The 70,681-nt window shown below is 36.8% G+C and overlaps 1 protein-coding gene and 3 non-coding genes across 7 annotated transcripts; 2 read left to right on the top strand and 2 right to left on the bottom strand.

Moving 5' to 3' along the window:
• Positions 1-14,435: 14,435 nt before the first annotated feature.
• Positions 14,436-36,410, top strand: LOC8289569 (organelle RRM domain-containing protein 6, chloroplastic). Of its 4 annotated transcripts, none has more exons than XM_015724425.3 (4): positions 14,436-14,735; positions 35,221-35,289; positions 35,410-35,536; positions 36,105-36,410. In XM_015724425.3, the coding sequence occupies exons 1-4, from the start codon at positions 14,513-14,515 to the stop codon at positions 36,172-36,174; spliced, it is 489 nt and encodes a 162-aa protein (XP_015579911.1). In that variant the 5' UTR covers positions 14,436-14,512; the 3' UTR covers positions 36,175-36,410. The 4 variants fall into 4 exon arrangements, with proteins under 4 accessions (XP_015579911.1, XP_015579913.1, XP_025014630.1 ...); XM_015724427.3 differs by having other exon boundaries at positions 14,437-14,735; positions 35,410-35,516; XM_025158862.2 differs by having other exon boundaries at positions 14,437-14,735; positions 36,091-36,410.
• Positions 36,411-46,565: 10,155 nt separating this feature from the next.
• On the bottom strand, positions 46,566-46,672 carry LOC112536220. The gene has a single exon (XR_003080270.1). It is a non-coding gene; the product is annotated as a small nucleolar RNA R71 (small nucleolar RNA).
• Positions 46,673-47,844: 1,172 nt separating this feature from the next.
• LOC112536219 lies at positions 47,845-47,951 on the bottom strand. Its single transcript, XR_003080269.1, has one exon. It is a non-coding gene; the product is annotated as a small nucleolar RNA R71 (small nucleolar RNA).
• Positions 47,952-55,886: 7,935 nt separating this feature from the next.
• Positions 55,887-55,993, top strand: LOC112536216. Its single transcript, XR_003080266.1, has one exon. It is a non-coding gene; the product is annotated as a small nucleolar RNA R71 (small nucleolar RNA).
• The last annotated feature ends 14,688 nt before the right edge of the window (positions 55,994-70,681 follow it).

Here is a 70,681-nt window from a genome sequence, read left to right as displayed (position 1 = left end):
CTAAAACTATCTGAATTAATAATAAAATATTTTTGATTAGTGCGGTTGTAGTCAATTTTCAAATTAAAACCCATAAACTAGGCCTATTACTAAGCGTTTTAAAGATAAAGACTAAACCGTCTTTGACCAATTTGGTTAATGAATCTTTTAGTTCGATTTTGGTCGGTTTCTTGATCAGTTTAGTTTGCTTAGTTTTTTCTCACTCTTATATACAAAGATGTTTATCACGGCTCGTTAGGCTTAAAAATAAGGATTTTTCTTTTACAAAAGTATAGAAACGGCATGTAAAATATTATTTTATGGTCAAATTGTTTTACAACTATTTCAAAAGATTTTATTTATGTTCTTTTTTAGTTACCTTTATGATAATGCTTTTGATATCTTATTATTATCCTTTTAATATATTTTTGTAAAGTGTATAATCTTATCTTTCCTATCTTTATGTGTGTAACCCTTTACGTATATAAGAAGATAAGATTTTTATCTTATCTTCTGTCTTTATATAAAACGTGTATCTTATGTGTAAAGGATAAGATTCCTATCTTTCCTTACTAATCTTTATGTAAGGCTCCTCATAAAAAGAAGTCCTGAATAGTGTATAGGCAAGTTGCCTTCTTTCATTAATAAAAAATAAAAGGTTTTCTTTTATGATTTTCTAACTCTATCTCTTCCTCTTGATCCTTTGGCTATGGGTCTTTGGTTGCACGATCTATTCTTACATAATTCAAAGGCTATTTCGGCTACGAGAATCCAATAGAGCATATAGACCATTCATACCGAGTTGCCTTTAGTTGGTCTTAGCTTGAGGATTTATCACATGTGAACTTCTGATTATGAGAATTATTAGAATGAGCGACTCTCGGCTTCCTCTTAGTATCAAAGCCATTGGTGAAAAGAAGAGAATTGAACCAATATGGCTCTGAGTTCGAATTCACTACTCAAACTGCTACTCTTCAACTTTCCCTATCTTGTAGAAAAACCTTAGCCAATAAAATAGACAATCTTGTAGAAATACCCCACATTCCTGAAACTGTCCAAATTGATAAAAACTCTTGTCCCTATAATCAACTTGGTACAACATTTTAAAAAAACAAACCTTAGTGAGAAGAACCTTTAACCAATTACTACACAAACCTCCTCTCACGGTCAAGGAATACATCCAGTCTTCTGTATTATCCCAATGTTCCTTAACAGCTACTACCCAAGAATAATATGTCACTTTAGAAATTCCCGAGTCTTTTATCCAGCAATGGAAGAGACAAGGATATACTCATCTCCACCTCGGAGCCATTAGATTGGTGTTATCCTACCATGGCAAAATGGGTTTACTCACACTTTGGGATGTCACTCTTAGACACCGGATATCTTAAATATGAGCATGTTGTTATTGGAACAATTGTCATAACCCTTAATACAGGAAGTGTAGTACTCACTTTATTCCCTAATTTTAATATGTCAATCAATGACCTGTATCTCTCTACAACATTGAAAGTACAAATCCAGATTACTGGACCAGACCAGGTGGTTGATTCCCTTGCAGCAACACTGCATCACTAATTAGTATATCGGTTGTAGGATCATGAAAAACTTTACCAGTCTCAAGATAAGCAGATCTAAGCTACAGATTCCCTTTTATCAAAGAAAAAGATGGCACTGTAAAGACCATCTTCAGAAAAACTAAAGAATCTTCATCTTCCTCTCCATCTATCTTTCAAGCATCAATGATACAACCAGTCCCATCTCAAAAACCTGAAAAAGGCCTTCCAGTACATGCCTTTTCGCCTTTCGGACGCTATGTCTATCCAGCCAAAATCAATGGCCACTTTATTTGGGATATAAATCCTTCAAAATGTGACCCAGGATGCAACTGTGCAGAAGAAATAGGAGAACCATGTTTTCAAAGACCCAAACCTGAAAAGCCTAGATTGATTCTAAAGGTATTCTACAATTCTCCATGTTCACACAAAAAACCCAAACGCGATGATCAGGACCCGGATGGTGCATCAAAAGTAAGGACTCCTTTGCCTATCTATGAAGAGGCTCTAGAGATCCTACAAAAAGAGAGACCACTCTCCAAAAAAGTCTCTCCTCCATCCTGTCGCGTGAAAACACAAACTCATGTGTCCACAGCCTTACCTATCCAAAGTTGTTTTATGCTTCAGGACCATGATTTTCCTCCTTTAGGAAAGTCAGAAAATATGAGATTATAGGTCACCCCTTCAAAAGTGGCTCCTTTTAGGCAGATTGAAAATCTAACTCAAGCAGAAAAAGTGTTAAACTAGCAAACTTCCTATGCTCTAGCCTAGAACACGTACCTAAAAAAGATCGATGGCAAGTTAGACTAGGCCTTACATTTCTTGCAGAAGCTAGATCAGAAGTTGGACACCTTCTCTCAAGAAGTACTCCAGCTGTATTCCTCCTTAACCTCCAAATACCAGCCACAAATAAAGGCTTGTCTGACCAATTACACGTACTTCGCGAAAGGAAAGGAAATTACAAGACTTAAAAAGCAGATTGATCAAATTGAATATGACTGATGTGTGCTACTTGTGTTAGCTACAATCTAAGGCGGTGTACCTATCGATGCAGTCTAGCACTAATGGCGAGTATCAAGGTCGTATTCCTCGGGAAAGTGAAAGCCTAGAGTTACTCCTTTGTTCTTTGTTATATTAACCTAAAATGAATGATGAATAATTTCTAAAGTAACTAAAGCTACAAGCTAAGTTCTAAGGGAGATGCAGGAGTGATTGATAACTAAAATAACCAAGACAAGAAAGCAAACCCAAAGGGGACCTAAACTAGTTGGCAATCAAATAAAAGATAAAGGATAGGTGAGTCTAATTATACTACCCGTGGATAAATTCTTAACCGAATTCGGTTTCTCTCTCGAGATAACCGAATTCCTAAACCTAATAACCTAAAGTTGGAATCTCTTCCTAATGATTGATTCTTAAATTAGCATTAAGCTTTAATCCGCCTCTATTAAGCTTTGTTAATTTTTAATCCGGCTAGTTAATTATCCTTATCTCTAAGCGATTATTAACTAGTTCTTGCTACTCAAAATTCCAATTACCAAATGGACTTCTCAATCACACAAAGCAATCTAAACACACAATTCACAACGTCTCATGAATAGTGCATTATCTTATTAATATTAAAAGCAAGAAGAATACAAAACTAACCCAAACAATCCAACAATATAATACTAAGCCAACATAGTAAAGAAATCACAATGGATTTAATCAATCTAGCTAATCATGTTCATTATCAAAATACACAAGAATTCAATTACAACAATGAGTAAAGGTAGAGAAAACCCGATTACACCCTTGGATTAGAGTGCTTATTGATTCCTCTTTCAGATTGAATCGATTCTTGTTCCTCTTGCTCGATTTGAAAACGATCAGACCTCGCCCAATCTTCGATCTTTGAAGGGAATCCGATTGAAACCTTGATCCAAGTCTCCTTTTTCCTTGGTTTCAGCTCAGAAAACCCTTAGGGAGAGAAAAGCTAGGGTTTGGGACGTTCTCTCCCGCTTTTTTTCTTTCTTTCCTCTCTTCTTTCTTTTAACTAATTCCCCCTGTCGCCGCCAACACGGCCGTGTTAATGCCCGTGTTCCCAACACAGTCTGGTGTTTATGCCCGTGTTACTCTCTGTGGCTGTGCTCCTTAAGAACTTATTTTTCTTTGATGTTTGATGCACCCAACACGGCCGTGTTGGTGGTATATTGGGAACACAGTGTTGAACCAACGGCCATATTCGACTTCTCATGCTCATACTTAGCTTGTTTGATGGCTTGACTCTAATTATGCTCAAATTCTTCCCTTTATCATCCTTTGACTTCTTTTGGACCTAATGCACACAAACAGACGCATAGGGTGAGTATTGGGACCAATTCACATCCAAATGTCCATAAAATCAATCTTAAAAATTCAATTTAGATGTGTGTATTTCGCATCAAATAACCCTACTTAGCTCATTGCGTCCTCGAGCAATCAAAAGTAAAATAAGGAAAATAAACCACTAAGGAACAATACTTAAGGCGATGGGCAAGCTGAGAGCTCTGCATATCCTTAACAGCGTAAGTCAACAAAAAGAAACAGCAATCAATTCAAGTATCACAACCAAAATGCCAATAATTCACAAAATACTGTCTCAACAAAATTATTCAGAACCAACTCCTCACCAGATTCACTCAAAATCAAAGTGTTTAAAGGATAGTGCTAAACCGCTCAATGCATCAAAAAATGCCTTACTTATTATATGCTTGCTCTTAAATCCTACTCCTACCACTTATGAAGAGTCAACAACCATGTCAAGAGGTCTTTATAAGGGTTGTAATGGGGATTAGGTAAGGGTAGGTAAATTTGGTAAGATGTTGAACCTATAGTGTTCTGCAATGAAATACATGACATGCACACAAGTCACAATAATCACAAGGGGTAAACAATTGATAGTAGTCCAAGGTGGGAAATAGGAATCAAGTCAAAATATTTAGCTCACTTACTTTCTTTCTTTTCATCACCTTTCCCTCTTATTCTTCTTTTTATATATTTTTCTTCTTTCTTTTTTTTTTCTTTTTTTTCATAAGGGAAGAACATTCACATAATAGAGTGAATTTCTTTTTGGATTGAAGTAAGCTGCTACAAGATTCCAAAGCTATTCTCAAGATAAAAATTCCCAAGAAAAACAACTCATGTGTAAAATCATAACCCAAAGCAGAATAAAACTAAGTGGTAATGGAATATGATAAAAAAAATGGTGAAAGAAGGGGTTATCTACAGAATCAATAAATGAATGAAGGCTATTTGGCTAGAATGAAAAACCTAAGTGCCTATATCATACCAAAATGTTAAACTCTCCTTGTGGCCCTCATAAGCATTACCGAGCAAGTTCTAAAAGTAAAGGCGATGGTGGCACTCTCGAAGAAATAAATACAAGCATATAAATTGTATGCTTACAATTTAGACTCAATTTCTCAAGTGTGCTTTTGAGTAGGTTCCAAACAAAAATCATCAAAGCGAATTAAATAAACCAAAGCAACTTAGTGCAAAACTCAAACTAATTATCTTACATTCTTAGCAAAACTCAACACTATCGGTTTTACCCGATCACATGGACATAAACGAGTTTCAAAAGCAAGTCAACGGTGAGCATTGAAACAAAGTGAAAAATTTTCAAAATTTTACAAAAATTGCACAAAGAATAAACAAATTCTGAGATGGGATAAATATCACCCACCCCACACTTGAAGGACACACTGTCCCGGTGTACAAAATATAAGAAATCAAAAGGAAAAATTATCTAATACACTATAGCTCGGGGTGAAAAGAGGTGCATCGGCGGTATATCAGGCGTTAGCTAGTCCGTGGTAGAGGTGAGGTTTGCCAAATAATAGAATAAAGACTTAAAATCGAAACTAAAACAAAAATTAAATAAAATATGAAAACTAAAACTAATACAATGTTTCAAAATAAAACGTTAAAATATTAGAGATTAAAGATAAAAATTGGGGTGCCTCCCAAGCGCTTCTTTTGATGTGATGAGTCTTCTTGCATTTGGACTCGCGGTGAAAAGCAAGCGGTGGGGATTGATGACCATCCATCCTTCTTCCAAGAAAATGGCTTCAAGTATCAAGCAAGGGATAATCATCGACTTCCTCTTCCATTGTGAAACAGTTGCCGATGATGGGCAAAACTCGCTCCTCGTATAATTTAATGTAGTCATGATGCTCTAGGGCTCTTCCAATTTGAAAGCTGGAGTTTCAACAATTGGAAGAATCAATGGTTGGGCAATTTCTTTAGGAGTGTCGATGGTTTTCTTCAGTCCTTGGCTTGGTTCACTTGCTAGAAGAAACTCGAGCTCCTCCAAGACTTCTTCATTGGATAACTCGTGCTCATCTTCCATCATCGAAGGGACTTATGGAAAATTCACCAAAAAATCCTCTAATTGCAACTTAGCATCATCAACTGTATGTTCCTGTTGGTAGTCTTTCAGAGGGATCATGTTTGCCTCTTCCTTTTCTGGTTCTATCTCCATGTTCAAAGAGTCGTCCTACACAAAAGCATCATCGTCAAACATATTAGATAAACCAGAAAAATTCTCACCTAAACGCAAAGTGACGGCGCTCAAGTGTTCCTCTGATTCAGTAGCGTTTGATGGAGTTCCCAATTGCTCTTCAGCTAGTAACTTGAAGATTAAGCCTACTTGATGCTCTATGTTCTTAATCGAGGTTTGTTGATCTTCAAGTATCCTCTCTGTTTGTTGGAATCTATCCTCAAGACTTGCAATAAACCTCATCATCAGCTCCTCTAACACTAACTCTTCACCTTGAGTTGATGGTGCAAGATTAAGCTGCTGAAATTCTGGTGGTTCTTGGCCATCTAAGCTCCATCCAAAGGGTGAATAAGTTTTCCATTCTTGATTGTAGGTGCTTCCATGCGAGTCATTTGGCCAACTTCTCGTATAATTCACCTGTTCATAGTTATAAGAACAATGAGCAACATCACTATATAATGGACAATCATTACTCAAATGTAAACCACAACAAAATTCATAAAAAACTTGAGATGAAAAATGATTCCACTCGAGCTTCTAAAGATGCACGGGTATCCCAATTTTTAGCACTCTCTTGGTTCCTAATCCCATTTTCCAATGCGTCATACAAAGAGTTTGAGTTTAGCATTAAACCTCCTTATCATTCACTATCTGAATCATAAACTTAAACTAAATAAATATGTACAAATAAAATAAAATAAATAAACAAATAAAAATAAAAATCATAAAATAGTAAGAGAAAAAAATTGGCTAAATTAACAAATAGCAAATTTCACTCTAGTTTTCAAACAATTCCCCGGCAACGACGCCAAAAACTTGATATGTGCTACTTGTGTTAGCTACAATCTAAGGCAGTGTACCTATCGATGCAGTCTAGCACTAATGGCGAGTATCAAGGTCGTATTTCTCGGGAAAGTGAAAGCTCAGAGTTACTCATTTGTTCTTTATTATATTAACCTAAAATGAATGATGAATAATTTATAAACTAACTAATAGCTATAAGCTAAGTTCTAAGGGAGATGCAGGAGTAATTGATAACTAAAATAACCAAGACAAGAAAGCAAACCCAAAGGGGACCTAAACTAGTTGACAATCAAACAAAAGATAAAGGATTGGTGAGTCTAATTATGCTACCAGTGGGCCAATTCTTAAGCGAATTCGGTTTCTCTCTCGAGATAACGAATTCTAAACCTAATAACCTAAAGTTGGAATCTCTTCCTAACGATTGATTCTTAAATTAGCATTAAGCTTTAATCGCCTCTATTAAGCTTTGTTAATTCTTAATCCGGTAGTTAATTATCCTTATCTCAAGTGATTATTAACGAGTTCTTGCTATTCAAAATTCAATTGCCAAATGGACTTCTCGATCACATAAAGCAATCTAAACACACAATTCACAACATCTCATGAATAATGCATTATCTTATTAATACTGAAAGCAAGAAGAATACAAAACTAACCCAAACAATCCAACAATATAATACTAAGCCAACATAGTAAATAATTCCCAATGGATTTAATCAATCTAGCTAATCATCATTATCAAAATACACAAGAATTCAATTACAACAATGAGTAAAGGTAGAGAAAACCTGATTACACCCTTGGATGAGAGTAAACAGTTCCAATTCCTCTTGCTCGAGTTGAATCGATTCTTGTTCCTCTTGCTCGATTTGAAAACCAATCAACGAACCTCGCCCAATCTTCGATCTTTGAAGGGAATCCGATTGAAACCTTGGTCCAAGTCTCTTTTTTCCTTGGTTTCAGCTCAGAAAACTCTTAGGGAGAGAAAAGTTAGGGTTTGGGACTTTCTCCCCCGCTTTTTTTCTTTCTTTCCTCTCTTATTTCTTTTAATTAATTTCCCCTGTCGCCGCCAACACGGTCTTGTTGATGCACGTGTTCCCAACACGGTCTGGTGTTTATGCCCGTGTTACTCTCTGTAGCCGTGCTCCTTAAGAACTTATTTTTCTTTGATGTTTGATGCACCCAACACGGCCGTGTTGGTGACCGTGTTAGAACCGGCTAGTGTTGAAACCAACGTATGTTCGACTTCCTCGTGCTACTTAGCTTGTTTGGCGGCTTGACGTCCAATTATGCTCAAATTCTTCCCTTTATCATCCTTTGACTTCTTTTGGACCTAATGCACACAAACAGACGCATAGGGTGAGTGTTGGGACCAATTCACATCTAAATGTCCATAAAATCAATCTTAAAAACTCCATTTAGATATGTGTATTTACGCACATCAATGACCTTAGAAAAGATCAGTCTTCTATGGTCCCTTCATTCACATCTGCAGTCTCCACATCTTCTGTGATAGCCCCCTCATATTACTTTGCATTTCCTTTCCTTCCACAGCTAGAGCAAGAAGAAACTCTTTACCCACCTTTTAGTACTTTTTCACACCTCTATCAAAAAAACTCCATACCCCAATAAAAGAAGGCTTTGTATCCTACAGTCTTGAAAGGCAATAAATTGCCAAACCAATCTCTAATCAGCCCCTATGATTCTGATTATGATTCTTCTTCTAATACCTTTGGAATAGATGATATAACAGAAATATTCATGAATACCTCTACTACTGAACTTCTCTAGAAGTAGTAGAGCCTGAAGATGGCATAGATGATGCACAGTCATATTTTGTTCCTACTGGAACCCCACACCCAATGTCAAAAGTTGGAACAAGACCTTGGTTCACTTTTGATAATCTGCCTCCATCAAAATGGAGAGATAAACTTTCTGAATTTTTAGCATGGATTGATCTCCAAATGACCTTTGAAGGCGCCACACTCAAAAAGATTCTTGTTGAATTTGTGACAAGATTCACAGGCAGTTTAAAGGATTGGTTTCAGTCACAACCTGAATACACAAGGCTCCAATTCGTGACTTTGCCAACTCCATCAGCTGCGATCACAGTCCTCCATAATCAATTCCTTGGAAGCTTTGATCTCATTATACAACAACGGAAATAAGAATATTTTGATCGAAAATGTTGTTCGTTAAAAATCAAGGATCTTGAAAGACATTACTCAGCAATGTCCAAGTTTATTATTTCATTGGTGGACACGATGGTGATGATACGCTAAAATATACTTTCATCACCTTATTACCAGATGAGATCCAACCAGAAGTCAATAATATGATTGCCACAACAAAGAAGTCGGTTACCTCAATTACTCTTGGAGAAATCTGGCAGTTTACGCTCTCCTCTATCAAGAGACTATGTGACCAGCAAGAATTATTCAGAAGACTGTCTCAACAAGATTTGATTGTTCAAAAGGCCTGCAACAAAAGTCACCTCAAGATTAAATGTAAGTCCTCCAATTGTGTTTGCTCCAGCCACAAGAAGAAAACTAGACATCATTTCTAAAAATATCCTCATAATAGAAGCAAGGAGTTCATAAAGAAAAGGCCATATACTAAGAGGTTTAGATATTTCCGAAAAAAGAAAAATCGGGGAAACAAATCCGACAGATGCTACATCTGCCGGAAAAAGGGGCATTATGCTAAAGATTGTCCTTAAAATCCAGAAAAGGCAGCAAGAATGATCCAGCAAGTTAGTATGTCAATGTCTCTACCAGATTCATTTGAAGAAGACATAGAGTCTCTCTTATCAGAACAAGATGATCTCACTCAGAAAGTCTCTTTGGAATAAAGGAAGAGCATTCAGATTCTACTGATTCCTCAGAAGAATCCTCTTCAGACTATGATACTGATATGATTCCAATCTTAATGATCAGTTACCCTACAAAAGGTGAAAAGGACATACTAGCAAATGTGATGCAATATCCTTTCTCTCCATCACCAATTCCCCAATTGTCTCAACTTGCTACTAAGGTACCTCTAGTACCTAATGTTCCTGTATAAGTATTACCTTCAAAGTATTCAAAGCCTATCTCAGTCATAGCCTTCTTTGATACTGGAGCTCAAAGAAGCATGATGAATTCTGTTGTTCTCCGTCCGAGCCTTTGGAAATCTCACATCCAATTTTCGGGCGATGAATGGCGGACTTTCAAGACTACCTTGGTCAAGAAATAAAAAAATCGGGATACAGTTCTTTCCTAACTGTGTGGTATGGACACATATCATTGGCTCAGACCTCCCAAATAAAGACCTCTTGATAGGTCTTGATGTTTATCACCAAGCTCAAAGGCTTCAAATTCTTCCTACAGGAATAAAGTTCGAGAGACAATTCTGTCCATACACAGATACTTCTAATATGTTCGCCATAGTAGACACAGAACCGCCATTTCTGCAATACAAGGAGAAATTCCTCCCTTTCTGTTTAGAATCCCATTCACATTTCCAACATCCACTACCTTTGTGGAGAAATCCTTAGTTTTATATCAAGCTCCCTTTCAAGCTTAACGAGGATGTCAATCCTACTAAGGCCACTCATCTAGGAATGTCTCCTACGGACTGGCTCTTCTTTGGATCAAGTGCACTCTTAACGGTCTCACCCAGGGTCCGACCTTGATGGGCTGTGAGCCTTTATGTAGAAAAAAGATATGAAAAACTAAGAGGGAAAAGGAGACTTGTTGTTGATTACAAACCTCTGAATCACTTCCTGCAAGACAACAAGTTCCCTCTTTCTCGCATCTCGAACCTAAAAGTCCACATCCAGAAGGCCCAATACTATTCAAAATTTGATCTTAAAGCTGGATTTTGGCAATTGGGTATCCATCCCTCAGAAAGGTACAAAACAACCCATTCCCAATTCCAAAAGACAATGATAGAAATCTTTGAACCCATCCTCTATTCCTTCCTAATCTACATTGATGATATTCTCTTATTCTAAAAAACGGCTGAAGATCATCATCAGCTTCTGAAACAATTCCTTGCTATCATCCAGAAGTACGGAATAATGCTTTCAGAAAAGAAGAGTATTATTAGCCAGCAAGAAATAGAATTCCTTGGAATGCATTTTAAGAACGACCAATATATGTATGGTCCACACTTGACAAAAGAGCTTGATAGTTTTCCAGATGAGAATCTCTCTGTAAAACAAATCCAGCAATTTCTTGGAATACTCAACTATGTTCGGGAAGCCATACCACATCTATCCAATCACACATGTCATCTTTCCAAAATGCTCAAAAAGAAACCCCCCCCCCCCTTCTTGGGGAACAGAACAAATAGCAGCTGTCAAGAAATTGAAATAATTGGCCTAAAATCCTCCACCACTTATCATCCCGTCTACATGACATCTTATCCTACAGACAGATGCATCATATCATGTATGGGGGGCAATTCCTCTTGAAAATCTTAATGACAAGGAAAAACTGTGTGGGCATGCATCAGGACAATTTTCTCTAGCAGAAAAGCATTACCATTCAACATATAAAGAAATTTTGGCAGTCAAATATGGAATAAAAAGGTTTGAATTCTTTCTGATCAGTCAACACTTCTTAGTACGAATGGATAACTCTTCATTTCAAAAAATTCTTGAATCCAACTAGAAAACTTTACCAGAACCACAATTATTGAGGTTAAAGTTATGGTACAGCAGGTATGATTTTAAAGTCCAGCATATAAAAGGAACAAAAAACCTCATCCCAGATTTCTTATCCAGACTATCAAAGCCACAACTAAAACCTCAACCTATTGTCCTCCTCACCTCAACAACCAAACTTTCGATAATCTTCATGGCTTCTACGTCCTCAAAAAAGCCTCTACAACCTCCCTCTCCACCAAACCTTCTTATAAATCTCACAACAAAACAGGTCAACAGTTTTGCCAAAAATATGATGTTCCATTATTTAGCAATCATCCAGCAAACTTTCTCACTACCTATCCAACCCAATTTCTTTTATCTAGATTACCCTTGGTGTTTAATCTACCACCTTTCTCCTACCCATCCACAAATCGAAAGTGAACTATGGTTTCTATGGTGTCTTTCCACAGTTTGTTATCATGCTATAGAAGTTCCAGTCATAGATCTTCTATACTTCTTCAATATTGATACAAATGCAGAGACATATCCATGAAAATATCTCACTTGGTTCAAAATCCTATATCAATAGAAAAAGGGTCTCTTTAAAATCATGCATGAAAATAAACTGTTCACAGACAATGACTTCAAGGCTCCAGGATATCATGCCATCTATATTCTTAACAAGCCTTACTTTAAGCTCTCAGAAAATACATATGCCACCCAAAATATCTGTCAATACTGGAGGACAATTGAAATGCCCTTATATTTTGCTCCTCCACCAGTAACAAGGGAATTAAAGCTTACTCTGCAATTAAGAAATGATCTAGGAAGGACCAATGTCTCTACACCACTTGTCTGCATTTACAATGGACCTGATAATCAATGGACTGAACACTCCATCACTGAACAATCCACTTTAACTTTGCTGCCATCACCTCTGGATGATCCAAGTTTGCCCACAGAACAGCAAGATGGCATTATGCAAGATTCACAGCCACTAGACAATGACAGTGGTCCATGGTATCCTACCTTTTTCGATGGCAATCCAAGCAATAAAGACAACACAACATCCAATCTCTCTTCTCCATATTTCATGAAATAATTGAAAGAGTGTAAGAAGATAAGATTCCTTATCTTATCTTTACTGTCTTTATGTAAAGTGTGCAATCTTATCTTTCCTATTTTTATGTGTGTAACCCTTATGCATGTGTAAGAAGATGAGATTCATTATCTTAACTTTACTGTCTTTATATAAAATGTGTATCTTATGTGTAAAAGGATAAGATTCCTATCTTTTCCTTACTATCTTTATGTAAGGCTCCTCTATAAAAGAGAAGTCCTGAGTAGTGTATGGGCAAGTTGCCTTCTTTCATTATTCAAAAAATAAAAGGTTTTCTTTTATGGCTTTCTAACTCTCTATGTCTTCCTCTTGATCCTTTGGCTATGGGTCTTTAGTTTGTACGATCTGTTCTTCTATAATTTAAAAGGACTAGCTCTCGGCTACAAGAATCCAATAGAGCACATAGACCATTTATGGCTGAGTTGCCTTCAGTTGGTCTTAGCTTGAGGATTTATCCTGCCTTGAGCTTACAGTACGAGAGTTATTAGAATGAACAGCTCTCGGCTTCCTCTTTTATGTATTTTAAATCGTATTTTGGTATTATGGTATGTTTTTTGAAACACATCTTCATGTAATCAAAACACACTAGTTGATATAAAATAAACATATAATATCATTCACTTCACGAATACTAAATATAAAAGATATAAGATAAAAACGATACGTTTATCTTATTTAGCTAATTTCACAGTAATACAAGTTCAAATAAATTCTTTTCGGTATCTTAGAAGTATATTTTTAGTATCCTTTTTCGGACAAAATTCAGAAAAAGAAAATCATAATATCACTAGTTAAAAATAATAAACTTTCAGTGTTTTTCAAGTAAAATTTTAAATATATTTTTTCTAACAAAATTCGAAAAAAAATAAAAAATAAAAAATTAAATTAAATTTATAATAATATAAATTACTAATAATATACATACGATATCTTTTAGGTATTATTTAATATTTTTCTAATTAAATTCTAAAGAAATGGTATGAATTTTTTTTTAAAAAGTTGTAAAAATAATTTTAACCATAAGAATAAATTTTTTAGGAAAAAGTAAAGCTAGTGAAATTTCTTTCTTTAAATAATCCAATTATGTATAAACCATAAAGGCTTAATGTATATATAGGTACCTGAACTTTTAATGATTTGACTATTTTAACTTTTCTTTTTACCACTAAAACACTTGAACAATATTTTTTTACCTCTTAAACACTTAAATTTACCTTTTTCTAAATAAGTATGCATGCCACACATTTTCAGTGACTTTAGTTTTCAAATATTTTATTAAGTCTTTATACTTTTTGTAAAATATATTTAAATCCTATACAAAATTTTATAAATTAATAAAATAATATTTTCTATACTTTAAATAATAAAAAGAATTAAATATTTTTTTATCATTATTTTAATTTAGGAATTCTATTTGATTATTTAAGAAAAAATAGTTTAATTTGAATTTAATCTCAAATACTTTCAAATTCAACACCCTTTGAATTTCATATTAAAAACATATTTTATATTTATTATAAAATTTCAAAAGATTTAAGTGTCAAAAAATATTTTACAATATTTACAAAGTATTTTTTTTAAGAGTATAGGGGTCAAAATTAATTTTATAAAAATTATAAGAACTTCTATAGAAGTCAAATATATGTTGAATTGCTGAATTGTTGAAAGTGTATCCACCGTGTGTTTATATAATAAAAATGAGCTAGTTTCGGTGTTTTAAGTGGCAAAAAATTGCTAGTTCCAGTGTTTAAGTGGCAAAAGAAAAATTGAAGTATTTAAAAAATAAATCATTAAAAGTTTAAGTGTCTATATATGCATTATGCCAACCATAAACCATAAACCATCAAGGGTGATAGATAGCAATATTTCCATATAGATTGAACTGGTGATTCATAAAGAGAATGGCAGCTACCGTTTCATTCAGCGTAACGATTCAATGTTCAATTCCGTCGTTTCAGATTAATAGAAAGATTGGTTTATCATCAGTCCCTAGTAATGATTACAATTCGGGGACTCGAAGGCAATTACCTTGCTTGCATTTTACTAGACAACCGTATCAAAAACTATTGGCTTCTTCTTCTTCTTCCACTCACAGTACCCCAAAGACCAGGCTCTATGTAAGCGGTTAGTTTTCCGTCTATTAGTCTTTAATTTTGTTCTTATTGGCTAAAAGGGTTTCTGGGTTTACCAATTGCTTATAGTAATTAAGGGTTTTATGTTACTTGGTTTCTGTTTGCAATTTATATAAATTTCAAATTCGGTTTTATTGAACCCCAATCCCGGATTAATCAGTTATTATCACTTCCACTTCTAACTGGTTTTGGAAAAATTTGTCAAATCAAGTACTAGATTCCCAATACAGGGGGATGTCTCGATGAGTTGGGAATTCGGTTGCTTGATCCGTGTTTGACATTTGAATCTATCATAGCTAGATATGAATCATTTATGTTTAGTAGCTGCTGGTTCATTAGCTATACGTTCTGTAGGGCTATTAAGTATTAAAGTCATGGTATACATGGACTATGCAGTCTGTAATCATGAGAGAATGAATGGAGAGATCAATTTTGCAGAAAATTTAGAAGTCTATAATTTTGTTTAGAATCACATGTCTCACCTACAGGATTCCGAGGAATGCCTAAGCTGTGTATGAGGTGGTATTTTCTACCTTCTCTTCATTATGCTAGCAATATATAAAAAGATTTCAGTTTGAGCTTTTCTCTATTAAATCTTAGAAAATTTTCCTCATCTTGTCATCTTACGAACAATATAGACTTCGAAGGTGGATATTTGTTGCTATTGTCTTTGATAATAATAGTATGATCCTTTTGACTTCTGCATATACTTTCTTTGCCTAGGATCACCTTAATCTTTCAAACCAAGCCCTAGGAGACCCTTTAAGCCTTTGAATGTCTATCCCACTCAGTATAGCTTTCTGCTAAGCTTTGGACTATTGAAGAGTTATATTAAAGATCATATTTTAATGTGGCAGTACTAAAGTACTTGGCAAAACATAAATGAATTCTGTTATCTTTTGGTTGCAATTTAGGAAACATCTATTAATATTTGGGTATGTAGCAAAACATGCATGAGCTTCTCTGTATGTTATTTTATTTTCTAATGCAATTTAAGAAAACATCTATTGGTAATTTATGTTGATGTAATCTCAGCCATGATAATGGAATTTCAATGAATTTTTAATTTTTTGAATTCTAATCTCAATAAATGTACTCCTTTGAATCTGTATAGAAATGTACCCTTTTTTAATCTGTTCATTGTGTGCAAAATTTCTCTAATCAACTTTTATGTTTGTAGTTTATAGATTATATTAGAAAATAATATACTTAGTTCTAATCTTGAAAATCCTACTAAAATCTAGCAATAATAACTTTATTGAAACAAACTTGAAATTGAGTGATTTAACTGAAACAAATTAAAATTAAGTGATGACACTTTAGATTTTTCCACAAGTTTAAATCACTAGTGAAATTAACCCCACATATATTTGACCGTATTCTTTTCTCATCAATCTTGCCTTATATCGTTTAGCTGTGCTTTCCGACTTTGTATTGCCACTTACTGAAGTCCATTTGTCTTTCTTATCCTATTCTAAGACAGATGGACTTAGATACTAATTCCCACATTATTCTAGATGCACTCATATCTAATTAGCCTCTTCCCGCATGTTTTATTCTTTTCCTAGTCCATACTACAGTTAATTTCATACAGGATTGTAAGAGAACTTAAAAGGTGCATTCAATATTACATGGAAGAAGTATGCTGATCACATGTTTGACACAGTTACATCAGATTACAACTGTGTTGTTCCACATTTTTAATAGGTATTTCTACTAATTTCTTTCTTAGATTGAATGCATAATTCATTTAATCAGAAATACTTTATGGCATTCTAGATTAGATTCTCTTTTGAACAACTTGTTTAGTATTAAGTAATTAATTTAATGATTTCATGGTCCTGAACTTAACATTGATATTTGTAAACTAAGACTCTGAAATTCAAAGTTAGAAGTAATTTATGTGTATCTTATTCATCAATTTATGTGTATGTTATTCATCAATATATTCTCTCTAATTTAGGAATAATAATCAACTAATAATGCCTAATCAAATCCTTATGATTATTTTCCTATTTAGTATATAAGAGCCTAATTAGTATGCAATAGCTGTAAAACTCGCCTTCAAGCTGGAGTATAGATGTTAATCATGCCTAGCTTGTTACAGAAATAATCAACTCTAACTCCATTAAGAGCTTTTGTGAAGATATCTTCCAATTGTTATCATGTTTTGACTTATCTTGTAGAAATTAAAGCTTGCTGAAGGTTTTCACGAATGAAAAGACAGTCAATCTCAATATGCTTAGTTCGTTATGAAAGATTGATATAAAGTGCAGCTTGGTTGTCACACCATAGCTAAGCCGGTATTAAAATCTTAAGGCCCACTTCAGTAAGGAGCTGATATATCCACATTATTTCACACACAGACTTGGCCATAGCCCTATATTCTGATTCTACACTTGAATGTGAGACCACATTCTGTCTCTTGCTTTTCCATGAAACCAAATTTCCTCCAAGAAAAGTACAATAGCTTGAAGTAGATCTTTGATCTTCTTTGGATCATGCCTAGTTAGCATCTAAAAAACATCCAATCGTAGTATGACCATGGATGCCATACAGGATTCCTCGCCCATGTGTTCTTTCTAAATAGCATAAAATTTGTTCTACAACATTCCAATAATCAATAATTAGGGAAGACATATATTGGCTTACAACACTAGCATAATAGGCGATATTTGGATGAGTCACAGTAAGATAATTCAACTTCCTAACCAATTTTCTGTATCTCTCAGGATCTATAAATAATTCACCATCTTTTGTCAGCTGCAAATTAGGAACCATTGGAGTACTACATGGTTTAGTCCTTCTATCTCGGTTAATAAGTCAAGCAACATACTTTTTGTGAGATAAGAAGATCCCTTTCTTACTCATAACCCAAGAAGTACTTTAGCACTAAATCTTTTGTATGGAATTGACCATGAAGAAAAGATTTGAGAGATGAAATACCACTCATAACACTCCAAGTTTTGATAATGTCATCAACATAAACAACTAATAGGATGGTAGAATATAAAATGATTTGACTTACTTTTCTTAATGCCAAACTTCTCAACAGCCTGACTAAACTTTCCAAACCATGCCGGAGGATTTTGTTTCAAACCCAACAAGGATTTTCAAAGATGACAAACTTTCCCATACTCCCCCTAAGCAACAAAACCAGGTGGTTGCTCTATATAAACTTCCTCCTGGACGTCTCTATGAAGAAATGCATTCTTAATGTTCAACTGATGGAGAGCCAGTTATAAATGGCTGCCATAAAAATGAATAACCAGATAGAGGTAAGCTTAGCAACAGGAGAAAAAAGGTCAGAATAATCAACTCCATATGTCTGTGCATATCCTTTAGCAATAAGACGAGCCTTCAATCTAACAACAGTCCCATCAGGGTTAATTTTAATTGCAAATACTCATTTACATTTGTTAGAAGTTGTATTGAGCACCCTCTTCCTTTGAGCTAACTTTTGGGAATGAGTTCTATCCAAACTCATTTATCATGGTATCAAAGCTGACATTTGGTTTGCGATGGTGGGTTTGGATTTGACCCGTTTGCATGTCACGCTAAACGTGAGAGAGGGTGTTAGAAGTTGTATTTATCCTACATCGCTTGGTTACTGGGTTGTTATAGTGTATATAAGTGGATTTGTCACCCTCTTCTTTTGAGCTAGCTTTTGAAAATGAGTTCTACCCAAGCCCATTTATCAACAGCCAATAGCCTTTTTACCTGCCGACAAGTCTACCATTATCATCTAAAGTATTCATCTCCTCAATCATAGCATTACGCCATCCAGGATGAGATCGAGCATCATGAACGGTTTTAGGAATAGAAACCGAATCAAGGGATGCAATAAAAAAGAACAAAAGGATGGTGACAAATGGTTATATGACATAAAAGGAGAGACTGGATAAATGCATTGACGTTTAGCTTTACGAAGTGCAATAGGAAGATCATCACTAGAACTGGGAATCAGATTGCATGACCAAGGAACTGGCACAGGACATAGAGCAAGAGGACTAGGAACATGAGCAGGAATAGGATATGGAGGTTGTTGGCGGCGAGAATAAACCTGTGTTATAGAAGGTTTAACGGGAGCAGAGGGAGGAAGATTAGAACTAGGGGATGTGATGGTATACATTAGTAAATCATCATCCTCCCCCTAACAGATAGAACTTGAAGATGAAATAAATAGGGTCTACTTTAGAAAGGTAAAACATCAGCTAACACAAGGTACTTGTTTAAACTTGGATAGTAACATCTATAACCTTTTTGTACATAAGAATACCCAAAAAAACATATATTTTAGAGGTTTGGATCAAGTTTGGTAACTTGAGGTCGAACGTCCTGAACAAAACAAGTACAATCAAATATCCTAGGTGCAATGGGAAAGAATGACCTATTAGGAAAGAGAACATGAAAAAAGGAGTCTATCGTATGTCATCATCTATTCTTTCTTGTAAAATCATAAAACAGGCTGTAGAATTTGATCAACCCGAAATTGTTTAGGAACCTGCATTTGAAATAGTAAAGCTCTAGCAATTTCAGGGTGTACTTTTTTTTTTTTAGCAACCCTATTCTGAGATGGTGTATCTAGAGAATAAACTTGATGAATAATTTCATGTTGAACCATATAATTCTGGAAGCATTCTGATAAATATTCCTTAATATTATCATATTCGCAAAATTTGAACAGATGCATGATATTGAGTTTTGATTTCAGCACAAGGTAGAAAAATGAGAGAATAATTCTAACGATTTTTCATCAAATATAATTGTGTCATTCGAGAATAATCATCCACAAAAGTAACAAAATATTTGAACTTGATTTTAGACACAAAGGACCCCCTAACATCAGAATGAACTAACTCAAAAGGAGCACTAGCTTGTCTATTAACTATAGGACTAGAGCTTTTGACGATGGTGTTTGGCAAATCGGCAAAACTCACAATCTAATGATGACAGATTAGTAAATTAAGAACAAAGTGTCTTTGAGATATGTAATGAAGGATGACCCAACTGACAATTTGTTTCAAATGGGGACACAACTCCAGAACAAGAATAGACTTTGGTACTTAATGTAGAGGTCTTTAGACTCATGTCCTTTACCAATAATCTTTTATCATAAGATTCTGAAATAAACAAAAAATAGAAAAAAAATTAAACTACAATTAAGAGACGTGCAAGTTTGATGACAGACTAAATTAAAAGACAAATCAGGTAGGAATTGAGGATGTTGGAGTAATTGTACTAGAACCAAGAACATGAGATGTAGACCCATCTGCTAAAGTAATATAAAATTATAGGCATGTGATTTAAAGGAAGAGGATAGACTATAATTACCTATTATGTGATATGTGGCACCAGAATCAATGACTAGTTTGGAAGATGAGGGAAACAAGACGTGTTTATTTTACCTGAATTAGTGATTGCAGTGATAAGAGTAGATGAAGACTTTAGAGATTTCTGATACTGTAAGAAATAACAATTGACTGGAAAAACACTCTTATGTTTATTCCATATATCTCAAGGTATTTATACAAGATACCTAGACCTATTTAAGGTAAGTCAACTATATAGGAATAATTACAGGAAAGATAAGTCAACTATATAGGAATAATTACAGGAAATAAATACAGGAATATTACAGCCATAATTCCTAAATAAGTATACAGCTATATATGCTAAGTCTCCCCCTCAAGTTGGTGCATAGATATCACACATGCCCAACTTGGATAATGAGTCATCATATCGGCCAGCTGATCTGCACTCTTAATATAAGGAACCTCTATCATACCAGAATCCAGGTTATCCTTGATATAATTCCTGTCAAGTTCAATGTGCTTAGTTCGATCATGTTGAACCGGATTGTTAGCTATCTCAATAGTTGCAGTGTTATCACAATAAAGTACCAAAGGTTTCTTTGGACCAAACCTGAGTTCTTTTAAGAGAATTTTTAACCAAGCAAGCTCTGTGGTTGCATGATGAAGAGCCTGGTACTCAGCTTCTGCACTAGACAATGACACCACATTCTGTTTCTTACTCCTCCAAGTCACCAGATTACCTCCAACGAATGACACATAGCCTGAAGGAGACTTTCTATCCAATTTAGAGCTAGCAAAGTCAGAGTCTATATAACCCATAATATCCAAATGCCTATGTTTGGAGAACATAATACCTTTACTTAGAGAGGACTTCAGATAAGCCAAAATACGATTCACTGCATTCATGTGTCGATCACTTGGATTGTGCATAAACTGACTGACAACACTAACTGCATATGATAAATCAGGCCTAGTGTGGGTTAGATAAATCAACTTTCCCACTAGTCTCTGATATCTCTCCTTGTTAGTCGGAACCTGATCAGGATAGATAGATAGACCACGATTCACCTCAATGGGAGTATTTACAGGTTCACAGGCAGAATTACCAGTTTCAGCTAAGAGATCTAAAATATACTTCCATTGGGAGAGAAAAAGTCCTTGCTTGGACCGAGATACTTCAACACCTAAGAAGTATTTTAGAACCCCCAAGTCCTTCATCTCAAACTCTTTGGCCAAGTAGCTTCGAAGTTTCTTTATCTCACTAGCATTACTAATTGTAATAATCATGTCATCAACATAAACAATAAGCAAGGAAATATCATTATGCTCCCTCTTATAAAACAAAGTATGATCTGCCAAAGCTTGCTTAAAACCATACTCCTTCATTGAGTAGCTCAACTTGCCAAACCATGCCCTTGGCGATTGTTTCAACACATACAATGCCTTTTTCAGCTTGCACACCTTACCTCCTCCTGGTGTAAATCCATATACACCTCCTCTATCAAATCACCATGGAGAAAATCATTTTTTACATCAAACTGGCGTAATGGCTAGTCTAGATTGACTGCAAGAGATAGAATGACTCGAACGGTGTTCATCTTAACCACAGGAGCAAAAGTCTCTTGATAGTCAATCCCATAGGTTTGAGAGTAACCTTTGGTCACCAGTCTAGCCTTGTACCTTTCAACTGTCTCATCTGACCTATATTTCACTGTAAACACCCGCTTTCATCCTACTGTCTTCTTTTCCTGTGGCAACTCAACCATCTCCCAAGTAGAATTTTTTTGGAGAGCCTTCATTTCCTCTTCCATAGCAACCTTCCACTTAGGATCTCCAATGGTTTCTTGAAAATGACTAGGAATAGACACAGAAGACAACTGAAGAGCAAAAGCTAGATGAGCCTTAGACAGATGATGATAAGAGATAAAATCAGAAATAGGATAAGTGACATTAAAAGATGACTTGGAAAAACTCAACCTATCAGGTTCTCTACGTTCACGAGGGGGATATCTCCTACCATGATCGTGATCCATAACTTGTGGATTCAAAATAGCATTTTCTAATGTTACAGGACTAAAATCTTTCTCTAAAGTTGAAGTTGTAGGAGAAGGAACACATACCTCAAGGTTAATAGTAGAAGAGTCATCCGATGGCATGGTAGTATCATCAAGAGGAGCACTAGAGTCAGGAGAAGGCATAACAGTGGCATTCTGTTTTCTCTTGTATAACCGTTTTGAAATAACCTAGCTGGTCTTTCATCCTTTTTCTCCTTAAATTCAGACTCAAACTGAACAGAACAAGTATTATCTAAAGATTCCTTATTCTCCATAATAGCTGAATTCTCCCCTTTACTCGACATCCACAACTTCTCTTCTAACCATAACCGTTCCTCTTCCTTACCTATTAATCTCCCTCTGAAGAGGATTCATAGATACATTCCCAGAAAAATAAGATACTTGTTCACAAAACTGAACATCCATAGAAACATAATATTTACCTGTAGGAGGATAAAAAACATTTATAGCCTTTTTGAGAATTAGAGTAATCAAGAAAAACACATTTAAGAGCACGTGGATCAAGCTTATCCCTATATATAGAGTGTACATGAACATAACATACACAACCGAAAACCTTACGACAAATATTTAGAGCAGAAGGAATAGAGTGAAATTGTGATAACATCCATAAATGGGTTTGAAAATTAATGATACGAGCAGACATTCGATTAATAAGAAAGACAGTAGTCATGACAGCCTCAGCCCAAAACCGTTTAGGAACATGCATAGTACAACTTAAAGCCCGAGCAACCTCAAGGATATGACGATTTTTACGCTCTGCTACACTATTTTGTTATGGTGTGTAGGCACAAGTTGTTTGGTGTAGGATGCCATGTTCTAGGATGAAATTGGTAAGAGACTGATTTACAAACTCACGACCATTGTCAGAATGAAAAGCTCGGACCTGAGTATGAAACTGTGTGACAATCATTTTGTAAAATTAAGGAATCACCTGTATAACATCACTTTTAGATTTTATCAAATATACCCAGCTCACTCTAGTGCAGTCATCAATAAAAGACATAAAGTATTTATGGCTTGAGGTAGATGAAGTAGAAAAGGGACCCCACACATCAGTATAAACACATGAAAAATGAATAGAACTCTTATTGAAACTGGTTTTGAAAGGAACACTATGGTTTTTAGCATAAATGCATTGTTCACATCTTAGACTAGAGATAGCAACATTGTGAAACAATTTAGAAAATAAACGCTCTAAATAAAGATGGATGCCCCAAACGACAATGCCATAAAAGAATATTCTCTCTATCAAACGACTCTCTCTCTACTTGAAAACCATGGCTAGGTTCAGATTTTAAATTTCGCAGCCCCCTCTAAGTAATAAAGACCTCCTCTTTCCTTACCAATGCCAATCGTCATCTTCGTACGTTTGTCCTAAAAGACACAACGAGTAGAATCAAATATTACAGAACAATTAAGACTTTTGGTAATCTTACTAATGGAAAGAAGATTATTAGAAATATCAGGGGCAAGTAAGACAGATGACATTGAGAATGTAGGAGAAATTGAGATATTCCCAACTCCTATAATTGACATAGAAGTCCCATTAGCAACCTGTACAGACTTAACAGGTGAAGACATTAGAGAGGCAAGTATAGAAGAATTACTAGTCATATGGTCAGTAGCCCCTGAATCAATAACCCAAGTGTTAGAAACAGTAGAAACATATGTCAGACTAGAATTACCTTGTTGAGAGACATGAGAAGCAGAAGATGGAGAAGTGTCAATAACAGCAATTTGAGCAGATTTCTTATTTTCTTCTCAGCTTGTTTAAGTTTATACCACTCCGGATAGCCATGCTTCTTCCAACAAACATCTACTGTATGCCTGGTACTATTGTAATGAGTGCAGAAGAGAGAATTGGAAGTAGTAGAATTCACAGGAACAGGAGTCACCTGAGAGGTGCTCTTTTGGATCATTAGAGCTGAAGCCTCAGAATGATTTTCTGTTCCCATGGTGACTTGTCTCTACACTTCACGACGAACTAAAGAGTAGGCTTTTTCCAAGCTTGGTAAAGGGGAGGTAGCCAAAACACGACTACTAACTTGATCCAAACTGTGATGAAGACCTGCAAGAAACATATAGATATGATCCTCTGCAATATGCTTCCTTTGTTTCTCAATATCAGCAGCACATGTCATGTCATTGGGCCTACAATAATCAAGCTTCATGAAAATTGAATTTAACTCATTGTTATATTCTGGGAGAGGTCGACCACCCTGGCGCAATTGAAATGACCTCTTCATCAGTTCATATACTTGAGAAGAGTCAGAAACATCAAGATAGCTCCTCTTAGCCGCATCCTAAACTTCTTTAGATGTCCCACACTGAACAAAGTGTGACATCAGATTATCAGTCATGGAATTAATAAGCCAAGACTTGATAAAGGCATCTTTAGCTTCCCATTCATCATAGCTCGGATCATCTTCTGTAGGTGCAGCCTTTTTTCCAGTAATATAACCCTTCTTCTTCCTGCCAGCAATATACATCTCTAAAATCTTTGACCAAACACGATAATTAGAACCATCCAATTTAATATGGATTGGAGAAGAGGTCTCATGAATGATCATCGTCGAGAGTTTCTTGCTATTAGGAATCTCTTTGTTGTTAGTTTTAGTAGACATTGCAGCTAGATGACGGCTAGGGTTTGAACAAAAGAAGGCAGCGGAAAAAAGACTGCAGTTAGATGACGGCTAGGGTTGAACAAAAGAAGGCAGCAGAAAAAAATTTTCTTTTGCTCTGATACCAAAATAATAATTGACTGAAAAAACACTCTTATATTTATTCCATATATCTCAAGGTATTTATACAAGATACCTAGACCTATTTAAGGTAAGTCAACTATATAGGAATAATTACAGGAAATAAATACAGGAATATTACAGCTATAATTCCTAAATAAGTATACAGCTATATATGCTAAGTGTAAGAACTTGGCATACTCATTTGCAGATATTCTAATGGATTCAAAAGCATTATTAGTATTAGTAGATGCAACGTGGTTAACTGGTTTTACTGATTCTTGCGCTTCAACTTTTTACGATCTTTCTTTCCATGTCCTGGCTTATGATAGTAATAACAGACAACACCTCTCAAATCTTGATCTTGAGTACTAGAATTTTGATCATGGCTACTGGAGTTTGCCCCTTTATTGCCACTCTAATAGAACTGTCTCCTAGATTAAGAGGTGCGGCTGACAAGAGCACCACTAGACTGAGTAGGTGCTAAGTTTTTAATGCGGAGTACTCTACTAAAGGTTTCTTCCAAAGAGGATATGTTAGGACCTGAAAGAATTTGAGATTTAGCAGTCTCAAATTCAGAAGGAAGACTAGCCAAGAAACTTATAACTGCCATTTTTTCTCTCTGTGGTTGCAAAACCTTCACACTAATATTGAAAGAAAGTAACATATTAAGTTCCTCACGAGTCTTCTTAAAGTCCATAAAGTAGTTAGAGATTTATCACCATTTTCTGTGTGATAAGAGGCTTGGCATATCTCATATGTGGGCTTGATATCTCTTTTGCTTGAGTATACAAACTCCAATAATTCATCAATTCATTCACAAGTTCACAATGATTTATCAAACCAACCATCTCATTATCAATAAAACTACGTATTTCTAAAAACAAACGGGCATCATCCCTTAGCCATGAGGCTTTTGAGTCATCACTAGGTGGGTCATTAATTAAATGATTATCCATAAATACTCCGAAAATAAAGTCTAACAGTCTTACTCCAATCTAAATATTTAGATCTATTAAGTCTATGTTCTGTGATTTTTGATATCATAGGAACCACATCAAACACAAAATGAAATTTCTTTTCCTCCATTTTTCAAAAATTCAGCCGAATAAAATCCAAACATAATGAAAATAACCTCAACACGGTGAAAAAACTATGAGAGTCCAAACCTGTCCGAAAATAGATCCCACACCGAGTAGATGCTGACCCAAATAAGTAGACAAACTTCTCATGAGAGTTGAGGCAGCATAATGATGAAAACAAGACAAGATTTCAACGACAGACGTGCCCTCACTTGCTGGCGCGTGGTACTATAGCAACTTCCTTTTGGCGGCGCGTGTGGGTCACGCGTAGGGTTTTCAGCGACGAAACTCTAGATGAAGGCCAATCAGCGGCTAGTACTTCCCCTAGTCTGGGCGGTGAGAGAAACAAATGTCTAGAAGAGGGAGACTTGGAAAATCCTAACACCCTAATGTTTGTAATTTGCAAAATTTTTAGAGGTACAGGCTTTAATGCTCTGATACCATGTAAATTAAGACTCTGAAATTCAAACTGAGAAGTAATTTTTGTGTATCTTATTGATCAATGGTTTACATTTATATATACACACACACACACACGCACATATATACAAGCTACATTCTTTAATTTAGGAAAAATATCAACTACTAATGCCTAATTACACCTCTATGATTATTTTCATGTTTAGTATATTCCTATTTAGTATACAAGAGGTCTAATTAGTATACAATAGCTGTAACAATATTCATTAGTCGCACGACACTAGTTTATTCCATAAGATCATTGAACTTTAACTTGATTGTAACTCATGTGCTTTTACCTAATTTCAAGGAGGATCCTGTTAGAAATTTAATATAATATATTGTTTGAAGTTGATGTTTATAAAAGAAGAGGAAACATTATAAAATTTCTTTCTTTTGATTTTTGACCAACAATTTTTTCTTTTCAGTTGCAATATACTAAATTGTTTTCATGCAATTTATTAATTTATTCTTATGACCACTAAACTTTAAATAGTTTTGTGGTCATGGTGTTTGTTGTTGTTTTTGTTTCATATTTTTCATATATTTTTTCAAATAAAAAAAAAATGTGTTTGTTGAAATCTTTTTTGATTTCTCTTTTCAAAACTTTTTACATAGTGTTTAATAAATTAAAATCTATTTTCAATAAAACCATTAAGTGTTGTTTTTATAATTTTTGTTTTCTATTTTTTCTCTTTACATTTTTCTTTCCTATTTTTTCTCCACCTTTTTCTCTCCACAATTTATCTGTCTTATTCTTTTTTCTCTCAATACATTCTTATATAAAATTACATAAAAAAACTATTTTAAATAAACAACTAAAAAGCATTAAACAATTATTTTAGTTTTTTATAAATAAAGAACAGAAAGCAAAAAATGACATCAAACTAACCCTTATTTTTGATGATAAGGATTACAATTACATTATCGTCACTTGATTCAGATGAAATTCTAACAAGAATCTCACATATTCAAAGTGTAGTTATTAATTAAAGAATCGAGATACAATAATTAATTTTTGTATGAAGTCAATTCATTGATATTTTTCCCCAATTGGACACTAGAATACAAGGCTTGTTCTTGAATCTATAGTTAAGCCTTCTTTATGTTGATGAAGAGTTGGATCAAATACCCGGGGATTTGATTTGCAGAGATGGTATTAAATATTTATAGTCAGACATGGATATTATTGATTTGCAGAGATGCGGTACTCTTACTGCTTGCAAGGAAAATTATATAGAGCTTGTGGATTTTGTCTAACAGAGCTTCATGGGCTTGAGGCTTCTTTGAGCCTAGATATGTATTGTTGGTAAAGGATTAACACAACCTTTCCTAGCTTTTTAATTGCAAGATATATACAACATCTTGACTAGGATAGCATAATTGAAAATTAGGCCACCATGATAGATGTGCATTTCTGTTGTTTTGTATTTCATGAATGCATTTGAGCTAATTGCAAAAAGGCAACACCCGTCTTTTGGTTCCTATACATTTCAACTTTATTTATTTAGTCTCTAATGATTGATCGTGTTTTCACAAATCGTTAACGCTTATATTTTTGTCATCTTTAAGTCCTGATAGGAGCGTGCATGTAAATATCGAGTGAGTAAAAAGATTTAAGTCAATAAGATATTGAACTTCTCAACTTAGTTCAATGTGTCCCTAAAACTTTTATGTTCTAAAAAATTCCTGAACCTTTTAATTTAATTTATTAGGTCCCTAAAGATTTTTATGATGTTTTGTTAGTAAATATTTTTCATTCGAAGGATATATGGGTGTTAATTCGCCATATGTTATTTGATTTAATATTAAAAAAATCTAGAATTTGTGTTAGAGATTTGTCATTCATTTGCTCTATTTCATTTTCATTATTTTGTTTATTCTTTTCTTTTTCCTTATCTAATGTGAAAAATAATAATTTTAGAATTTCAATGTGAAATAATTTGTTAAATTTAGATTTAATTTCTTAAAAATATTTTCTCCTTATTTATTGCATCTAAAAAATTTCTAAATCATTATCCGACTTTAATTAATATCGAATTAACAGTGTTTGTTAATCTCAATATATAATATTCATTTTATGTTGTTAAATTGCTTTTTAGTTTATCGACTTCAATATGTTTATATTACTCTTACTTTTTGCCTTGTTTGTATTATTTTCTTTATTTGAGTGCTTATTTTAGAATTCTTCTCTTGAAAAACAAGCGTCAAAATTAACAGACGTTTGTGTAAGGTCTTAAAAACTAAAAGCTCAGGGATTTTTTAAAACAACATAGATTTTTAAGGATCCAATGAGCCAAAATTAAGTTTTTGGTTGGTAGGTTTAACGGTGTTTATATGCACGCTATTAGTAGAAGGACTTAAAGATGATAAGAATAGAAGTACAAGCATTCATTAAAATACAACCGATCACTAGAGACCAAGTATAATAAACTCAATAAGTATGGGGACTCAAAAATGGGTTTTGCCATTGCAAAAACTAATTGGATTGTGATAGAAGCCTAAGTTTGGGATCGAGTTATGGAACCTTGAAGAATGATATCTCTTCCTGATTCTACCCTTAAAGGGCTTTTATTTTTATTTTTTCCCCTCCCTATTTTTCCTTCTTGCTAATAGTCCTTGAGAGCTCAATTTTGTGACAGAGCTTACTAATCTCAATAAGACAATTGAAAGGGAAAATTTTCTAGCTTGCCCTTTATTAAACCATAAAATTTGTTTAAATACAGAGGCTAAGCAATAGACAAAAGGAGGAGAATTACAAGACATAACAAATAAGAGATAGTGGCAAAAATACTGCAATTAACTACTTAAAATCTACAGCTCAACATAATATGCACCTTAAACAGCTAACTCTGACTCGTTCTTTTGTTGACTGCATCTTTTGTATGTATGAGCAAAAGGGACCGCGTGGAGGTTTTGTTGTCGTTAAGATTTTTTACCATTATTTTTCATAACATCACTCCTTCCTTTCAAAAAACGTTTGACCTCAAACGCGAAATTTGGGTATTGCATCTGGATACGAGCGACTGGTTCCCAAGATGCCTCAGAAGGTGATAAGCCATCCCAATGAATCAGAATGCGAGGGTGACCTACAATTAATTTGTGCTCTAAAATAGCTTTTGGTGTGGGTAGTATCTCCTTTTGGTGAACAATGAATAACTTCGGCTCATCTTAAACAAGGTTGTGGAATTGTTTTAAGCAGGAAACATGAAAGATTGGGTGTATTTTCACTGTTGAGGGGAGTTTGAGGCGGTAAGCTACTGTTCCAACCTTTGCCTCAATGGGAAATGGTTCGTAATAGCGGGGAGAAACATTTTGTTCCTTTGGGAAGCCAAGATCAACTGTTGATAGGGTTGTAACTTTAATAAGATCAAATCTTCAACTGTAAAGTGGACTGCCCTGTGATGCTTGTCATAATTGTTCTTCATGATGTCTTGGGCTTGTAGAAGTCTTTCCCCAAGGCCTTGGCTAATCTGATCTCGCATTTTTAGTTCTTGGTCTACAGCCTCGACTCGAGCTAGCCCTGGACAGTAATCTAAGAGGCGAGGTAATGCTTTGCCATAGACAACCTCGAAGGGAGTAGCTTTAAGAGAAGAATGGTACCCAGTATTATAGAAGTACTCAGCCCAATAGATCCATTGCATCCATTTGAGTTGGTCACTATTAAAGCATCTGAGGTACACTTTAATGGTTCAATTAACAACTTCTGTTTGACCATCACTTTGCGGATGGTATGCGGAGCTAAAAGCTAGCTTTGTTCCACTCAGCTTGAATAGTTCAGTCCAGAAAGAGCTTGTGAATGTAACACATCTATTGTTAACTATTGTTTATGGTAATCCATGCAGCTTAAAAACATCGTCAAAGAAAACTCTTGCTACGGAAACAGCAGAATAGGGATGAGCCATGCGGATGAAATGTGCATATTTAGTAAAATGATCAACCACGAAAAACAAGATGGATTTTCCAAATGAGGGAGGTAAGGCATCAATAAATTCTATGGAAATGTCTGCCCATACTTGGAAAGGAACCGGGAGAGGCTGTAAAAGGCCAGCAGGTTGCAAGTGTTCAGATTTGTTTCTTTGATAGACAGCACAATGCCGGATAAAATCTTGAATGGTCTTGTTCATTTTGGGCTAATAGAAATAGTTGGTGAGAGACTTATCACCTTTGTCCGCCCTATGAAATGCTTTACATATCATAAATTCGAGAAACATTCCCCTTTCCCGAATATAGGAATTCTAAATAACTCATTAATTCTTTGACTGTGTTACAATGAGTAACCATACCAACTACCTCACTATCAATAGAATTACGTATCTGTAAAACAAGTGAGCATCTCCTCTCATCCAAGGTAGTCTAGCATCCTCTTTTGGAGGATCATCAGTCAAATGGCTATCCATAAAAATACTTAGCAAATATAATTCAATAATTTGACGTCAATCAAGATAATTTGTAGCATTAAGTTTATGTTTGTAATTTTTGATATCACCGACAACACAATCTTTTCCTCAGCCATATGTTATGAAGAACAAATCTAAATATAGAAAAGAAATTCTGCCTAAAGCAAATTTCCAAAAAAATCAAACATGTACCAAAACAGTTCCCATACCATGACTGATGCTGACCCAAACAGGTACACAAACAAATTATAGAAGTTAAGAGGAGTCAACCGAGACAAACCGGAGCAATTTCCGGCAGCAGACGCTCCAGCGCGTGGTTTTGTGGCAAAAAGCTTCTGGCGGCGCGTGCAGGTCACGCGCTTGGACTCTGGTGTTTGGACTTTGGGAACTTGACGATCGGAAGCTGGTGCACCTCCTAGAGCAGGTGGTGACAATAAACAGTCGCTCTAGGACGATGAACCAAATATTGAACAAAAAAGCTCAATGACAGTTTTTTTTTTTCCAATAGTCCCAAACCCAAAAAGAAAACCCTAATTTCTTTAGCTCAAGGCTCTAATACCATGTAATTTGAGTGAAGAATCCGAAAATCTTATTGTTTAATCAAGGGAGTTACACCCATATATATATATATATATATATATATACACAATACATATAATCCTAATCTAAGTAGGACTAGGACTCTTAATTAAATTAGTCTTCTAATTACTATATACAATCCTATACAACTTTCATAACAATATTCAACCATGAAATCATAGCCTAAGAGTTTGCTCATCCAATGTTGTGGGGGGGAAGTGGTAATTTGTTGATCCAAGAGATACAAGCTGAAGTGATCGATGTCAATGCGGAAAGGTCTTCCCCATAGATGTGGCCTCCAATGCCTGATAACCATTGATAGGGCAATGAGTTCTTTTTCATGGGCTGGAAGTTTATAGTGTCATTGAGCCAAAGGTTTACTATGGAAAGCAATAGGTCTCCATCCTGTTGTAATACTGCATCCAAACCATAATCAGAAGCATCGCATTCTACAATAAAATCTATGTTCGAAACTAGGTAGAGCCAATGCTGGAGTAGTGGTCATGGCTCGTTTGAGATGTTCAAATGCAATCATGGCTTCTGGAGTCCAAGCAAGAGTTTTTGGACAAACTTCTGACAGTAGCCGGTAAGGCCTAAGAAGCCTCGGAGAGCTCTGATAGTTGCTGGTCTAGGCCATCGAATCATGGCTTTAATCTTTTCAAGATTTGCTTGCACTCCGTCTGCTGAAATAATGTGGCCAAGATAAGAAATCTAAGATTTAGCAAACAAACATTTAGTCTCCTTCAAAAATAAAATATGTTGTAGTAGAGAAAAAACCACTTGAAGTTGGTGTAAGTGGTCAGCCTATGAGGTACTATAGACGAGTATATCGTCAAAAAAGACCATGACGAATTTACGTAGGTAGGGTGCAAACACTGCATTCATCAAGGCTTGAAAGGTGGAGGGGGCATTGGTAAGGCCAAACGAATCACAAGAAACTCGAAATGCCCATGATGTGTCCTGAAGGTTTTTTCTCCACATCTTTTGGGTGCATACAAACTTGGTGATATCCGAATTTTAACTCCAGCTTAGAGAAGTATTTAGCTCCATGTAATTCTTCTAGAAGCTTGTCTATCACTGGAATAGGGAATTTGTCCTTGATGGTTTTTGCATTCCATGTGCGATAATCAATGGAACCACCATGAATTATCAGCCTTTTTGACCAGCAATACCAGTGAAGAATAAGGCGAGTTGCTAGGTCTGATGAGTCCTTGTTGTAACATCTCTCGACATTGTTCCTCAATTTCATCTTTTTGTATATGCAGGTAGCGGTATGGTCTCACCACTATAGGAGTTCTTGGCTCAAGAGATATCCTATGATCACAAGCACGAGGAGGTGGTAAGCCAACTGGAGTTTGGAAGATGCCTTGAAATGCAGACTGAGTTCTTTTTCTGCTTCTAACTTAAGAGTTGATAGAGAAGGTGCAGGCTGTTTTGGGTCTTTGATTCCATTAGCTCAATAGGTTTGCCCAGCCATGTAAACTTCATCCTCATGGTGGCGAAGTCCCAACATATTGGACCCAAAGTTTTAAGCCAATTGAAACTTAAAACAGCACCAAAACCACATAAGGGAAGAAAAGATAAATCAAATGGAAATCTTTGGTTACCCAACTATACTGGAAGCTGCCTGCATAGGACTGCTCAGTTTATCCCCATTTGCCATTGTTACTCTGAGATTTGCCTTGCCTCTATTGGAATTTGAAGCTGGTGCATTAGAGATCCATCCACGAAACTATATGTAGAACCTGAGTCAATGAGAATCACCAAACGATCCCATTTACGCATCCCTCCACCTGCATAGTCTGGTGATTTTGAGTTCTGGCAATAGCATGGAGTGAGATTTGTGGATCAACTTCTTCATTTTCTATCACCTCCAACCAGAGCAGCTGCTTACAGTTATGTCCAATTTCAAATTTTTCATCACAATTAAAACATAATCCTTTAGCTCTGCGATCTGCCATTTCTGCCCTTAAAAGTCATTTATGAAAGGAATGTTGGTAGTTGCATCTTCTCTACCCTTCTCATTATACTGCTCATAAAGATGAGCAAGGCTCATGGCTGTTGTCAAATCTGGTGGTTGGTGCAACTCAACTTCGACAGCAATAGCCTCTTTAAGATCACTAATGAAGATTGCCATTTCTTGTTCTGATGTTAGCGATGTAGTTTGGGCAGAGAGTCTTTCAAATTGGCACTGCTAAGCCTCTACAGTCCCTCTTTGCCTTAACTTTGATAGTTCACCCAGTTTATTACTTCGGATTGGGGGCCCAATCCTTAAGTGGCATTGGTTTTGAAGTCCACCCATGTTATATTATGCCGATCTCTTTCAAGCTTCAAAAACCACAATTGTGCATCTCCTTCAAGATGGAAAGAAGCCAATGATACTCCTCTTGCGTCCGTTGATGGTGGAAGAAGTTATCACATCAGCTTAACTACACCCAAGGGATCAGTATTTCCACTAAATCGGGGAAAATCAAGCTTTGTATATTGTGGTACCGCCTTCAGTGTTAGGTCTTTCCTAGTGATTTCTGATTTCCCAGTGGCTGCGGTTGTGGCTCCCTTCACTTGAATCTCCTTCAGCTCGTTGCAGGTTCAAGGACTGTGTGAGGTGTTCAAGTTGAGCAGCCTTAGCTTGTTGTCTGGTCTCAGAGGCAGCACGTTCAGCCTTGTAAATTGATAGGAATTCTTCAAATTGCTCTTGCAAGGTACGGGTTCCCCCATAACTTTTGGCTCTGGTACCAAATTAATAGAAGTTCGAGTTATGGAACCTTGAAGAATGATATCTCTTCCTGGTTCTACCCTTAAAGGGCTTTTATTTTTTTTATTTTTTCTTCTCCTTCCTATTTTTCCTTCTTGCTAATAGTACTTGAGAGCTCAATTTTGTGAGAGAGCTCACTGATCTCAATAACACAATTGAAAAAGAAAATTTTCTAGCTTGACAAATAAGTGATAGTGGCAAAAATATCTGCAACTAGTAGAAATCTGCAACTTAACATAACACGCACTTCAAACAGCTGACTCTGACTCAATTCTTTTATTGACTGCGTGTTTTGTATGTATTAGCAAAAGGGGCCACATGGAGGTTTTGTTGTTGCTGATATTTGTTACCATTATTTTTCATAACAGATTGCATATGTGTTGCTTGATTATGGGGTTTGTGAATTGATGAATTGGTCTTTGTATAAAATTTCTTTTGAGTTTCCAAACCCAAGAGAGGACAATTAATTTGCTCTGGAGCATTGGAACCAGCCGATTGTGTTACATGTAAGAACATACAAGCATGTACTGTTCAATTGTAAAAGAAGTCATAGTTGACTTATTGCTAGAGATTTTAATGATTTAGAGACTCCGAAATCCGTAGGTGTTTATGGTAATATTTTTCGTCGCTCTGCCTGTGTCGATAGGTTTTGTTGATTACTGAATGTTCATTGTTCTCTATTCATATCTACATAATTGTTACAAGTCCAGATAACACTGTATCCAATATTAGTTGATTGCAAATCAGATCCTTTTTAGGGGAATAGTGGATGATATTTAACTGAAATTTCAGAACTGCAAATATTGTTGTAGTTCTTTTATTTTCAGTCTGGCCCATTTTCTTATATTGCATTGCATTTGGAGTGCTACTTAGTGGGCTTTGAATTGGGAGGGAGAAACTGGAGTGCAAAATTTAGATACCAACAACTTCTAGTTTTCTGATTTGTCAAATGCATTTGAAAAGAAATGATGTTGTGGAAGAGTAATAGTGCAGCTCCTTAGGCTACTGGTGACATCTGTCAGAGCCCAACATCTATAGTATTGTCACAATTCTATGAATTTAATGCAGGAATATCATTTCGTACCACTGAAGAGAGTTTGCGAAATGCTTTCCAAAATTTTGGCAAACTTGTAGAAGGTGAGATATCTTAAATGTCTGCTTTAGTTCGCAAGTTTAATTTGTACGATATTTAATATTGCCTACCTGTTAATTAGTATACATTTTAGGTTTCCAAATCATTACTTGTTTACCTTACAGTTAATCTAGTGATGGATAAAATAGCAAACAGACCTAGAGGGTTTGCTTTTCTTCGTTATGCAACTGAGGAGGAATCTCAAAAAGCTATTGAGGGAATGCATGGCAAGGTATGTTCTCACTATAGTAGGTAATCACATCTGTGCGACCTCATCTTCTTTTTATTTTATTTTTAGGTTTGCTGATTCAATAACTATTTTGCATCGACAACATGCAATAGTAGAAGACTTACAGTTGCTTCTTTATAAGAATTTGTGAAATTATCTAGTTTAATGACAATAACTAGTTGGAGGAAGAACTCGATTAAGTGGTGGAGATACTGAATGTTTGATACTCGTGATTAAAAGACAATATGGTTCATTTTGCGAGGTCTTTCTTTCCTTTTCCTTTCTTTTAAGATATGCATCAGATGCTTGTTCACCCTAGGCTACATAAAGGGAGGTAATTCGTCATTATTGCATGAATTATCCATCGCAAGTTTTAACCATGAATTATCCATTACAGAGACAGAAAGATTATGAACTGAATAATCCAATACAAATTTTTGTTGATGCTTTATGATATAATCCTGTGTTTCATAGTTATTGGTCGAGATTTCCTAGGAAGTATATCTTGTGAAACTCAGAACTATAATACACGTGAAATGCCTTAGCATGTTGAACAATCATAAGCTACTCCCTCCAGTTCTTGGATGGCAGGGTAATCTTTGTCGAAGTTGCAAAATCTAGAGCGGAGCTTCGTCAAGGTCTTCAGCACAAGCAATTCTAAGCGGGTGGTTGTGTATTAATTATTGCAAGTAGGACATTAAGATTTCTTTTTTCCCTTTTATTTTCGTGTCTGGATGTTTTATCTGTATTATTAATAGGCATATATTTATTGCTGCAATTTTCTTTTCTTAATAGGAATTTACAGAATCAAATATGTCACTAAGGTATTGTAAATTTTGTTAATTCACAATGTTGATTATGATGCCATTGATTAAATTTATTAAGAAATTTATTTTATATAAGAGAAAAAATAAATAAAAAATATAAAGTTGAAAAAAATATTTAGTATTATTAAATATATTAAATTATTAATATAGAATTTATTTAAAAAATTTATTTATCTTTTTAGAATTTAAAAATTCAGCGAAATCAAGAAAAAATTTACATTGCTTACCCACTTAATGAAAGAATTTCTTTCATACATTTATGGTGCCTGCCAAATTTCACAAAAAGAGTAGAAAAAGCAGAAAACAATTGAGGGAGAAAAGGGAATCTCTTTAATCATGAATGACATCAATACAGTACTTCCCATACATATTACCATTGCCTAAACTTGACAGCTGCCAAGGATGGCATTTAGGACAATTACTAATAAAAGAGTGACACCTACCACTACTCCTAACAACCACAAATAAATAGAAACGACACCGAATTTGCTAAAATTGATTTAGCATATATCAATTCCCTTTCCTTACAAAAAGCCTTCCACAAGGTTAATATGTGGAAACTGTTCTTGAATGTCGAAATAAAATTCCCAGGTGGCCTCTTCCGGTGTCCTATCTCACCATTGAACAAGAATTTTAGTAGCTGGACTATTGCCTCTCTTAACCAGTTTCCTATCAAGTATAGCAACTGGAACCGGTGGTGACATATTAGGTACAGGAAGCTGGGAGGCAGTAGTAACAGAGCTCGGGATTGATCTCTTCAACTGTGACACATGAAAAACAGGATGTATACTGGCTTCAGGTGGTAACTTGAGCTTATAAGCCACTTTCCCAATCTTATCTTCCACTTGATAAGGGCCATAATACAAGGGAGATAGCTTGTAATGCTTCTTCTTACTGTACTTTGTTGCTTATAAGGTTGCAGCTTCAAGTATACCCAATCACCAATGTTGAAACTTCTTTCAGTTCTATGAAGGTTTGTTTGTTGCTTCATTCGGTGTTGTGCCTTTGATAGGTGATATTTCATCAATTGCAAAGCAAATTCCCTATCTTGAAGGAATTGATTTACTGCAACAATTTGAGTCTCTTGGGATATAAGGAATGTGGATTGGGGGTGGAAATCCATAGACTACCTCAAAAAGGGTCATTTGTATAGTTGTATGAAAGTTGGTGTTGTACCACCATTCAGCAAAAGGAAGCCATTTAGACTATTGTTTGGGATTGTCACTAGTCATACACCTGAGATAAGATTCTAGGCATCTATTTACCACCTCTGTTTGCCCGTCAGTTTGAGGGTGATAAGAGGTGGATTTAAGCAATTCAACTCCCTGCAACTTGCATATTTCCTCCCAAAAGGTACTCAAAAATACTGGATCTCGATCACTAACTATAGAGTTAGGCATTCCATGAAGCTTAAAAATATGGGAAATAAATAGCTGAGCTATTGAAGATGTAGTGTAATGATGGCTTAATGCTATAAAGTGGGCATACTTGCTCAACCTATCAACCACCACCCAAATCACCTCCTTGCCAAAATATTGAGGTAGCCCTCAATAAAATCCATACTCAAGTCTGTCCAGATGCCCTCAGGAATTGATAGAGGTTGTAGTAAACCAGGGGTGTTAATGTTTTATGGTTTACAAGTTTGACAAATTGGACAAGCTCGCACATAGTTACGCACATCCTTTTCCATTCCCTTCCAATAGAAAAGTAGTTTGAGCCGTTTAGAGGTGGCCAACATACCTGAATGCCCACCTAATGAAGAATCATGCACCCACTTCAGAGTTTTTTGCCGCAATTGAGTATTATTCCCTACTACCAGCCTTCCCTTTCTCCTGAGTATTCCATCCACCAATGAGTAAGGACTTAAACTAGGTTGTCCTTGTTGTAAGGTTGCAATCAACTGTTGTACAGTTGGGTCATCTCTCCAACTCTTTTCAATATCTGGAAGTAGTTCACTCGCAGGTAAGTACACCATTAAAGCGAAAAGTTCTGCAGTAGTTACTCTAGATAAAGCATCAGGAGCAATTTTTCTCTTTTCCCTTCTTGTATAAGATCTCAAAGTCATAACCAAAGAGCTTGGCTATGTGTTTTTATTGGTGACTCGTAGTAATTATTTTCTCCAGAAAGAAATTTCAAGCTAATATGATCAGTCTTGATTAGAAAGTGCCTATGGGCTATGTAGTGATCCCATTTCCTAATAGCATACACAATAGCAAGTAATTCCTTCTCGTAAGTATAGAGAGTCTGATGCCTTAGAGCTAGGGCCTTGCTAATGTAAGCAATAGGGTGGAATTCCTGCATTAGAACTGCTCCGATCCCTACATTACAAGCATCAGTTTCTATCACAAATTGCTTCTCATTTGATGGAAGAGCAAGGACTAGTGCAGTTACTAGAGCCTTTTTGAGTTGTTCAAAAGCTAACTGTGAAGCTTCATTCCATTGAAACCCTTCCTTCTTTAAGAGTTCTGTTAGAGATTTGCTAATGACACCATAACCCCTAACAAACCTTCGGTAGTAACCAGCTAATCCCAAAAATGCTTGAAGCTGCTTGATGTTTCTTGGTACTGGCCAATTCTCTACAGCCTCTATCTTCTTTGGGTCGGTTGAAATACCCTTTTCACTGATGTGATGACCCAAATATTCAACAGCTGAAGTACCAAAGATGCATTTCTTCTTTTTAGCAAACAACCTGTGCTCATGCAGCTTAAGGAAAACTTGCTTCAAGTGTGTCAAGTGAGATTGCATATCAGGACTATAAATTAATATGTCGTCAAAAAAGACTAACACAAATTTCCTCAAGAAAGACCTGAATATATCATTCATCAAACTTTGAAATATAGAAGGGGCATTAGTAAGCCCAAATGGCATCACAACAAACTCATAGTGCCCATCATGGGACCTAAAAGCAGTCTTATGAATGTCGGGTTCATGCATCCTGATCTGATGGTATCTGGATGTCAAATCAATTTTGAAAAACACAGTTGCTCTATGTAACTCATCAAGTAATTCTTCTATCACAGGGATTGGGAATCTATCTTTAATAGTTTGTTTATTAATTCCGTATAGTCAATACACATTCCCCAAGTACCATCTTTCTTTTTGACCAAAACTATTGGAGATGAGAAGGAACTAACGCTAGGTCGTATAATTCCTTTAAACAACAATTCCTGAATCATTTTTTCTATCACAGTTTTCTGTATCGGTGAGTGCTTATATGGTCTAATGTTAACAGGTTTTGAGCCCTCTTCTAGTGGTATTCTATGATCATGGGCCCTAAGAGGTGGTAATTCTTTAGGCTCTCTAAAAATTTGCTCATTATCATTCAATAATTGTACCAAGTCAGGAACTGTTACCTCTTCTAGTTGTGTAGTAGAATGAGCTGATTCCCTCACTTGAATAGCATAGGCAGTAATGGGCCACTTTTATGTAATTTTGATCATGTTACTTTGCGAAATAACTTTTACTGAGGTAGTATTGACACCTTGCAAGGAATACTGTTGCTGATCCATCATAAATGACATGTTGAGTTGCCTAAAGTTCCATTTGATGTCACCCAGTGTTGCCAACCACTGTACCCCTAAAACCATCTCACACCCACCAAGGGGCATTACTAAGAAGTTTGATGCAAATTGGTAACCCTGCATCTCCCAAGGGAAGTGTTCATATAGGTGTGTGCATAGCATCTCTTCTCCGTTTGCAACAGTGATATGTACAGGGTCAATGAGTTTCAAGCGACAACCTAAACTCTTGGCAAGTCCCAAATCGAGAAAATTATGTGTGCTTCCTGTGTCAATCAATATGTGTACAAGCTTCCTTTTGTGACTTCCCACCATCCTCATAGTTTGATAGGCTAATTCCTCCAAGCCATTCATTGCAAGTAATGAGATAGCAGGATCAACCTTTAATGCTTCCTCTTCATTCCATTGTGCAACTTCCATATCATGTTCAGACACTCCCTCAGGTATCTCCTGTATAACCATGTGTAGCTGCTTCTTTTTACATTAGTGTCCAGGGATAAATTTCTCATCCCACCAAAAACATAGGTTCTTGGCCCTTTTTTCATTCATCTCTTCATCAGTCAACCTTCTAGTTCTAACTGGATTCTTGTTGGTAATTGCAGGTTTTGGAGCGGTCACTCTTTGGGTAGTGTTAGGTGTGGGTAGTAATGGTGGTTTAGTGTTTGAGGGTGAAGGTTTGGTGAAGGTGATAGGATTTGAGTTGGTATTACTGGTTGTTTGGGGTTTATTATAATAGGTTTTATGGTTTTGGTGGCACTCAGATATGAATCCTGCATCCTTGCCAACGCATAAGCTTGCTGTAATGACTTAGGTCCCAACATTCTCAGAGGAATTCTGATCTCCTCCTTAAGGCCACTAAGAAAGCAGCTAAGGGAATAGTCCTCTGAGAGAGTGACTTTGTGAGATAGTACCTCAAATGATTCCATATATTCCTGAAGAGTTCCAGTTTGAATCAATCCCTTTAGATCAGCCATGGGGTCTTCGTAAGCCTTCTCCCCAAACCGACCCTTCAAGGCCAGCACATACTCCTCCCATGGAGGTTCCCCAAGCTTATTCCTATTCTTGATGAAAGTTTGGTGCCATTACAAGGCTCTCCCTTCCATATGAATCGAAGCAAGCTTCATTCTAGCCATTAATAGAGTGTAATCGATCTGAAAAAATCGTTCACACTTGAATAACCAACCTTCAAGATCCTCTCCATTAAATGTAGGAGACTCTATTTTTGTAAAGCGAGTGGCCATCTGATAACCATTTCCTATAGCTGCTTGGGTGTGAATGGTAGGTTGACTAAGATCGATATATGTAGGAGTTGGTATTGCAGTCGGTATAGTTTGTGACGAACTAAGGTTGATAAAGGGTGGATTGGGAAGAACAGTTGGGTTAATGGGTGTTGGAAAGGTTGGGGCTGTAGAGTAAGTTGTAGTAACAAATGTAGTAGGTGGTGTGAAGGCAGGAATGGAGTGTGGGTAAGTGGTATTAGCAATTGGGTAACATGGAACTAGAGGGTAGAAAGCTATGGATTGAGTTGGAAGAACCTGGGTTACCTGGGTGTGAAGATAGAAGCAGAGCCTTAAGCTCATTAACAATGGTGTTTTGTTGTTGACCCATTAGCTCAGACTGTTTGTTTATCATTTCGGTGACCATTTCTTCTTGCTTCTTGTTGTTTTCAGTCAATATTTCTGTGACCATGGCCTTTAAACTTTCCTCTATTTGCTTCAAATCTTGTGAACGAGTGTGTTCAGAGACAACCATGTTAATTTGGATATGACAGGAGAGTTTTTTTTTGGGTAAATTGATTAGATCAGAACTGCTCTAGTACCAAATGGTGCCTGCCAAATTCCAGAAAAAGAAAGAATAGAGAAGAAGATAGAAAGAGTAGAGAAAGCGGAAAATAATTGAGAGAGAAAAGGGAATCTCTTCATTAATCATGAATGACATCAATACAGTACCTTCCATATATATTACCGTTGCCTAAACTTGACAGCTGCCAAGGATGGCATTTAGGACAATTATTAATAAAAGAGTGACACCTAGCACTACTCCTAACAACCACAAATAAATAGAAACGACACTGAATTTGCTAAAATTGATTTAGCATATATCAATCTATGTATATCACACTTGAATTTTTATGCTCAAGTCTTTCACTTTTACCTTTTTTTTTAAATTAATTTCCTTCTTTTGTTTTGTAGCTTGCCACTTTCTTCTCTCTTTTTCATGCAAGTATAAATGATTGTCACGCTCTCATTATTCTATTTGCTATTTTATGGCCAAAACAGCTTAACCATTCTTAACGCGTATGCTTCCATTAATTATTATATAATATTCCATGGCATTCAGCAATAGATTTTATTGTTAAAGTCAATGTTTAACTTCAATTTTTAACTTTTGACTCCTTATTCTTTTATAATAATATATTATTATCATTAAAACATACGTTAATTATTTGATCTAATGACACTAAAAATTTAAATATTTACATGGTATTATAAATTTGATTCACTTTCTTATTTTTTTACTTAAATAGTTTGATTTGGTTAATTTATTGTAATTATAGCTAAATTAAAAATTTTAGTTAAAATAGGGTGATGTGGCAAATAATATGTCATTATTTATTATCAACAACTTATTCGTCACTGTCACATGTATTTACACATCATACATGAGTTATTATGGTCAGGATATGAATGAACAAGAAAGTAAAAATCACGAATCAAGAAGAATAAAGACATTGTCATTTTGATTTTATATATTTTTTTAAGAAACGAGATATTGGTATAGAAAGTAGTTAATATCCAATTTTGACCGAGATTTTAATTTGACTATAATTGCAATTATTTAATTAAATCTAGTAATTTAGGTAATAATTTAAAGGATAGGCAAAATTTATCAAAAAACACGTAAATATTTAAATTTTTAGTATCATCAGGCCTAATTATTTTGGTTGAATAATATATGTAAAGTGTAATTATTCTTTTATTGTATCCAATCTTTTTAAAAAAGTGTAATTCACTCTTTTCTTATTTTTATAAAAAATCCAACTAATTTAAATTAAATATGTATAAATTTAGATTAAAATATCTATAAATTTATAAAAAAATTAAACTGAAATTTATTCCATTATATTTTTACGCGTTTGAGAAAGTGTGAAAATAGTTCTTTCATAATTAATGTCAATGAATTCACTGTGGTCGACGCACTGCCATTACCGGCAAAGAAATGAGAATATGTTTGAGCTTTTTTAAACCCATGGTGTAGCTCACTCTAGTCCCACCACGTAACTCTTTTGCTTTTTTTTTTTTTCTCTGCAACTTTCTACATTCTTTCTCTATCTAAAAAAAAGTCCTTCGTAGTAGTAGTAGGTCTAATTGTAATACCCAACTAATGGAACGTAATTAATTATGTTGATTTATATTTTAAATATTATAATTAAATATAATTAATCCTTTAATTTAATTTAATTAGCTCAAATAATTTAATTATACAAATTATTAACATGATTTAATACTAACCATATTTACAATAATCATTTAGTAACATAAAATTACATAAGATAATATTAAAGTATTTGGATTATATTGGATGTCTATCATTATATTTTTGGATAGGTTTCTTATGTAAATAGATTCTACCTCTGTAATCCCTTTAAATAGGTGTTACAATCAATAAAATGAGATACAAATATATATACATATAAAGAAAAATTACTCTTTCTTCTCTTTTTATTTTTTTTCTTGTTCTTTATTTTATGCACTCTTTATTCTTCTTATTATTCTTTATTTTACAACATGTTATCAATACAATCGCTTAAAACAAGATTTAAAGTAGAGTTTTTTTCTCTTTCCATATTTATTTTTAAAAAATTACATGAGGCTATACTATATCTTTATTGAATGCATTATTGAATAGCGACTCATTTTGATAGTCCTAATGAGTATATAATACATATTTCTTTATTTTAATTTTATGGCTATTGAATTTCTACTAAATTCTTTTGTTTGAGCCAAATACTAGTTTATATTGTAATTATAATTTTATATGCATACTTTATAGGATTATAGGTTTATTTTATTTCTATCTCATTTTATTTATGTATTTATTATAGATATATAACCCGATATTAATTAATGTTAATTAATTTCTAGTTCGTGAAGAACTAGTGTTATATATAGTTTTTGAAGAACTTATATTATAAATTTTAGTTACTAAAGAACTTGTATTATAAATTTTAATTCATAAAAAACTAGTATTAGTTTTAATTCTTGAAGAACTAATTAAATAAATAACTAAAGATATAAATTTCTAAAAATCTTGACTATAAGTTTCCGAATAACTAAGTATCTTGACATCTAGTATCCCAATTTATTAAAGAATTAATATTTTATGTTTTTGAAGAACTAAATATATTAGTCTCTAAAAGATTGATACTAATTGACGTGTTATTTATTAATTATTTTTGTATAGAAACGTAAAATATTATGGTTCTTACTCATTCATTAGTAGGATTAAGAATAAATGATACAGATTTATGTTTTGTAGACAATGCTACCATGCACGCCATATTAAAATATAAGAAATATTTTTCTCATTTAACAACTGGAGAAACTTTTGTCAATACAATATCTAGTAGTAATAAGTGCTAAAAGCACTACTTTTGAGCCTTGTTTTATCTTGATTTTATCTTCAATTGAGTTTAATTTATTTCTAGAATTTATTTTCAGTCATTTTTAGGTACTTTGGAAAGCTTATAGGGCAAGAATAAGTTTGCATTAAAATACACGAAAATCAGTCCAAGAATCACTTATTTAGCGAGAGATAGAGTCCCATACGGGAACGACACGGGAAGAATTTGCCCGTCTGGACTTCCCGTGTGAAGTGCAAAAAGTGGTAGAATGAAGGAAGGTGTGACACCAGGAGCACATGTCCATGTGGACTTCCCATATGAGTTGTGAATAATGGCAGATTGTCTAAGGCATGACACAGAAAGAGGACTTACCCATGTGATCCAAAGGATGGCTTTAAGTGCGTGTTGATCATAGGACGTGACACGCCTGTATCTGTGTGGAACATAAAAATACATTATTTAAAGGAATTTTTAGGGTCTTATTGGGGGTTCTGTTATTTTATTCATTTCTAGAAAGAAAAACACTTAGAAACTTCATTTTCCTTTCATTTTGAGGGTTTTGATTGGTCATTTCTGAAGGAAGAACATCAATTCTTTCATTATTTTCTAAGATTGAAGATTGAAGATTAAAGATTTTTATCTCTACTCTTCCATGAATAGTTTGAGTTCTTATTTCCCTAATCTTTATTTCTTTATTGTAATGTTTATGAATAATTTTCTTGCTATTTGGATTTTGAGGAACCCTAATTTGTTTTATATGGATTGATTCAAAGTTAATACAATTAATCTTTTTTATGAGTTGTTTTGTCCCTTTGATTGCTTAATTGTCTATTCAATTGATAAGTCGACGTATTAATTGAGATTTGTTTTCACAAACTGATTAGAGATAACTTTTTATGAACTAATCACATCTTAGGGATTGAGGATTAATTGAGATACTAGTGATAGATCTACAAAAATTTTTAGTTTACTAGTTTCTTAATCTTATTGTGTGACTCAAGTGAGTGGGTTTGAGAAGAGATTCCTCTCCCTCCTCTTAGGAATTAAGGGTTTAATCATTTGAGAAAGGCTTAAACCTAAATTGGTGAAATGCAAACTTAACTCTTGGTTAAAATTAATTGTTATTTGTTTCATGAAATATTTAACTTATTAGTAGAATTTACTACCTAAATAGGCTTTATCCTTGATGACACCAATTGTTTTAATCTTTGTTTTCAAGATTATTTTACTTTTAAATATTATTACACCCAAATAATATTTTGATTGCTAAAAATTAGTATATGATTGAAGGTAGTACTCACAATTAGGTCCCCAGTGGAACAATACTCTTATTCATCATTGTATTACTTGATATAATCGGTGCACTTTGCCGTGTGCGGATAACGCGCATTAAGTTTTTGGCGCCGTTTCCGAGAAGCTCTTTTCTATGATATTATTAATAATTCAAAAGCTAGTGATTTAACATTTTTATTTTTCATTTGATTTATCTTTGTTGTGTTTATGTTTTCTCTAGGTACCTAATTATCTGTATGATCGAGCTAGTTCGATGGAATTATTCACTTACGAACTAGAGTTAGAAAGAACTTTAAGGAAGCAATGAAGAGAAGAATGAGAACAAGCTTCAGTCAAAACAGTGGCGGAGTTACAGAATCAGAATAAGGAAAAGGAACCAAACTAGGAAAGTGAGTAGTTAAGAATGGTAGCTCCACCTAGGGAGAGAACCATGCAAGCGTATGCACGCCCAACTCTTAATGGGGCTACATCGAGTATTATGAGGCCGAATGCTACAACAAACAACTTCAAGATCAAGCCCAACATCATTCAGATGGTGTAAAGTAATTGCATATTTGATGGTTTGGCCAATGAGGATCCAAACACCCATTTGGATGATTTTATAGAGATTTGCAATATCTTTAAGATTAATGGGGTATTAGATGATGCTATTCGATTGAGGCTATTCCCATTCTCGTTGAGGGATAAGCCAAAGAAGTGGTTGAAATTATTTCTAGTTGGGATATTTATGGCCTGGAATCAGCTGGCCGAGAAATTCTTGGAGAGATACTCTTCACCTTTTGAGACAACTAAGTTGAGGAATGATATAGCAGGATTTCTTCAGCAAAAGAGCGAGACTTTGTATGATTGTTGGGAACGTTTCAAGGATTTACTAAGGAGCTGTCTACACCATGGTTTACCTTTATGGCTGCAAATTTATATATTATCTGATGGACTGAATTACGTAAGTAAACAATCTATTAATGTTGCAGCAGGTGGATTACTAAATAATAAGACTCTTGAGCAAGCTATGGATCTTATTGAGGATATGGCAATCACGAACTATCAGTGGCAGAATCCAAGAGAGTAGGTTCAAATCAAAAGGATTGGAATCCATGCAGTAGATCTTATGGTAGCTGTAAATGTACAGTTGGAGGCTATGAGCAAGAAGATGGATGCTTTGACTCTATCTTCATCTAGAAGACAGGCACAAGTTATGATTTGTGATTGGTGTGGGGGTGGGCATCAAAGTCAAGATTGTCAAAATGGCAATACTTTCGTTAAGCTAGAGTAGGTTGATTACATGGGGAATGCTTCTAAGCAGCAGAACAACCCCTAAAGTAATATCTATAATCCAGGGTGGAGAAATTATCAGAATTTTTCTTAGGGTAATCAAAATCAACAAAGACCACCACCAGGATTTCAACGGAAAAACTAGCAGCAAGCTCCTCCTAGAGGGAGTAATATAGAGAAGATGATAGAAAAGTTTATCTCAGTGTCCGAAATAAGGTTTTAAACTACCGAGACTATTCTTAGAAATCAGCAAGCTTTAGGTAGTATATGACCATGAGCTCTAACCCTGATCCCATAGCACCCTTATCTGAACCGAGCTCTCGAGTTATTGAGGCAGCGTTTGTAGGCGGTTGAGGAGGAGGCGGAGTTCTGATTCGAGTTCAAGGAACTGACGCGATGGAGAACCTCAACCCCCAAGCCGATGAGGATCATAAGACGATGTACGAGTTTGCTCGACCATCTTTGGATGGGACGAAAACTAGTATAGCCAGACCTGCTGTAGCGACCAACAATTTTGAAATAAAAGCCAACGTGATCTAGATGATCCAGCAGAGCGTGCAGTTTGGAGGATTGCCTAGCGAGGATCCCAATGCACATATCTCTAATTTTTTAGAGATTTGTGACACATTCAAGATAAACGGAACAACGATGATGCCATTCGGCTGAGATTGTTTCCATTTTCCTTGAGGGACAGAGCTAAGAGATGGTTACAATCCATTCCACAGCAAACAATTACTACCTGGAGGGCGTTGGCTGAAAAAATTTTATATAAGTATTTTCCTCCTGCTAAAACTGCTAAACTTAGAAATGACATATCTTCTTTTGTGCAGTTTGATGATGAAAGCATGTACGATGTATGGGAGAGGTTTAAAGATCTTTTGAGATGCTGCCCACATCACGGATTGCCAGTGTGGATGCAGGTTCAGACCTTCTACAGCGGGTTGAACTTTACAACGAGGCAGATGGTGAATGCTGCAGCAGGGGGTCACTAAACAGTAAGACGCCCGAGCATGCTCAGAAAATGATAGAGGAAATGGGCATGAACAACTATCAGTGGCAATCCTCTAGGAGCCGACCAGGAAGACAGGGAGTGGTCAACCAAGTGGACTCTACAGCAGCCTTGGCAACTCAGGTGGAGCTTCTAGCCAAGAAGATTGACCAACTCCAGATGCCGGTTCAAGCAGCGACGTTGGCTGCGAGTTTTGTGGTGGCCTGCATTACAGTGTGAAATGTACTGCGGGAGGTATGTTTGCTTCATCCTCTACTACTTTTCCATCTAATTCTGCTATGTCTTCTGATGTTGAGCAGGTTGACTATATGGGGAATGCCCCAAGGCAGCAGAACGATCCTTACAACAATACTTACAACACTGGGTGGCGCAATCATCCCAACTTCAGTTGGAGGAACAATAACGCTCAGGGTCCACCTGGTTTTCAGAGACTTCATCAGCAGCCGCAGCAACATTCAGGTGGGCCTGCACAAGCTCCTCCTCTACTAGAAAAGAAGTCAAATTTAGAGGAGCTTATGATGAAGTTTGTGACGTCTACGGAGATAAGATTCCAGCAAACTGATAGTGCACTTAGGAACCAGCAGGCCTCGATTCAGAACTTGGAGACCCAGATTGGCCAAATCTCTAAGATGTTGTCTGAGAGACAGCAAGGAGCGCTCCCGAGCACCACTGAGTCTAACCCGAGGGAGCACGTGAACGCCATCACTTTGCGTTCAGGTAAGTTAGTTTCAGCTCCTTCTAAGCCTGGTTTTTATGACGCCACTATTGATGTGCAGGTTGAGGCGAGCAGTAAGGATAGGGAACTTGAGGGACAAAAGGTGAAATCAATTCCAGTCAGGGAATATCAACTTAAGATTCCTTATCCTGCTAGAGCTAAACTAGCAGAGGCGAAAGAGCAGTTCAGTAAGTTTTTAGATATTCTTAGACAACTGCATATTAACTTGCCTTTTATTGATGCATTGGAGCAGATGCCGAAGTATGCTAAGTTCTTAAAGGACATACTTAGCAGAAAAAGGAAGTTGGAGGAGGTCGCCTATGTTCAGCTTAACGAGGATTGCTCAGCGGTGTTTCAGAGCAAGTTACCAGAGAAACGTCACGATCCAGGGAGGTTCACTATTCCCTGAACTTTAGGTAATTTGTGTGTTGATGATGCATTAGCTGATTTAGGGGCTAGCATAAATGTCATGCCCACTAGTTTGTTCAATAAGCTAGGTTTGGGGGAGGCAAAATCCACTAGGATGTGCATTCAATTAGTCAATTACTGCTAAGCTTCCTAGGGGAATTGTGAAAAATGTGCTAGTTAAGGTAGATAAGTTCATATTTCCTGTGGACTTTGTGGTTTTAGATATGGACAATGAGCATGGTGTACCATTAATTTTGGGGAGACCTTTCCTTGCCACAGCTAGAGCTAAAATAGACGTATTTGAGGGGAAGTTAGAACTTAATGTAGGGGATGACTGTGTCACTTTTAGTTTACCCTCATTTGATAATTCTTCCACCGACCATGTTCATGCCATTTGTAGTATTGATGGAATTGATCTTGCATGTAATACACAACCACAAGATGTACAAATGGATGATGCTATACATGTTTCTTCCCCTATTAGTATGTGTTATTCATCCGAAAAAAAATAACTTGTATCAATATGAGACTTTGTGCTATGATAGACCCGAGAAGGGTAGTTGCAAGTTTATTTTTGACAGGTCACTTAGCCAGAATTAGGAGTGGATGAATGGACATCCCAAATCGGTCTAGAGAGCGCCTCCTTGGTCATCTACCGTACACATCGGACCTTCTAATTGCGCTTATATGCCTCGACCCCCAACTTACATTGAGCCTACCTTCTTAATTTGCCCGCGATGCAGGAATGCTGATGCAGAGTCCAGCTAGACGACTCGAACAAAAAGAAGCGCCTTCGGGAGGCATTCCCGAATCTTTTTTTTAGTTGTGATTATTTCATTATTTTCCTTTGACTTTATTATAGTTGCTTAACAGTAATTATGGTTTTTAATTTTATTCGGACTTATGTAATGGGTGAGGACGGACTCTTCCGTTCGACCATATTTACTTGTTTTATGATCTAATTACATGCGTATATGTGTCAAATACAGGTAGGGAGTAAGGTGACTTGAGATGGCAAAGGAAACCCGAAAACACCCCGTTTCACCACAGTTTTCGTGGCCATCATGGGCTACAACCCCAGGCCATGCTCCTCACCACGGCCGGAGTCAAGTTCGTGATGAAAGATAAAGAATAAGTGGTCACAGCTTCCGAAGGCATCACGGGATACAACCGCAGGTCGTGGTCATGAGCACGGCCGTGCCACTGCCCGTGCCAAGCGAACTCAAGTGATATGACGGACCGCGATAAATCTCATAGAAAGCAACTGAAACGCGTCGCTACCAGCAAGCGAGCGCGTGGTGAAGGAACGTCTTCCTCCACAGCACTAGAACCAGTACTAGCACCAACACTTCACCTCCACCACAACAGCAAATAGTTCGACCTCGAAAAGCACCTGCTGTGAACCCATCCACACTTGGCCGTCATCCATTATGGACATTCCCTAATGCAGACAATGAAAGTAGATTCCAAGTCATGAGATGGAAGCAAGTGATGGCGGCCCGTTGCATAGACTTCACATCCCCGGAGAGAGTGGGATTGGCTCAAGATGTGCGCACACTATTCGAGACTCTGCCGTATGCGAGATTCTTTGACATCATTAAGCCAACCTACCGTGAGCTTACGATCGAGTTCCTCAACACCTTCTTCCTGCAGCAATAGATCACAAACTGGCATCAGCCTGATGCAATTTATTTTAGGCTTGGGGGAAAGGAGTTCTCGATGTCGGTCCCACAATTTGGCATGCATTTGGGATTATGGACTGAACAAGAAATCTCGGGGGAGGAGTATCAGGGATGTCTCTACATCCACCCAATTTCATACGACACCATGTGGGACTCATTGGTAATGAGGCCGAAAACATACTACCCAAGCAGGTCTAAGGCGTCTAGCCTACCGGACCATCTCCGCTACCTTCACACCCTACTAGCTTACACCATTATAGGCCGAGGGGACAGTTTTGGGGTAGTGACACAGACTGATGTCTTTATTCTCTAGGCTATACAACATCAGAAGAAGCTAGACTTGGGATATTTATTGGCTCGCCAAGCCCGTTCATTTATTGTAGACGCCTAGAAGAAGATGCATTGTTGTTTCGGTCCGTACGTGACTAGGTTAGCTAAGACCGATGTATTGACTTACCGTCCGGAGCTTTCAAATATTGGTGACATGACACCACTAGGGATCAGACAGATGATCAACATGCAGATGATCACGACCACTAGACATCCACATGGTATATAATATAGGCTCGTGGGCACAATAGTTAGGGAGGCTAGAGAGGCAGCGGCTAGAGGAGCCCAACACCCGTCGGCTGGGATTCTGGATGTTAGGACTCCTAACCCTGCTAAAGTGTTTATGCCCTCATCTGGAGCCTCGTCCTCTCATTCGACAGGGACATCGAGCGTTCAGATCAGTGCTATGGCCGACCGTCTAGATCGAGTCTGCGATCTACAGCAGCAGCAGTATACTGAGTTTGTGCGGTTTCAAGAAGAGACGAAGGCACAGTTTGGCGGTTTGAACAGATGCTTCAACAGCTCATGAGTGGATTAGAAAGGCGGGCCACCCGAATGACTTCATAGTAGAGCGATTCAAAAGATGGCGTAGATCGGAGCACAAAATCGGCTCATTGATGATATGAAGTTCGATCTGGCAACATGCTTCACGAACCCTGATCCACCACCGCCCCCTTCCTCAGCAAATTTCCCTACCCCCCATCTTCCAGCAGATCCAACCAATGAGGATACACCATCAGCAGACTCCTAGCGGAAAAAAAAATTTGTGATATTTTTCTCTTTCCTTTTTCTTTTTATTTTCTTTCAGTTTATTATCTCCTTTTACTTTCTTGCTTGTAGCATGCTTAATTTTATGTTATTTCCTTCCATTTGTCTTTTTATGTTAAGTAGAACACTGTGCCTTTCTAATTATAAAAAAAAAACAATCAGCACGTTCTTCAATAACCATGATGTGTGAATCATATGCTTGCTCAGTTTTAGTCTCTCTAACACTGTGGACAGTGTTATACTCAAGCGTGGGCTAGGTACCTACCGATGTTGTGACTATCTTGAGTTTTATTTCAATTAAGTAGTTGATGACTTTTTCTCCTTTGAATGGATTCCCTTATAGCTTTTATCGAACCTTGTTGGAAGAAGGCAATGAACGAATCTCTTAATTACAATCCAGCCAGGTAAAACTGGTATTTTTCCTTAATTCTTCCATTTTACTTTATCTTAGATATAGAACACTGTTAATATTGTTGCTTATTATTGTGATTGGCTGTTAAAACTTTGGTTTGAGAATTCATGCAATTTTAACCCACTCAAATGGTGAGATTTTGAGCTAATTGGTGCATCACTATTTTTATGCTCCCTTTTGTTTCATTAGTGAGCATTGTACAAAATCTCTGTTTCTAGAACTTGCTTTACAATGTTTTTTGAGATTACATGAATTGTCGATAATCGTGAGATGATTTGGGCACTTAGGATTTACACAATTTGGCCAAAAGCCTAACCCTGTTTTTCCCTTAGTGAACCAATTTTGAGCCATAGCCTTTCCTTTCGTGATAATAATAACAGTGACACTCATTTTATCACTTCTATTCATTTTACCATTCTTTCTACCATTGTTGCTGGAAATTATGTAAGTTTATGCTGCATTTCATTTTAGATCAATTTGCATTCATATATTTCACTAAGTTGTTAGATTTTTCATAGATGCTCCTTTCAATTCAGAAAAGAAAAATTTGGATATTCAGTCTTATTGTATGTGTCAATAACCAACAACTCCTACATAAGCTGTTGTAATATATATACATAGTATATAAATTGAAAAAAAAAAGAGTATTAATTTAGTTCATTTCGAGCATCATCTTATTTTTAGAGCAACTTAGTGTTCATTTTGGTACAGCACTTGATCCTTCGTTACTTTCTTGCATTACCTGCTTAATTTCCAACAACTTATAGCCTACTTTCCATATTTATCTGTACCCTACCTTAACCACATTACAACCTGGCTCAAGACCCTTTGATCATGATTATTGATTATTTCGTAGTAGTGGAGATTGGATCTATAAGCAAGCCTATGGTAAGCACTTTTTCTGTATTTTTGCGTTGAGAGCGTGGCGATCTTCTTTCACCTATATACACTTGTGTGTTTTGAGTGACATCTTGTGAGGCATGGTTCTTAATTTCTCAATTTAGATGGTTTATCATTTTAACTTTAGTAACTTCATTAAGTTTGTTCTCTCTCTTAAGGATTTAGTCATTTGGGGATTTTGGGAAAAATCATTACGGAGTTTTGAAATTTGTTTTGAGCTAACCTCCTGCAATGCATTTGATTGAGTTATTTGGTATCTGTTTGAGGAGTGAGTTGTTGATTGCTTGAGGACAAGCAAAAATTTAAGTATGGGGTAATTTGATAAGCATCATACTACACATGTTTTCATGCCCAATTATTAACATTTTTATGCATGATTATCCCATTTTATGCTAGAATCACCTGTCTTTTGTTTCCTTTCTCGTTTCAGGTCATTTTTGAATGACACCATCAATAATCGAGGGAAATACGTGTGATTACGGACCAAAATCCATCAAATTGGGCGAGGACTAGCACCCCGAGGGTTGAGCACGGTTTGGACTCCGGCCGTGCTGAATTGTCAAGAAGCTATCCTCAATTGTGCCATTTCAGCACGGCTTACGAAGCCACCATGGCCTCCAGCACGGCCTGTGGTGGCTCAGCACTAGCTTGGGCACAGCTTGGAAGGAGTCGGCCTGATAGACTCCACAATTCAGCCTTTGCACCGGACTCGCCATGCTTGAATCAACTATATAGGCAATTTTGAGTTCTTTTGGTAAAGACACAAATTTTGGACTCAATTCCAATGCACACACTTAATCAATTGTTTCCTATACCTCAATTGTAGACCTTGAGAGATCAAATTCATCAATTAAAGGAGGGATTTAACTTGTTCCAACATCGAATTGAAGATCAAGACAAACTTTAGGAGCATTCAAGAGGCAACTAGGGTTTGAGATTTCGAATTTGCTAAATTAGGGTTTCTCATTCAACTTGAAAGAGAAGGGTGTACATGCCTTTAATTTTCTTTTCCTTATTTTGTTCCTTAATTGCTTTAACCATGAACAAGAGTAGCTAGATCTTTTGAACCCATTGGGGTTCACCTTTGTTGATGGATTATGCTTAATTGTTAGATTTGTAATTGTCATTCTTGCAATCTTCTTGCTATTTAGTAACAAAAGTTTGATTCAGTTAATTTGAGACGTTGAATTAATTGTTTGTGGGTTGTTTCTTGACATTGAGAAATGCTTGTTACAACTGGACATTAAATAGTAAGAACCGATAGTTAACACTTAGAGATAAGGTTGATTTACTCGCCGGATTAAGAATTAATAACTCTTAATAGTTTTAAATCATGCTTAATGCTAATCTGTAGTAATCCGATAGGAAGAGATTCCATTAGGTTAGTGCAGGTTTAGCAACTCGGTAAGCTCGAGAGAGGAACCGAGTTCAATTCAAGATTTAGGCACGGGTAAGCAAGATCGACAATCTATAAAATCCATTTTTAGAATTCCATCACTTAGGCCCCCTTTTGGGTTTATTTCTCTCTTTGCAATTGTTTTCATTGATTGTTCGTTGTCCTTCATTTACTTATTTGCACTCATAACCATTAGCTGGTAACGTTAGAACTTTCACACCTTATTTCAGACTAGATAACATAGCAAATAGTAGTAACTCTAGGTTCACCCGATCTTCAGGGATACGACCTTGATACTCACTAGTGCTAGGCTGCATCGGTAGGTTCACTGCCTTAGGTGTAGGTTGCATAAATAGACCATCAAGCATCATCAACAACAGGCTTAGAAGGAGCTGAAACTAACTTACCTGAATGCAAAGTGATGGCGTTCACGTGCTCCCTCGGGTTAGACTCAGTGGTGCTGGGTCCTTGTTGCCTTTCGGACAACATCTTAGAAATCTGGCCAATCTAATTTTCTAAGTTCTGAATGGATGCTTACTAATTTCTAAGAGCACTGTCAGTCTGCTGGAACCTTGTCTCAGTCGACGTGACAAACTTCATCATCAGCTCCTCCAAGTTAGATTTCTTCTCAGCTGGTGGAGGAAGCTTTGATGGTCTAGCTTACTGCTGCTGCTGTGGTGGCTGCTGATGCAGTCTCTGAAAGCTTGGTGGGCCCTGGGCATTATTGTTGCGCCAACTAAAATTAGGGTGATTCCTCCACCTAGGATTGTATGTGTTGCTATAAGGGTTGTTCTGCTGTCCGGGTGCATTCCGCATGTAATTAACATGTTCATGGTCAGCAAAAACAACAGATGAAGTAGAGGAACTAGCAAACATACCTCTCGCATTACAGTTTGCATCGTAATGTGGGCCACTGCAAAACTCGCAGCTTATTTGGGCTGCTTGAACCGGCATCTGAAGCTGGTCTATTTTCTTGGTCAGAAGCTCCACTTGAGCTGCCAAGGCTGCTGTGGAGTCTAACTGGTTGACCATTCCTTGTTTGACCGGCTGACTCCTAGAGGATTGCCATTGATAGTTGTTCATGGCCATCTCCTCTATCAGGTTCTGGACCTGCTCCGGCGTCTTGCTGTTTAAAGCTCCACCTGCTGCAGCGTCCACCATTTGCCTCGTAGCAAGGTTCAAACCGCTGTAAAAGGTCTGAACCTGCATCCATATTGGTAGACCGTGGTATGGACAGCATCTCAAGAAGTCCTTATACCTCTCCCAGGCGTCGTACATGCTCTCGTCGTCCATCTGCACAAAAGAAGAAATGTCATTTCTCAATTTAGCAGTTTTAGCTGAAGGAAAGTACTTGTAAAGAAATTTTTCAGCCAAAGATTTCCAGGTTGTAATAGTGTGCGGTGGAAGGGACTGCAGCCATCTCTTTGCTCTATTCCTTAAAGAAAATAGAAATAATCTCAGCCGAATGGCATCATCGATAGTTCCATTTATCTTGAAAGTGTCGCATATCTCCAAAAAGTTGGCTATATGGGCATTGGGATCCTTGCTTGGCAGCACCCCAAACTGTACACTCTACTGTACCATCTGGATCACATTTGGTTTTATCTCGAAATTGTTAGCTGCCACCGCCGGTCTGAGTATACTCATTTGTGTCCCATCCAATGATGGTCTAGTAAACTCATACATCGTTCTATTGGCGTCCGTCGCGGCATTTCCATTGTGATTTTCCATCCCTTCTAGTCTATCAATAGGTACCTCAACCTTAACCTCCTCCTCTTCCAATTGCAAACGCTTCCTTAAATGTCTGAAGGATCGTTCTGGATCAGATAGAGGCTCTATAAGATCAGAGTTTGAGCTCTTGGTCATAAACTACCTACGAATGGAATGTAGCAACCGAAGAACAAAAGTAGTTAAAACAATGAAAGAATAAAATAAAGCAAAATAAAGACAGAAAAATAAATATGGCTAAATTAACAAAAACACAAGTTCGCTCTAATTCACATAAAAAGTCTCCCAGGCAACGGCGCTAAAAACTTGATAGGCTTTTTATGTAGCTGCAATCTAAGGCAGTGAACCTGTTGATGCAGACTAGCACAAACGGTGAGTATCAAGGTCGTATTCTCGGGAAAGGGTGATCTTAGACCTACTGTAGCGTCTTATATTATCTAACCTAAATAAATCAATGAAGTGTTATGCTATGATTAAATATGAATAAACACTTAATTAAATGTCAAATAATCTGAAAGGATTTAGGAAAACTCTCGAAGGAAAAAGCAAACCCTAGGGGACCTAAGTAAATTGGATTTTAGTGAAGATAGAGATTAAATTGATTATCAATTGCAATTACCCGTGGACGAAGTCTTAACTGAATTCGGTCTCCCTCTCGAGATAACCAAATTCCTAAACCTAATAACCTAAAGTTGGAATCTCTTCCTAACGATCGATTATTCGATTAGCATTAAGGTTTAACCTGCCTCTATTAAGCTTTGTTAATTCTTAATTCGGCTAGTCAATTACCCTTATCTCTAAGTGATTATTAACCACTTCTTGCTATTCAAATTTCCAATTAGTAAACAAATTTCTCAATTACATAAAGTAATCTAAATACCACAATTCACAATGTCTCATGAATACAGTGATTTCTCATTAATAATAGAAGCAAGAAGAATCAGGAATTGACAATCAAAATCTCATAACATTAAAATCAATCGAACAACATAGGAACCCCAATTGGGTTTGACAATTTAGCTACTCATACTAATAAGCATCATAAAATAAAGAATAGATTCAGAAAAGTAAATTAAAGGCATGTACACCCTTCTTCTTCAAGTTGGATGAGAAACCCTAAATTTCCAATTCAGAATAGCAAACCCTAATTTGCCTCTTGAATGCTCCCAAATCTTGTCTTGATCTTCAATTTGATGTTAAAACAAGTGTAATCCTTCCTTCAATTGATGAAATGATCTTCCAAGGTCGAGAATTGACGTCTGGAAACAGATGGTTTAAGCTTGTATAATGGAAATCAAGTTAGAAAATCAAACCCTAATTCAGCAAATCGTTTTTGCCTATATAGTCCTTTCAGGACGGCCGTGGTCAAGCTTGTACTGATCAGCACGGGTGGAGTCCAGGCCGTGCTGGACCTATGCATTCAGCGTCTGTTGACCTCTTCCAAGCCGTGCCCTAGCCAATGCTGAGCCACCACGGGCCGTGGTGGAGGCCGTGGTGGCTACGGAAACCGTGCCAAAATGCACTGTTATTTGGAAGGCCCTGGTTTCATGCCCTAAGAGGAGTTCCATCCTCTGTGCATCAAAAGGTCAAGTTTCCTCACGAGGGAGAGATAGTCACAATCAATGCTAAGGGTGGTAAAGTCATCTCGGCTATCCAAGAAGCTACTAAAGAACTTGATCCCCCGACAAGGTTTTAGCACAAATCATAGCCCTAGGGACATTTCTGTCGTTCATGATATAACTCTTGAGGAGAGGAGAGAATTTGAAAGAATATTAGAAAAACAAAATTGATATTTGCTTGGTCGTATGAGGATATGTCAGGATTAGATAGAAAGATAGCAGAGCACCATATTCTGACCTATCCGCACCTATCAAGTAGAAGATGAGGAGACTGAGGATAGAATGGGCAGAAAAGATCCGAGAAGAGGTTGAAAAGTAAGTGAAAGCCAATTTTCTCGATGTGGTCGACCACCCTGAATGTTAGCGAATATCATCCCGGTCTCAAAGAAGGATAGAAATATTAGAATGTGTGTAGACTACTAGACTTGAACAAGGCTTACCCTAAGGATGATTTCCCCCCTTCTTACATCAGTGTGATAATTGACAGTGCAACTTCGAGCACAATGTATTCTTTAACGGACGAATTCTCTAGATACAACTAGATCATGATGGCAGTCGCGAACAAGCTGAAAAAGGCATTCATCACCGAATAAGGCATGTACTATTACAAGGTTATGCCTTTTAGACTAAAGAATGTAAGAGCAACTTATCAAGGAGCAACCACTACCTTGTTTCATGATATGATGCACAAGGACGTGGAGGTGTACATGGATGGCATGATGATCAAATTTAAAACAAGGGAAGGACATTTCCAAGCTCTAGATAGGTTTCTAGGATGAGTAAAAATGTATAACCTAAGGCTTAACCCAAAGAAGAATGTGTTCGGAGTGACGTCAGGGAAGCTGTTGGGGCATATAGTAAGTCAACGAGGCATAGTGATTGATCCAGACAAGGCTATCCCTCAAAGAAAATGGGAACAAACGGAGACGAATTGCATTGTCTGTTGTCCCATTAATCTTGAAGGTATCACAAATCTCTAAGAAACTTACTATATGTGCGTTAGGATCCTCATCCGGCAAGCCTCCAAACTGAACTGTTTGCTGCACCATCTGAGTCACATTAGGCTTTATTTCAAAATTGTTGGCGGCAACAACTGGTCTCATAATGCATGTTCGGGTCCCCTCCAGCGATGGTTTCACAAAATCATACACCGTCCGATTATTATTATTGTTGTTGTTGGCATCTACCATTTCTATTGTAATGTTTCCTGATTCACTCTTGTGTACGGCTTTCTCAACCTGAATCTCTTCCTCCTTTACGTTCAATTGCTTCCTCAATTACTTGAGGGATCATTCTAGTTATGGTAGAGGGTCTACTAGATCAGGATTGGACCTTCTGGTCATACACTACCTGAAATAATAAATAATCAACAACACAAATGAATAAAAGAATAAAATTAAACAAAAACATATAAAGAATAAAGAATATTAAACAAAAACATATAAAGAATAAAGAATAAATGCCTGAATTAATAAGAACACAGTTCATAATATTTCTCAAAATAAAGAGTTTCCCTGCAACGGCGCCAAAAAACTTGATGCGTGCTAAACACGACTAGCAATCTATAGGCAAGTGCACCTATCGAATGTAATCTAGCTATGGCAAGTATCAATATCATATCCCATGGGAACTGAGAAACTACTGCTACTATGTTATTCCTATTATCTAACTGATCAAAAGGTAGTGAAACTTATTAACCAAAGATAATTGAGAATGCAATTGAAAGCTGAATTTAACACATAAAATAAGAGTTGAAGAAAGACAATAAGATGAGTTAATCCAATTGGGGATCACTTTAGCTAGCTGGCTTACAAACAACAAATTATGAATTGATTGATTAAGAATTTTGATCTGTGGATAATTTCTTGAATGAATTAGTCTCTCTCTCAAGTTAATCAATCCATAATCCTAAAGATTTAAAAAAGTGATTTTAGAATAGCATTAATCTCTGAATTACCCCTAATAAGAGTGTCTAATTCTTATTCCAGTAAGTTATTACACCTATCTCTAGGATGCAAATCATCTAATCACTCAAGCAGTTAGCCAAACTCAATTGAATTTTTCAATTACAAAGGAGTTCTCAAATTGATTCAACATTGAAGGAGAAACAATAAATTTATTATACTTGAATGATAACTACAATCTTAAATCAATAATCCAATCATCTAAGCGCAAAGCAACCCTAACATGGCTAAAGATCGCCCCTAAATAGGTTTGCTAAAATTAGTTACATGTGTTCATGATTAAACTAAAATAGGAATTGAATACAAAGTAGACAAGAATCGAAAAGAATATGAACAACCTTTTCTCAAATGGTGAGATGTTATCCTTTCTTGAATAACTTTGTATCAACACTCTACAGCTCATATCTCTCTCTTCTTTCCCTTGAATCTTCGACCCGATCCTCAATGAGCAGCTATCTTGATGATGTTGAAGTGGAATTCGTCTCCGTTAAATATCGGACATTATTACATTATCATCATAGAATACATCAATGATATTACTTTAATAAGAGCAGCTAGCTCCTCTTGGCTTATCCTTTCTGCCTGAGTGGCAGGCTCTTCTAGCTTCAGCTCTTCCATCTTGATACTCAATTTGATCATCCTGTCGATGATCAAGTTCTTGAAAATCTCAAATCTCGGTACCTTAATCCTAGCTACACAAACAGGTTGGGGCTCTCCAGAGTAGGGCTTGTACTCCTAGACGAATTATACTCCTGGACGTACACGTCGTTTAAAGTCTTGCCTTTCAGTTTGCCCTCCTCTTCTTCCTCAGAATACCCCAAATCTTGCTAAGTCTTTTGACCTTTGAAGTCTGGCAGCTCCACAATGCCCTGTGATTCTTTCCCAGCCCTATTCCAAGCACGAAGTTCCTTTTCTTGAAAATGTTGGCTACTTTAAGATCCATGTAGTCCTCGTAGAGAATAGCCACTTGGAATCCAGTAGGGGCATCCACCTCTTTGATAGCTTCCTAGATTGCCGAGACAACCTTACCACCTTCGGTGTGGATAGAGATGATCTCGCCTTCATGATAGAATTTTACCTTCTAATGTACTTTAGAAGGGACTCCTCATGGGGTATGGAATCATGACCTTCCTAATAACAGTGCAAAAGTTACTGAGATATCTAGGATAGTGAACTCCACCCAGGATTCGATATGACTCATCTTCACTAATGTTGAAAACGTCCCTTTGACATCTTTTTTAGACCATGTCTGATGGTTTTAGGTTCTTTGCAGTCATCCCTAGTTTATGGAGTATGTGAGAAGGACACACGTTGATAGCTAACCCATCATCAACCATCACACATAGGGTTCTTTTCCCTTTCACTTTCGCTGCGATGTAGAGGGCCTTGTTGTGATCTCTTCCCTCATGTGGTAAGTCCTCATCCGAGAAGGTGATCATCCAGGTGGTCTTGTCAGTTACTGTTTTGATCATCTCCTCAAGGGTAGCTGTTGTATTGACATTTATACTAGATAAGGCTTGGATCAGAGCCTTCCTATGGTTCAATGAATGCATCAGCAGTTCCCAGACATTAGCTGTCTTTTTCTCCTTCCTCCACCAATCTAGCAACACGGCATCCCCATCTTCAGGTGCTTGCTTCTCTTGCCTTAGCACTTGTACCCTGGCTTCCTTACCCTTACCCACTAGCTCAGTCTCTGAATCACTGTCTGCCTAGATGTCCTTGGCCTCGGTGTCTTGAACTTCACTCTCTTCCTCGGAACTATACCAGATGTCGATAGTCATGATCGACTTCTTTTCTCCCTCTTTCCACACATCCAGGAGACAAGACTCACAAGCGACTTGACTGTTATCTAATCCCCAACCACTTGGTACAATATCTTCAATTTGAATATCAGCCGAGGGTGGCCTCGAATATTGATGTCGAGGAAGTTGTTCAAGTTCCCATTTTTCCAAAGTCTATTAAGTCCTGAACCTCGTGCTTGAGACGGTTGCACTGGTCCGTCACATGCCCGAAAGCCTGGTGATACTCATAATACTGACCATTGTGAGTCTTAGGACTGTCTTTCGGCAATTAGGGCTTAAACTTCCTACTCCATTTTAGGTATTGGAACACCACAGATAGTGGTGCCCTTAGCTCGGTGAAGGTTCTTTGTGGTCATGTCAGGGGTCAAGTAACATCTCTTCCCACGATGAGATGCCCTAGACTAGTATACAAGTTGTTGAGATTTTTTTGATGTTTGGGGCATCAACTTCATGGGACCCTTTCCTTCTTCTTATGGAAATAAGTACATACTTGTGGCTGTTGAGTACTTTTCTAAGTGGCCAAAGGTGCAAGCATTTCCCACTGATGATGCCATGCTCGTTGCTAGGTTCCTTAAGAAATTATTTGTTAGGTTTGGTACACCTAAAGCATTAATTAGTGACAGGGGGACCCATTTTTGTAATACCCAACTAGGAAAAGTACTTAACCGCTATGGAGTTACATACTGGTTCTCTACACCCTATCACCCACAAACTAGTGGGCAAGTAGAGGTAACTAATAGGGGTTTGAAACACATTCTATAGAGAACTGTGGGGACTAGTAGGAAGGATTAGGATGCCAAGTTAGATAATGCATTATGGGCTTTTAGAACAGCCTATAGGACTTCTATTGGTTTTACACTTCATTTGCCTATTGAATTGGAACATAGGGCCCTCTAGGCTTTGAAATCATGCAACTTTAGTGTTGATTCTGCAGGTAAAGAAAGACAATGGCAGCTGAATGATTAGAGAAGTGGCGTCAGCAAGCTTATGACAACTGCCTCATTTACAAAGCTAGGATGAAGAAGTGGCACGATTAACGATTGAAAGGCTCAAAAGAGTTCAACGTTGGAGACAGGGTTCTTTTATATAACCCACGTCTTTGGTTGTTTCCAGGTAAGCTGAAGAGCCGATGGTCATAGTCAAGCAAGTCTTTCCGTACAGTGGAGTTGCATCATCTGGAAAAGGGAGACTTTAAGGTTAATGGGCATAGGCTGAAGCATTATTATGAGAACTCGTTAGAAGTTGAGGAATGAGTGAACATGGTGCTTTTCCAGCAAAAGTAGTCCGGTGTTGAGTCCAGCTAAAAGACTCAACCAAAAAAGAAGCACTTTTAGGAGGCATTCCTATATTTAGCTTTACGTTTCTATTAGTCGCTTGCATGTTTGGTGGTAGTTAGAGCACTTGCTTAATTACTAAACTTAATTGTTTAAAGTAAAGTTTTTAATGACTTAAGTTGGATTTTTGGTTATTGGTGAATATCAGCTTCACTATTTGATACATTTTTACTTGACTTATAGTTTGAATGTGTATGTATATGTGTTGAATGCAGGCAAGAAGTTGAATAGTTCGAGATGTCGAACTCGGAGGTTCAGCACAGCCGGAGTCAAGGCCGTGCTAAAGAAGCACAAGGAAAGGCTTGGAAATGGGTTGTTCACCATGGCTTCCGAAGGAATCACGGGTTGCAACACCATGCTGTGCTGATCAGCACGGTCGGAGTTTAACCCATGCTGAATATACACGTAAAAAAGCTTGGAATGGGTTGTTCACCACGGCTTCTGAAGGCATTACGGGTTGCAACACCAGGCCGTGATGAAAACGCACAAGAAACTCTCTTCAAGCTTTAGCACGAGCGGAGTCCAGGCCGTGCTAACCAGCACGGCCACGCTCTCCCCCGTGCTCACCCCCGCGACTATATATATAGGCCATTTTCAACCTCTTACATGTTTCACTCACTAAGTCCTAAGGTGCTCTTTTTCCTTTTCCCATATTTTTTTACCTTTTACGGCCAATTCAAGTAAGTTTCTTCACCTTTTGCCCTTTAATTTGATTAAGTTTGAGTTCTTTATGCTTTTTTTGTTTAATTTAGGACATTTTGATATGATTAAGTGTTTTCAATTCTTGTTCCTCTTCTCCATTTATCTTATATTCTTGTCTTCGCCAATTCTCAATAACACCACTGTTCAATTATTCTTTGCATCACTTCCTTTTAATTGTTAGTGTTTTGTTCAATATTCATTGCTTTTATTGGTTTAATTTTTTTTAATTTACACTGTTCGAGTTTAATTTGGATTATAATTGCGTAGTATGCTCGTCAATTGGCTCAGCTTAGTTGTTGCATTTGTGTAAATGTAATAATGTACATGCTAAGTGTGGGGTTCAGAAGTAGTAAAGTTAATTTATGATAGTTTATGTTGATCAATTCATGGTATATATTTTCTTTACTTGGTAATTGATTCATGTGCCTATTTTGTATGATCTAGCTATTACCAATTTTCTATTATAGGCTGGAATGCAATTGGGCATTAGTTTTCTACAGGAATTTGAGGCTTTGGGCATGTTAATCCTAAAGTTTTCTATTAATCAATTTCTAGCCGTTATGCTACTGAATTTTTGGTGGAATTTGTATTAACTTGACTACTTGCTCGATTACTAATGATTGATTGTATTAGGCAACATGAGGGAACGAGACCAAGCCCGTCGCCAGCAACCATAATGCGCCGCTACTAGCAAGCGCTCGCGTGGCGAGGGACCTTCTTCTTCTACTTCACCTTCACCTAGGCGACCACCAGCACCAGCACCCCTACCATAACAGCAGCCAGTCCGAGCAAGAAGAGTAGCAGTTGTAAATCCACCCGCACTTGCTCGACATCGCCTATTCCAAAATGTTGATAATGAGAGCCGCTTCCAAATCATGAGACGGAAGCAAGTAATGGCCGAACGATGCATTGATTTTGTATCCTTGAGAGAGTCGTATTGGCTCGGGATGTTCATGCACTATTTGACACACTACCTTACGCATGCTTCTTCGACATCACTGAGCCTACCTACTTTAGAGTTAGAGGAAGGGAGTTCTCAATGTCAATTTCACAGTTTGGGATGTATTTAGGTTTATGGACTGAGCAGGAAATCTGAGGGGAGGAATATTAGAGATGCATCTACGTTCACCCTATCTCTTACGACACCATGTGGGATTCAATCGTACTCAGGCCAGAACCGTACTATCCCAACAGGTTTAAGGCATCTAACCTTTCAGATCATCTCTATTATCTTCTAGCTTACACTATTACGGGCCGAGGAGATAATTTTGGAGCGGTCACACAGACCGATGTGTTCATTCTCTAGGCTATGCAACACCGCTAGAAGCTTAACATGGGGTATTTGGTTTCTCGTCAAGTACGATCCTTCATAGTCGACGCCTAAAAGAAAATGCATTATTGCTTTGGCCCATATGTGACTAGATTGGCCAAGAGATTGGGTGTACTGGATGACTGTCTAGCCGAGCTTTCTCAGATTGGTGACATAACACCATTAGAGGTTAGACAGATGATCAACATGTAGATGATCACGACCACTCGACACCCACATGGAATTGAGTACAGGCTCGTTAGTGCAATAGTCAGAGAGGCTAGAGAGGCTAGAGAGGCAGCAGCTCGAGGAGCTCAAGACCCTACTACTGAGATTCCAGATGTTAGGATTCCTAACCCAGCTAGAGTATTTATGCCTATACCTGGAGCTTCTTCTTCTTACTCTACAGGGACATCGGGTGCTTAGATCAGTGCTTTGGCTGACCAATTAGATCGAGTGTGTGATTTACAGTAGCAGCACTATACTGAGTTTGTGCAGCACGGGAAGGAGTTTGGGCAATTTCAAGATGATGCTAGGGCACAGTTCTAGGGGTGAACTGATACAATATTAGAAAACAACACTAAAAGAGGGTTATATCTTTCAACATGAGAAAACAACCCCAAAAAAGTGGTATATTTCTTAATATGAGAGAACAACCCCGTAAGAGGAGTATATCTATTAATATTACAAAACAACCCCATAAGAGGGATATATCTTTCAACATGAGAAAACACCGCAAAAAATGTGGAATATTTTCTAATGCGAGAAAACAACCCCATAAGAGGGGTATATTTGTCAATATTAGAAAACAATCCCGTAAGAGGGGTATATTTGCCGTCCTCCGATCATCCATCCTCATGGGAGCTCATGGGAAAACGGCTGCCCCCTACTTTCTCTCTCCACCGGATCTTCCGTCTCCGGCCACCACAGGCGTTCTTGCTGCCAAAAGAGAGCCCTTGCCAGGGAGGCCGATCGCCACTCGACTGGGAAGCAGTAGGAGCGGCCTTGGCCGCCACAGCGATTCCCGTCGCCTCACGCTACTGAGCCGCTATTGCCCACCGGTATACGCCGCCTCAGCGCCCGGGCTCGCCACCGTGCTGCTGATCCCTCTCTCTCTTCCCGTGGCCGCACTCTCTCTCTCTCTACCTTCTCTCTCCTCGATTTCTTTCCCTTCAATACTCGACATTTGACCCCTAAACTTTTCTTTATTACAATTTGGTCCCTCAACTTTCTTAATTACTTACAATTTCATCCTGCGAATTCCAATTTGACCCCCGAACTTCTTTTTAGCCTTTCAATTAAGCCCCTAACTATTTAATTTGAGCCAAATCCGAATTATTGAAAATACACAATTACAAAATACCCCCGATCGACATATTTATTTACAAAATACCAAGCTCACAAATTTCCATTAAAACCCCATAAAAATAACATTATACTTTCAATCCTTATTCCAAAATAAATTTCCAATTTAGTCCTAACACATAATTAAATTAAATAATCAATTTCCAACTTAAAATTTAATACTACTAATCAATTATAATACCAATTTTCCCAAAATTCTTTTATAAAAACATCCTTTATAATTTCTTCCAAAATTTTCAATATATAATTTTACTTATATAAATATGCATTTGGGAAAATTTTGAATAACCAAAATATAATCATTTCTCAAATAATTTACTTGAATAATTTCTTAAAATTTCAAACTAATTGGGTATAGAAAATAACTCATTTATTTGATTAATATTAAATTTTTCATTAAATCATTTCAAATTAAACCCAATAAAAATAAAGCTAAAATTAACTTAAATAAAAACTCATTATTAAATATATAAAAAAAATTCCGGGTGTTACAATACAACTCCGTAAAAGTGGTATATTTCTCAATATAAGAAAATAACCCCGTGAAAAGTGTATATTTATGAATCTCAGAAAATAACGTCGTAAAAGTAGTGTAATTGCAAGTCTGAGAAACAGCCTCGTAGAAGGAGTAAATTTTTTAATATGAGAAAACAACCCCCATAATACGGGGATATTTATCAATCGGAGAAAATAACCCCGTAATTTTGATATATTTATGAGTATGAGAAAACAACTGTAACACCCGGAATTTTTTTTTTAATATATATTTAATAGTGAGTTTTTATTTAAGTTAATTTTAGCTTTATTTTTATTCAAGTAAACTATTTGAGAAATGATTATATTTTGGTTATTCAAATTTTCCAAATGCATATTTATATAAATAAAATTATATATTGGAAAATTTTGGAAGAAATTATAAAGGATGTTTTTATAAAAGAATTTTGGGAAAATTGGTATTATAATTGATTAGTAGTATTAAATTTTAAGTTGGAAATTGATTATTTAATTTAATTGTGTATAGGATTTAATTGGAGGATTATTTTGGAATAAGGATTAAAAGTATAATTTTATTTTATGGGGTTTTAATGGAAATTTGTGAGTTTGGTATTTTGTAAATAAATATGTCGGTCAGGGGTATTTGTGTAATTGTGTATTTCGGTTCGGTTTTGGCCCAAATTAAATAGTTAGGGGCTTAATTGAAAGGCTAAAAAGAAGTTTGGGGTCAAATTGGAATTCTGGATGAAATTGTAAGTAATTAAGAAAGTTGAGGGACCAAATTGCAATAAAGGAAAAGTTCAGGGTCAAATGTCGATATTGAAAGAAATGGAATCGGGGAGAGAGAAAAGAAAGAAGGAAGAAGAAGAAAGGGAGGAGAGAGAGGCGTCGGCGTCCATGGTGGACGGACGCTGGAGGCCAGTGAGGCGGTGTTGGCGTCGAAAGGAGGCAGCAGCGGCGAAACACGATGGTGGCGGTAGAGGCGGTGGCGTCGGCGGCGGAATCGCCCGACGTGTGGCGACTTCGGCGTCGTTCCATTTGTTCCCGATCTTGGTGGCGATCGGCTCCCTTTGGAGAGAGCTTCCTTTTGGCGGTAGCGGCGTCGGTTTTGGTGGTACGGAGGAGAGAGTTCCGTGAAGTGGAGGCGGTAGTGTTTTGGGTTTTTCCGGCGAGATCCGGCCGGAGGATGGACGATCGGAGGCGTATCCCGACTCTCCTCGGCTCAAGCTTCGCGATGGCACTGGTTTCGTGGCGATCGGGCTTCGTTTGCGAATCGACAGTCGAGATTGTCCGCAAATCTCTCTGGATGATCGGGTGTCAGATCGAAAAATCGGAAGTGGGGATCGTCTTCAGCGCGTCGTTGTGAGTCCGATGGTGTGTTCGGATCGTCGATCGGACTCCGTGGTGGAGGCGAGTCGGCCGGCCAAAGCGTCTCGGTAATTATCTTTGGCCCGTTAATTTTGGAATTCTTGGTTTAATTGTGTCTAATGGTTTATATTGAGTATTTAATGATTTTTGTGAGTCAAAAATATTTGTCTGTCAGTTGGCCTGCCATAGTCGTATTTTGTCTTTGTGTGGCGAGTCGGAAATAGTGAAGTTTGGGGACCCGACTCCCGTTATTTAAATTGTTGGATATTTGGAGTGTTTTTCCGGCGGGTCTGGACCCGTTTTCACGGGGGGTAGTGTTCGTGTTGTAGGGAGGTTCTGGGATTTTCGGTAGAATTCTCCGAGTCGAGATTCTTAGACAGTCAGGAGTCTAGACCTAGGATTAATGATGGATTGTCTCGGTATTGATAAATTGTTTTCCGTGATTAGATGATCTGTCATTGGGCTCGCTCCTACCGGGGCGAGCTAGGAGGTCGCCAAACTACGTGAGTTAAAGTCATTTAATCTTTCGCTATTGCTAGTCCGATTTTAATATACTATTTAGAATTTGTGCTTAATATGATTATTAGTATCGCAAGATAAATGATTTCACTTGATTATTAATATTTGAAATAATATAAATATTATTATTAGTATGTTATAATAAGATAAGCGTTATTATTTTTCCCCTCACAAATTGCACGTTGTTTTACCTTAAATCTTTAATCTTTATTTCGATACGTGTTGGTTGAGTTCATCAGATAATGATATTTATTATATGTGATGATTGCGAATTGGGAAATGTGGCTTGTAGAACATGCTTTGATGGGTTACATCGGGACGGCGTCTGCCATTAATGATCATGGACATAAGGTTATTATGGATTTGTTTGCCCTGATCGAGCATTGCTCTCTGGGCTGAGTTCAGTTGATTGCCGGAGTTAAGGTCCCTGATCGAGCGATGCTCTCTAGGCCGGCTTATTTGGAATTCAAGTGACCAGACTGGAGGTAAGGTCCCTGGTCGAGCATTGCTCTCGGGGCGCCAGTCTTATTGGATTAAGAGAGCCGAATGGCTACTAGATTTCTTATTTGGATATTTAAGTGACCAGACTGGAGGTAAGGTCCCTGGTCGAGCATTGCTCTCGGGGCGCCAGTCTTATTGGATTAAGAGAGCCGAATGGCTACTAGATTTCTTATTTGGATATTTAAGTGACCGGTGGAGGTAAGGTCCCTGGTCGAGCATTGCTCTCGGGGCGCCAGTCTTATTGGATTAAGAGAGCCGAATGGCTACTAGATTTTGGGGTTTAGGGTTCTACCGAGCCACTCGTCCCGTAAAAGTAAATATATATTTTTTTATTTATTCATTTATTAATTTATTGTGGTATGATTATAATATGGATTGTATTTACGTGCATGGTTGATTAATATTTTATGTGAAGGAAATAGTAGGGTATGATTATAGTATGGTTTGATATACTGATTTGAATAATCTATGTTTTCCGAGAAGAAGCAATAGTCCCTAGATTATTTAATTTTAACTCACTCTAGGGACAGTCTCCATTTATATTTTTGATTCGACTGTTAGTTCTCCATGACTCTTATTCGGTAACCCGACTCCTTCATCATCGGGTGATGTATTTGATTTGGTATGTAAATTGGTAAATCTTGGATTCTCCGCAGTAGTAATAGTAGATGTATCAGTTGTAAATTTTTGAGTTTCAGGTCTCGCCTAGTTTATCTGGCAGACCGAAGTATTTATGTAGAGTGTAGCATTTAAGATAATTTGTGGTTTTAATAATATTAATTTGAGATGAGATTTGTTTAAATCAGTGAGTGTCAGGCTTACTACGGGTTTCGGTGGCCTTAAGCCTACCCATTCCCTAGTGCCGGTCACGGGCCCACGGGTGGGGTCGTGACACAACCCCTTGAATGGGTTAATTTTATAACCCCGTAAAAGGAATATATTTGTCAGTATAAGAAAATAACCCCATAAAAGTGGTTTATTTATCATATAAGAAAAATTCCGTAAAACGTGTATATTTATGAATCTGAGAAAACAACCCCGTAAAAGTAATGTAATTGCGAATCTAAGAAAACATACTCGTAGAACAGGTAAATATTTTAATATAAGAAAATAAACTCGTAGGAGGGGTAAATCTTTTTATATGTGAAAACAACCCTGTAATACAGGCATATAAATCGGACAAAATAACCTCGTAATTGTGGTATAATTGTGAGTATGAGAAAACAACCCCTTAAATGTGTTAGTTTTATAATAAGAGAAAAGAACTCATAAAAAGGAGTATTTTTCTCAATATAAGAAAATAACCCC

This window comes from Ricinus communis, chromosome 2, assembly GCF_019578655.1.
Source record: "Ricinus communis isolate WT05 ecotype wild-type chromosome 2, ASM1957865v1, whole genome shotgun sequence".
NCBI classification, from domain to species: domain Eukaryota; kingdom Viridiplantae; phylum Streptophyta; class Magnoliopsida; order Malpighiales; family Euphorbiaceae; genus Ricinus; species Ricinus communis.
Note: the sequence above shows the minus strand (reverse complement) of the source record. Positions and strands in the feature narration are given on the sequence as shown.

Coding starts and splice junctions, on each gene's coding strand:
- LOC8289569 (XM_015724425.3), top strand. CDS start 14,513: ATGGCAGCTACCGTTTCATTCAGCGTAACGATTCAATGTTCAATTCCG. Junction 14,736..35,220: donor GACCAGGCTCTATGTAAGCG/GTTAGTTTTCCG, acceptor AATTTAATGCAG/GAATATCATTTCGTACCACT. Junction 35,537..36,104: donor GTATGTTCTCACTATAGTAG/GTAATCACATCT, acceptor CTTGGATGGCAG/GGTAATCTTTGTCGAAGTTG.